The sequence below is a fragment of the Haliotis cracherodii genome, unplaced genomic scaffold (genome assembly GCF_022045235.1).
Source record: "Haliotis cracherodii isolate W230 unplaced genomic scaffold, xgHalCrac1.p SCAF_7, whole genome shotgun sequence".
Taxonomy (NCBI): domain Eukaryota; kingdom Metazoa; phylum Mollusca; class Gastropoda; order Lepetellida; family Haliotidae; genus Haliotis; species Haliotis cracherodii.
The window spans coordinates 28,666,764-28,733,878 of record NW_027266330.1 but is presented as its reverse complement, the minus strand read 5'-3'; the positions used below and the strand labels follow the sequence as shown (position 1 = coordinate 28,733,878).

General features: G+C 41.4%; 2 protein-coding genes across 3 annotated transcripts; both read right to left on the bottom strand.

Moving 5' to 3' along the window:
• Positions 1–30,456: 30,456 nt before the first annotated feature.
• Positions 30,457–41,058, bottom strand: LOC139447804 (zinc finger protein 665-like). Of its 2 annotated transcripts, none has more exons than XM_071229290.1 (2): positions 41,026–41,058; positions 30,457–35,479 (listed from the first exon to the last, which is right to left on the bottom strand). In XM_071229290.1, exon 2 carries the CDS (start codon positions 35,470–35,472, stop codon positions 32,959–32,961), a length of 2,514 nt encoding a protein of 837 aa, XP_071085391.1. In that variant the 5' UTR covers positions 35,473–35,479; positions 41,026–41,058; the 3' UTR covers positions 30,457–32,958. The 2 variants fall into 2 exon arrangements, with proteins under 2 accessions (XP_071085391.1, XP_071085390.1); XM_071229289.1 differs by lacking the exon at positions 41,026–41,058 and adding an exon at positions 38,195–38,279.
• Positions 41,059–51,799: 10,741 nt separating this feature from the next.
• Positions 51,800–56,156, bottom strand: LOC139448781 (uncharacterized). The gene is made up of 4 exons (XM_071230316.1): positions 55,740–56,156; positions 53,398–53,443; positions 52,747–52,839; positions 51,800–52,191 (listed from the first exon to the last, which is right to left on the bottom strand). Exons 1-4 carry the CDS (start codon positions 56,154–56,156, stop codon positions 51,800–51,802), a joined length of 948 nt encoding a protein of 315 aa, XP_071086417.1.
• Positions 56,157–67,115: the final 10,959 nt, after the last annotated feature.

The window sequence follows — 67,115 nt, the reverse complement described above, 5'->3', positions numbered from 1 at the left end:
TGTAAGTGTCATTCATAAGACTGTATACTCCCCATGAGACGGAGACTGTGAAACAAAGGAGGACAGGTGTGGAATCCCGTGTTTTCGTCTTGTTGCCCTTCGGTCAAAAACAAAAATATTTTGAAAAGCGCGACAGTGAGACAACGCGAAAATGCGGGAATTGGCCATAATCTCGCGTTGTCGCGTTTTGGTTAATTTGATCAGTGTCTGTACGATGTCCATTCTAAGATTCCATACAAGTGAGATTTGTACGGAAACCTATTTGGGCCTTCAAAATAATAACATTATATTTTAAAGATTTATTATAAGTTACCTGAATTTTCGACAAAATCAGTTGATTCTATTTTGAAACTCAAACTCATACCTTTAAACATTATTATTTTGAATTATCAACTGGGAATGATGCGTTGTTAAGACCCAGAAGGACTGATTAAGGAATCTCATTTTAATTTTAAATGGTCATTATGTCAATCACTGGATTGTCAGGTTCAGACTCAATTATTTACAGACCGCCGTCATACATCTGGAATATTGCGGCGTTAAACGGTGTCATCCAAAAGATGTTAAAAGATGGTACTTGTTGTTACCCTGTCTGGCGCTCGGCATAAAGGGATAAAACAAGGTCTGGTGGGCTCGTAATCGGTATAACTCCGCACTAGTACAAGCAGCCACACACGTGTGCATGCCCATCGCTTGATTGTGAAAAATATTGAATCAGACTTAGAACCCACTTCACTCACCTCATGTGCCGTATGACCGCCCCCGTGGTCTAGTGGTAGAGCATCCGCCCGGAGAGTTGAAGGTCCGGGTTTCGTCATACCAAAAGACGTTAAAAGATGGTACTTGTTGTAACCCTGTCTGGCGCTCGACATTAAGGGGTTAAAACAAGGACTGGTCGGCTCGGAGTCAGTATGCTGTGTCTGAGTGGGGTATTCGTGTTAAACTGCAGCATGGTATCTCAGTGAGCTAGCACTATAAATCGGCATCAAGTACAAGCACACACACACACACACACACACACACACACACACACACACACACACACACAGACATGCAATAATCTTGGACGCAACGTCAAACACCATTTCACCTCACCTCACCTCTTGTACCGTGTAGAATACAGACGCCTGTTTACTATCGCTTTACTTTATCCAGGAGAGAGTATCATAGATGACCATCATATATTACAAACAATAACAGCGTACAAAGGTAATGGTTCTGAAACTGCCTCTACGTGTTCCTTCTTCATCCCGGATGTGCTGTCAGTTTGTTATAACAGGGAATCCATTGTCTTACTTCCCCAATTCTGCCTGAAACAGCATCATTAATCATTCTCGAGTTTCGAATTTAATTTGAACGAAGGCCCCATTGTTACGTGTTTGAAATGCCACAGGTGAGGTGCCAAGTACATACTGCCTCCATCCCACCTGTGCGGCCCCTCCCGAACCCCCCCGCGGGGAGAGTCTGGGGCAGATTGTAGCGACATTTGTCACGACTGAGAAAAAATTCAAAATATTTCATGTATCCGCTCATCCTTAATGTGTGGGTAACCTGTTCGTGCAACGCTATTCACGCGCATTTTCCTACATGACGCTGGGAAAACGAGGACTGGTGAAATATCATAATCGAATCTGAACCAGACAATCTTCGCAATTGGATAGGATGGCGTGCATCAACCGTAGAAGGTTTATATGCATAGCACCCGTGAAGATCCGGGTCAGAATTGGTCTTCAGTAACCCATGCTTGCCACAAGAGGCGGCTAACGGGATCGGGTGGTCAGACTCGCTGACTTGGTTAATGCATGTCCTCGTATCCCAATTGCGTGGATCGTTGCTCATGATATTAATCACTGGATTGTCTGGTCCAGACTCGATTATTTACAGACCGCCGTCATATAACTGTAATATTGCTGAGTGCGGCGTTAAACAACAAACCAACCAATTATTATTACTTTGATTTTAACAAAGATGTCTTTGTGCCCCATCTTGGCTGGAGTTGGTGCACCCTTGTGTAATGTAACAACGGTGCCATGCTTATTCCTTGTTACCTAGGTGAATACTGGGCCATCCTTACCAAATACTGCAGAATTCTTGGCACCTACTGCCAGGATTGTGCCAATATCCCAAACACAAACAAACAACGGTGTCGTGCTTCTTTAAATTTTGTTTATCTTTTCGATAGTATTTCAAACAAACTTGGTGAAATTATTTATGTATCGGAGTAATGACGAATCTAAACCATGCAATACTTAATCAGCTATATGAACAATGTCTGTTATCGGCTACACAAAAACAGATTAAAACAAAGCATATCCTGTTTTCTTTTGAAATATTTTGAACGTGTACCTATAGGTACCCATAGGTAGGTAGAAAACCTCGTGTCCTTTGGATATCAAATATCTACACGAGTCGATAAAAGTTTAAAACACTCCGAGGCTTGCTGACGAGGGTGAGTTTCTATCAATCGCTCAAAATTCTTCTTCTAACTTTTTCAGTTTCTGAACTGTATTAATCAGGCTAAGCGTAAAAGGTACTCCTAACCAATTTCAGTGCCAGAGAGATTAGTGATGTCATTTCAGGGTTAGAAACTAACAGTTTTTGTCTACTAGTCCTTACAATGATAACATATAGCAAAACCCTTAAAATTGGCCAATTTCTACTAGTCCTTAGGATACCTTTACTATTGGGCAGTTTGGTAAGGACTACAGTACTAGTACCAATTTCTAACGCTGCATTTGATTGTGACGTCACTGTGGTCTTCAAAGCATTGTGATGCAATTCCATTGCAGCTATACATTCTTGGAGAGATAAAGGGTATTGCATGTGACGAGTGAAATATCATGTTTCTCTCATCGAGTGATGAGGGGAAAGATGATATATGAGAAATATAAAGAAATATGATCACAAGACTCTTCTACACAGGATGGCGACCTTTGTGCCTCCCGTGTGCGACCAGAAACTTTGCCTGGTCGTCGTTGGAGGCTCAAAGGCAGAATGGTTGCCTAGGTCGTTCCAAGGTGGTACACAGGAGGTTCAGACATCGCCATGGACGCCATCGTCGCCATGAATTTTTTAACTTGTTCAAAACAGTCGCACAAAGGTCGCCGAGGAGGTTGGTTGCCCAAAGGTGGCTCAAAAGAGGCAGAATGGAGGCACAAGCATTGCCGTTGTTGCAGAATGAAAGCACAGCGGTGGCCCAATGGTCGCCATGTTCTGCTGAAATATTTTCCCGTCAATCTGGGCGATGCTTCTGCCTCCCTTGTGCCTCCTATGAGCGACCAACATCGTGCATTGAACGATGAGAGTGGCGACTGCGGTACCTCTATTCGGCGACCACCGCAACACTTGGGACACCATGGCAATGCTTCTGCATCTTTTCTGCCTCCTTTGAGCTACCTGTAGTGCCTCCTCAGCCTGCCTGAGGGCTTGCACCTGCAGTGTTTCAGTGTGGTTGCAGACGCTGAACAACTCGAGCAGTCACTGCTGAACAACTGCTGGAGCAGTTACATAGAAACATGATTTTCTGGGTTTAGGCGACCATTGAGCGTCCCGGCCAGTTTTTGATCGCTCAAAGGTGGCACAAAGGTCGCAGCCCTGTGTAATGGCGCCTTGTTTAAGTGGCGTAGCCACGAGTGAAAATATCTCCTTTTCCCCCGTCACGAAATGAGAGAAACGTGATATTTCAAGAGACACATGGGATACCCTATTTACTACATACTTTTTGTGTAGATGTCTACTGGAAAGTTAAATTAATTCATTACAAATGTAAAACATTAAAACGTAAATTCCCCCAACCTACAACACAGGGGCGGTTTATCACCCCTTGCAGTTGTGACTAAAAAATAAAATAGTTTCCTGTCTGCAAAATCTTAAGAAATACACACACAACAATATTTAGGGTCACGAAATTGCTGTATCATAAACATAGATATGATTATAGACAAAATCAGTTTTAACAAAAAATATTCTTGAAAACTACTAGACTGTGTTGGAGGAGAAAGAATACACGCTGGTCAAATAAAAATGGCTCTATGCGAAAACAACAGTCTCAACTGACGAGTTAAATGAGAAATTGACAGTTTATAACGAAACATTTTCAAGAAAATAACCAACGGCATGAAGCTATATTAACTCCATAAATGACCACCTGTCATTATTTTGCCTAGTCCATGTGGAACTATCGTATAAAGGACGCCAACCGTTTGTGCACGTGCCAGACACTACGATAAAGGGAGACAATTTGAGGGGAGGTCACTCTTGTATGACAATAGTTCCGTCAAAGGGTTATGTTCACAGCAGTGAAATATCAAGTGATATGTTCACTGCAGTAAAATGTCAAGTGTTATGTTCACTACAATGAAAAATCACTTTTCCCCAAGTTCGGAAAACTCAATCTTTCACACTGAAGTATAATAAATCGCTTGATCTCACCCAAGCAATATCTCCTATGGAGGGCAGCTTTGGGTAACCATATAGTTAAAGAAAGAGAGTGTTCAAACCCTGGTTTAATCCAGACGATGCAATCAATCAGCATCACGTCACCGACACCTTCGTGGACAGACTGGCGTTCATAGTTACAGGAGTCAAAGTCCTCACTAGCAGCAGTCCATTAAAGAGGGATCCAAAAACTGCTACCTCCAGAAAAGTGTTCTCCGTTATTAATACCAAGCTTCATTCAGCCGATCTGACAGAGGGGGGTATATCTATCAATATCTTCTCTTTGATCTGTCATTCCCACATTTTGCTTTATTGGACGTCTTTGAGCAAGGTCAAAGACAGCACAAGATCGTCATTTGTCTTCTTACTATCTCCGGGCGTTTTCCTACCATAGTACCTTGTATACCTAGAGTGTAAATGGGAACGTTCACCGTCTCGCCACGGATTAATATTAACTATTATTACTTGTCTCTATGATTAATAAAGATATACAAGTTCATTCAGAATTAAAGGTGTCGTGGTAAATGACAATGGGATATTATTTATGTATATGTATACATAAATATACAGGAATACAGGTAAGCTATTCGTTCGTTTGTTTGTTGTTTAACGATGCACACAGTATGTGTAATATTCCAGCTATATGACGGCGGTCTCCACACTGATTTTCAATGCAATGATCCATTTATATAATCTTCACCAATATTTGGTAAGACTTCCGCCCGTAATCAATTTCGCTGGTTGATTGTTTTAAAGATAGACTCACCCGCGAAGATCCGGGGTAGAATAGGTCTTCAGCAACCCATGCTTGCCGTAAAAGGTGACTATGCTTGTCGTAAGAGGCGACTAACAGGATCGGGTGGTTGATGTATGTCATCGTATCCCAATTGCGTGGATCGATGCTCATGGTATGAATCACTGGATTGTCTGGTCCAGGCTCGATTATTTACCGACCGTCGTCATATAGCTGTAATATTGCTGAGTGCGGCGTTAAACAACAAAGAAACAAAAAAGATAGACTACATGAGTGTCAATTTCAAAACCTCCGCTGTCATTCCCTGTCACCACGTGAATTTCGTGCAGTACGTGCACTACAGTCACTCCAACTCACGACAAACGGGACAGCATACGGTGAGGCGGTCTGAGCGCGGTTATTACATTTGGACCAACTGTAGGTCTGACAGGCGTAACGTCTGAGTATATCAGAGGTAAATTCGGATTTTGACAAGGAATTCACGAATGTCATTTCCAGATTACGTTTGTCGGGTACAGGGTACAATTCTCCCCCTCGCAACAACCACGGGAAATGTTCACTGTATGCACTGAAATGTCATTTCCATCATTTCAGGCCTGACATCGTGGGAAATGGTGGTTTATAGCTGATACGGTATTTGTGCTATATACTATAGAACTATATCTATGTCTGACAAAGATGGTGAAAACATGTAACTGACATCTTCTTTAGATTCCAGTAATTCTTTGTTTTAAAAGGTTATATTTAGATTAAACAAACACAGGTCGTAGCATAAAACTTTACATATATTTAACCAAACAAACATTCTTTTCTTGTTAAATATACATGTTCTGTGAAGCTGAACATTTTCTCAAATAGTCAGTTTGCATACGTTTAACAACTGGCACGGGTATGGTAACGACAGATCAAGGATCATTAATAGAACAAATTTTGGATTCGAATTGGGTTCGGATTTTGGTCACCGGACCCTGAAGCAACGTCCCGTTGCGAGTCAGATCAGTGTGTCATTTGTGCATTCTCGCAATGCAACTCTGGTGTTAGTTGGTGGTGGTTTGTTTTTTAACGCCGCACTCTCCAATATTCCAGCTCTTTGACGGCGGTCTGTAAATAATCGAGTCTGGACCAGACAATCCGGTGATTAATATCATGAGCATCGATCCACGCAATTGGGATCGATGGCATGCATCAACCAAGCCAGCGAGCCTGACCACCCGATCCCATTAGTCGCCTTTTACGACAAGTACAGTCACCTTTTACGACAAGCATGGGTTGCTGAAGACCTATTCTACCCCGGCTCCATTGCAAATATATATATAGCTATGTTATAGTGTAATTCAGAATAATAGTACATAAATGTCCATTAATTAATCAAAGAATCTATTACTGCGAATAAAAAATTGCGTTTTCTTTTGAACGCCGTATGCACCGATATTACACCTAATATCGGAAACAATCTTTCAGAACGAGCCAAACTGGATTATTTACCAGTACGAATACGAAAGCATATCTTGCCCTCGTTCAAGATATAACACAAACGATACTGACTTCACTCTCAGCGTTCATTGTTCCACTGCGTGTGTGTAGTTCGGTATTGCCTCGCCCAGCTGATTGAGTGGCAGTGGATGTATCTTTCAATCACACCTGACAGGTGCGCGACACACAGTACTTACAGAATAGTGTTATATTCAGTAGACTTATGTAGGCCACGCGCATATGTACGACCCGATCAGTATAGTGTTGTATTGGATACGGGCCAAGAGTGACCAGGCAGTTCCGTGTCATAATTGATTTGGGATTATTAACTGTCATTTTCGATCCATAACAACCAGTCATTCATTTACAAGCAATACTCACTACTAGTAATAGTACGCTTTTTTTAATCAATCTAATAAAATATATGTTTGAAATAATATTGCAATATGTAAACTTTTATCATAACACGCACTTATTTTACAGTTATTTTAATACTTTACGATTCAATTTGATACGTGGCTGACTTCCGTTTAAAAAAACAAAATAGATATTTCTTAATAATTTATATTTATCTGATAAATGATGAACATTTACTGATGTGCGGCGTAAATAAACAAACAAAACGTATTTTTTGTGCAAAATTGTGTGCGTGGCGCGAACACTTTATGTTATTCTAACATCTCGTCTCTGAATTGAACATGTTTTACAGAAAAAAACAGTTCTTAAATTATAGTTATAAAATAATATAAAAAGGAGCCCGGAGATTTTCTTCATACTACAGTAATCTAGACTTGCCAAACATTATAGACTTGCATGGGCTGTATTGGATATATTTGTTTCAGAGTCTGTATGGCAGACTAACCTGATGTCATCACTGATTTTCAGTGATCCATCCCCGCTGCCTTTGACGCCCAATGGAATGTTTCGGTGGTAATCGAGACTGGTTACTCTCTGGCATTGACGTTTTATATTTTCCACTTTGGGATAAAGCGAATGAAGATGGGGGTGTTTAAACATTGTACATAGAGGACGAGGAGTCACAGGTACGTGTGGCCAGAACAGTTAGCGTCAACTTACACGGTGGATCAGATGCCCGTGTAAACCATTAAATGTGAACTGATATTAAAGTTAAGTGGTCAAAATACTTGGAATGGAACTTGAAGTCACAAATTAAAAAAAAACACATAATGAAACAAAACCACGGAGAAACATGGTATCGGTAACCAATAGGGACAAGGGTGAGTGAGTGTGGTTTTACGCCGCTTTTAGCATTAATCCAGCAATATCACGGCGGGAGACACAAGAAATGGGCTTTACACATTGTACCCATGTGGGGAATCGAACCCGGGTCTTCGGCGTGACGAGCGAACGCTTCAACCACTAGGCTACCCGACCGCCCCTGGACGACAAGAGACACTGGTCATTACATTAGAGGACCAAGTATTGACCAAACACAATTATGAAAAAAACATATACCAACTTACGGCATGTATTCTCTTTAACCACATGCGCTTTCCAAATCAAGATATTAAACCCCCAAAAATAATACTAACTTAAAAAACTTAATGCCTTCATTTAAAAACGCTCATGGACAAAAATGAATGAAAAGTGACTCTTGGTATGGCGAAGTTTCAGTGCTACATTCCAGAGTCAGGTAACTTTGATAAATGGCATTACGTGACCCAATAACCCCATAGCAGAACACACAACAATCAATAAGTACATTGACTTACTTTACTTGTGGATTTCAGTTGATGGTGGCTTGCCGGACCAGTATAAAGCTCCCGTCCGAAACTTGGCGAAATTATTCAAAATTGACGTCAAGAAGAACGAACAATGAGGATCGACAAAACCTCATGACGATAAAATCAGACACTTGAAGAGTTATTCGGGCCTTCCCTGGCGTCATAAATAACAGGTATAAGAAACTCCCGTCATACTTGTCAGTCAACTGTCACGGGGGTGCTTTCTTCAATAGGCTTTCCTACACAGGCGCGCTTTGGCGGCTTTTCGCGACTCGTCTCATTTGCATAATGTCACAAATTGATTTTTCCTTGACGTACTTTCCATGCATATTGCGGCGTTTGATTTTAGGTTTTCCAACTAAAACTATCAAATTTGACATATTTGACAATTTGCACATTTTGAGTGAGTGAGGAATTTGGGCAGATTTCTTAGTCATGACAGTTTTGAATATTTGACAACACCCAGCGACAACACGGATGCTATACTTTTGGTTTTGAAAGAATGGCGACTTCATGTGTCTGTTTTTAAAAAGTAAAATATAAGATTTTAATAGCGACTTTATTCATTTGATTTTTTAAAAATTTTTCATACATATATATATATATATATATATAAGATTTTAATAGCGACTTTATTTACTTGTTTTTTTTTATTTTTTCATAAATATATATTCATATATACCTATATTTTAAAACAAATTGTTTCGCATTTTTAACAAACTCTTCTCATTGACGACCGATTGGATAGGATTTTGTCAAGCAAACAATAAGTGTATATTTCAAATATGTTTACATTTATTTCAATTGCAGCAGCACTATATATTAAAGTGCAGGGTTTTCGATTGCCCGGCATCTGCGTCAATCGAACGGTGACAGTTTAACAACATGCCAAGATTAACAGAAGTACAAAGAAACAACGTCATAGGCCGCTTGCAGGCAGGGGAATCCCGATCAGCTGTCGCCAGGGTTCCCCATGTAGCGCCCAGCACCATCACAATGCTATGGGATCGGTTTCAACAGCATGGGTCAAAACGTGATCAACCAAAGTCGGGACGACCAAGAGTAAATACCCCCGCTCAAGATCGCTATATCCGACTGCGCCACCTACGTGAGAGGACGATCACAGCCACCTCAACCGCATCCCAAATACCCGGACTCCGCAGATTCTCCGACGAAACGGTTTAAGAGCAGCAGGTCTACGAGCAAGAAGTCCTGTTCCACGCGTCATATTGAGTCGACAACATCGTCAACAACGACTGCATGAGTGTCGACAACATAGGGTGTGGCCTCAACTGCGATGGAGAGATGTCTGGTTCAGCGACGAATCAAGATTTCTGCTTGAGTCAACAGACGTCGGGGAGAACGTTACGCCGGAAACTGTGGACAGGTTTGGTGGGGGTAGCGTTATGATGTGGGCGGTTATTTCTCATCATGGCAGGACAGGTTTGGTCCATATCCAGGGCAACATCATCGAAATTCTCCTACCACACGTCCTCCCAATTGCAGCCAATGGCAACGGTGTATTCCAGCAGGACAACACTCGACCGCCTACAGCACTGATCACAAGAGCCTATCCATGAAACAACGTTGATGTTCTCCCCTGGCCCTAGAGATCCCCGGATTTGAATCCGATAGAGCACCTGTGGGATGAATTTGAAAGACAGCTGCACCGACGCCAACCACAGCCCCAGACGTTGCAGCAGTCGGCTTTTGCGTTGCAGGCCGAGTGGGCTACCATTCCCCAGGATGTGATTCGCATACTCGTCTCTTCCATGGGCAGGAGATTTCAGACCGCTTTCGATTCCAACGGGGGACATACACGTTATTGATTGTATCTGACCTTCACCTTGGACTTTTCCTCTGACCATAACTGAGATGACTACAATCACCAAATGTTCTCTCCACAACATTTTGGCTCAATGCCTCATACGGTTCCTCGTATAAATAATTTTTCCTACCTCAAACAGATCTGTCTTTGCGTTTCTTTTTTGAAGAGTATATATCATGATTCTGTAACTAAAACCAATAGGCAGTGATATGAATATGTTACAGGAAATATGTTTAATCAGGGAATTTGTGTATTCCCTGAAATATTCAGGGAATATATTTAATGTCTGATTCACTCAGGGAATATACATAATCCCTAATTTGTTCAGGTATTATACATATTCCCTGATTTAACATCAAGTTTGTTAGACATATTCCCTGAAATTACTTTTGAGGCTCTCAAACTTGATAAACAAATCGAGAAGACAAAGTCCAGAGTGACAATGGATCTGAGTTTACTGCCAAAGTTATCAGTGAATTGAAGCAGTTGTGGCCTGATCTTGTGATTGTCAATGGCAAGCCAAGACATCCCCAGAGTCAGGGCTCCGTCGAGAGAGCAAACTGTGACACCAATGACATGTTAGTTGCATGGTTGGAAGATAATAACACTAGTGATTGGACTGTAGGACTTAAGTTTGTTCAATTCCAAACGAGCTGCAGTCATCACACCGGCATCAAGTGTTCCCCATTTGTTGCACTTTAAGGAACCAATGGGAGAGTTGGTTTGACATCCTCAAGTCTGCCTCACGAAGTTATCACACAACTTCAGAGTGAAGATGACCTTCTGGCAGTGCTTGCCGCACCTACAACTGAAGAGTCACGCGAGACTGAGCCAACCGAACCACCCCTCAAATCAGTGTCTCATCTGTTGAGTCAAGTGAAAGCCCCCAGAGTCATTCAGAGTAAATCTGTGCCTTCTGACATAGAAGAATCTGTGAACACTCCTGATTCCCTGATCAAATCGACCGCCTCCGTGGTCTAATGGTAGAACGTTCGCCCGGAGAGCGAAAGGTCCGGGGTTCGATCCCCGGCCGCGTCATACCAAAAGACGTTAACAGATGGTACTTGTTGTTACCCTGTCTGGCGCTCGGCATTAAGGGGCTCAAACAAGGACTGGTCGGCTCGGAGTCTGCATACTGTGTCTGAGTGGGGTATTCATGTTAAACTGCGGCATGGTATCTCAGTGTGCTAGCACTATAAATCGGCATCAGTCCGGACTAGTACAAGCAGCCACACAAACAAACACACGTACATGCACGTCGCTATATAAGTGCAATAAACTTGGACGCGACGTTAAACCCAATTTCACCTCACCTCACCCATGTTGATCGTGGCCGCTCGATCCAAGAAATAGCATGTGTTGTGATTGAATGCAGTTACAATGCATTGTACACAATAGCTGTGAAAGGTGGCATACCGAATAGGAAGTTCTCTCGTAACCAGTTTGATGTTTGTGCTACAGCATTGTACTCAACCTATGATTGTATGTTCGAATCCCGGTTCTAGGGGGAGATGACGTTTGACCCTAAGGGTTGCGGCTGACGTATGCGGCTAGGAAATGACCTAGATTGGTAATGGGCACCTCAGCATGGAGAAGAGCCTCCCTTTTACAGACACTGTCGTTTTAGTGCGGGTACGTCATCGTCTATTTTGATATTGGTATAAGTTTTAATATCTCTTCGTTGTCGTGGGACATGATAATTGGCGTGAGACCGGCTATATAGACACGAATAATGTAACCAGGGAATTTTTATAATTTCGTCTTATTTCATCATCATAAAACGTTTTCGGAATTAATTGTAAGGCAACTGTCTTGAGGGCATGTAATCCATTCGTGACCACACGTGTCATTTCGGCGCAAGGTGAATGTTTGGCACGCATCGCGTTGCGGTTACGGAAAGCGTCGAGTGGTGACGAATACTCACGATGGCCTGGGGCTTGAAATCAGCTCTCTTGGGATGGTCATTGTCTGTGACATCCGGACATCACCGAGGGCCTAAGTATACACCTGTCAATCTGAATGAAAGTCTTGCCCCACCTACAAACTCGTTGTTGATGTTCCCGTATTGTATGGACTGTTTCCATGTTAGTTGTAACAGGCATACGAGCGTGAAACCTTGATGGTTCCTGCAGTTAGATATTTGAACAATAGTAACTGTTCAAGTAGAGTCATGTGGACATTATCATGAACATAATTAGACCAAGTGTTGTATCTCACAGAGGTGGTGATGACGTATGCCCCATGGGGTGATGATGACGTTTGTGTCTGGGAGTGATGATGACGTTTGTGTCTAAGGGTAATGATGACGTGTATGTCTTGAAGTGATGATAAAGTATCTGTTTAGAGATGGGGACGATGTATGGGTCTCGGGGTGATGATAGCGTTTTTCGTGGGATGATGAAATGTGCTTTGGGGTGATGATAGCGTATGTCTGGGGGTGATGAGGACATGTGTGTCTTAGGGGTGATGATAGCGTGTGTCTTGGGGTGATGAGGACATGTGTGTCTTAGGGGTGATGATAGCGTGTGTCTTGGGGTGATGAGGACATGTGTGTCTAAGGGGTGATGATAGCGTATTTCTTGGGGTGATGAGGACATATGTGTCTTAGGGGTGATGATAGCGTGTGTCTTGGGGTGATGAGGACATATGTGTCTAGGGGTGATGATAGCGTGTGTCTAGGGAGATGATGAAATGTGCTTAGGGGTGATGATAGCGTATGTCTGGGGTTGATGAGGACATATATTTCTTAGGGCTGATGATAGCGTTTGTCAGGGGGTGATGAGGACATATGTGTCTGGGAGTGATGATAGCGTGTGTGTCTAGGGGTGATGATAGCGTATCTCTTGGGGTGATGAGGAAATATGTGTCTGGGGTGTGATGATAGCGTGTGTGTCTAGGGGTGATGAAAGCGTATGTCTGGGGGTGATGAGGACATATGTGTCTGGGAGTGATGATAGCGTGTGTGTCTAGGGGTGATGATAGCGTATGTCTGGGGGGTGACGATGACGTTTGTGTCTACGGGTAAGGATGATACATGTCTACGAGTGATAATGAAGCATGTTTCCAGGGATGGGGATAATGTATGTGTCTAGGAGTGATGAGTGATGATGTAGTAGATGATGATGTGTCTAGAGGTGATGATAGCGTATGTGTTTAGGGGTGGTGATAGCGTATGTCTGGGGGGTGATGAGGACATATGTGTCTAGGAGTGAGGATGGCGTATTTGATCGGGGGGTGACGATGACGTTTGTGTCTACAGGTAATGATGATACATGTCTACGAGTGATAATGAAGCATGTTTCCAGGGATGGGGATAATGTATGTGTCTAGGAGTGATGAGTGATGATGTAGTAGATGATGATGTGTCTAGAGGTGATGACAGCGTATGTGTTTAGGGGTGGTGATGAAATATGTGTCTGGGGATGATGAAGTATGTGTCTATAGGTTAAGATGAAGTATGTATCTATGGGTGATGATGAAGTATGTATCTTGGGGTTATGATGAAGTATGTATCTTGGGGTTATGATGAAGTATGTATCTAGGGGTGATGATGAAGTATGTATCTAGGACTGTTGATGAAGTATGTGTCTATGGGTTATGATGAAGCATGTATCTAGGGGTGATGATGAAGTATGTATCCTGGGGTGATGATGAAGTATGTATCTAGGGGTGATGATGAAGTATGTTTCTTGGGGTTATGATGAAGCATGCATCTAGGGGTGATGATGAAGTATGTATCTAGGGGTGATGATGAAGTATGTATCTAGGGGTGATGAAGAAGCATGTATTTAGGGGTAATGATGACGTAAGTATCTTGGGATGGTGATGAATATGAGTCTAGGGGTGATGATAGTGAATGTATTTATGGCTGATGGCAGCGTTTGCGTTTAGAGGTGATGATGAAGTATGTCTGTTGGTGATGATGGCGTATGTGTTTAGGGTGATGATAAAGTATGTGTCTAGGAGTGATGATGGAGTGCCTTTCCGGGTGATGATAACGTACGCAGCTTTTCATGGGTTAAAATCAACTAAGATGATCTTGATAGATCTTGCCAGGTATTCTAGTTGTGTTTTGTAAACCTTTGTAGAACATTTCGCTACTTTTCCTGTTCGTGTTTGTAGGACACAGCCATGCTCCAGGCGATTGTAAAAGACTCCGTGCAGATAGACACGTCAGTGGATCCGCCCAGTTGATTCGGACAACAGTCTGTCAACACAGGCATCACCGACAGGTCATAATGTTGCAGTTATGTTATTTCGTATATTTAAACGGCCTGTCGTTCCGGGTCAAGGTGACACGCCGTGATACAAGTGTCTACTGTTAAAAGCGGCGCTGAACCCACCTCACTCACTCTTGTATCCGTGAAGATCCAGGCTAGAATTGATCTTCACCAACCCATGCTTGTCGTAAGAGAAGACTAACGGGATCGGGTGGTTAGGCTAGGTGATTTGGTTGATGCATGTCATCATATCCAAGTTGCGTAGATCGATGCTCATGATGTCAATCACTGGATTATCTGGTCCAGACTCGATTATTTTACAGATCGCCGTCATACAGCTGAAATATTGGTAGTGCGGCGTTAAATAACAAACAAGACAAACACTCGAATTTCATAGCCAACATGGGAAAAAGATGTATATAGTTTACGAACGCTTCTGGAATAGTTGATTTTGCACAGCCAACATTATTGATCAGTGAGTGAGTCAGGTTTATAGCCGCTTTGAAAACAATATTCCAGTTATGTCACACCTTCCCGAGACAGCCGTGTTCATTAGCCTACACCAAAGCTTAATTTCTAGGCTTTGATAAATAGGCAAGTGAATCCCCTTGCCTCGGGAAAATGGTTACATCACGGCGTGTCAGCTAAATGTGGGAGGAAATCCCGAAGTGATGCAGGTCTTAGACGTTCACCACTTTGGTGAAACCCACGAGCCCATTGGGTATGGTGCTAACAATCCTAGAAACATAATCGAGGCGAACCGGTATTTGAAACCACGTTCATGGGCTTCTGGCGTGCCCGAGGGAGGTGACACCAAACTGCGAATTGCAGAGACGTTGACATCCTCTATATTTCCATTTAACCTACACTAACCCCTAGATCCATTCACAGACGGGTATGGTGCTGACAAACCTAGAAACGTACCCGGGATTCGAAATCACAATCAAAGGTTTCTGACACGTCCAAGGCACAGTGAATTGCGGCGCCTTAGACGACTGGGTCACCCGTCCCCCCTGAACATAATCTCTAAATTTGACTGCTTGACAACGGTATAAGGATCTATTCTAAAACGTCGCTATAACAGTATTACAAAGAAGCTGTCGTCCGTCAACTTCTGACAAATGCCAATCAAACAATATAAACCCATTCGTTTTGAAATGTCAAGCCCAATTCCCCAATTACCCTGGGAATTTCATACTGGTAACCCTGGCAACCGTAAAATACAAGCAACAAATTCCAGATCAAATGTTTACGAATCATCTCTACATAGCGGTGGTGTATATGATATATACAGTGTACTTTACTAAGTAATGATATTTGTTTAATTGTTTGTTGTTTAACGCCGCACTCAGCAATATTCAAGCTATATGACCGAGGTCTGTAAATAATCGAGTCTGGACCAGACAATCCAGTGATTGACATCATGAACATCGATCTTCGTAATTTGGATAGATGATATGCATCAAGTCAGCGACAAGCATAGTCGCCTTTTACGGCAAGCATGGTTTGCTGAAGACCTCTTTTAACCTGGATCTTCACGGGTCCCAAGTAATGATACTATACCTGCATATCGGATTGAATATAAATATGATCAATCGTGAAACAACTTTCACAGGACTTGACCAAATGACCCTAGTTTCATTGTCCAGGATTCCGCTATTACATATTTCATGAACCTTGCGGTCGTATCATGAAGAACTGATGGTGGAAGACAATGTTACAACCATGTCTACTTTTTAAAAATGGCTGTGTATAAAGTGAGTAGTACTCCAATTCTTGCTGAACTGTTTCTTTATGAATATGAGTCGGAATTTCTGCTCGGATTGGCAAAGTCTAAACACGGTAATTGTCCAAGAGGTGAGGTGAGGTGAAACAGGGTTTAACGTCGCGTCCAAGAATATTGCGCTTATATAGCGACGTGCAGGCACGTGTTTGTGTGGCTGCTTGTACTAGTCCGTACTGATGCCGATTTATAGTGCTAGCACACTGAGATATCATGCCGCAGTTTAACATGAATACCCCACTCAGACACAGTATACTGACTCCGAGCCGACCAGTCCTTGTTTTAGCCCTTTAATGCAGGGTAACAACAAGTACCATATTTAAACGTCCCTTGGTATGAGGCGGCCGGGGATCGAACCCCGGACCTTCCGCTCTCCGGGCGGACGCTCTACCACTAGACCACGGAAGCAGTCTTAATTAACCAAAAAGTTTAACTTTAGCTTCAGGTATATCGACGGCGTTCGATAACTACCAAATAGCCAATTTCCATCCACTGGTTTACCCACCTGATCTAGACATAAAGGAGACCAGTGAGACCGCCTAATCTGTTTCATATTTAAATCCATGCATAAACATTCTGAGTGATAAAACCCTCTCCACAAGACTGTATGGCAGGGGCGATGTTTTCAACTTTCCAATAGTCAACTTTCCCCTTGTTGCAATATTCCTGCAACTCCAGACTTTCGTGTTTACATTTCACAACTTTTAAGGTACAATCGGGCATGCTCTTTCTACCAAGATTTCCAGGAACGTCAAACAACTCTTGCTCAGACGTTGTTGATCTGGAAAAAGTATCGCCATGGAAGAGCAATTCATCATCAGCTGAGCGTTATGAATCACGTGTTTCAGCACTTTGTGGTTAATCATACTGCCGTGTTTACATAAAGGGAAGAATGTTTGATGAATGAACGATTGAATGAACGAAGGGATGAATGAACTCCCGCCTGTATTCGAATGAGACAAACTCCCGGCTCGTATATGAGATAGGACGAACTCTCGCCAAGATAAAGATGAGACAACATCAAGGCTAGTACATAGGTAAGACAAACTCCCGGCTAGAATAAACGTAAAACAAACTCCGGTCTAGCGTACAGGTAAGACAAATTTTCGCCTCGTCTTCTATACAGGTGATACAAACTCTCGTCTTCTAGACAGGTTAAACAAACTCCGGTCTAGTGTAAAGGTAAGACCAATTCTCGTCTTCAATACAGGTAAGACAAACTCTCGTCTTCTAGACAGGTAAAACAAACTCCGGTCTAGTGTAAAGGTAAGACCAATTCTCGTCTTCAATACAGGTAAGACAAACTCTCGTCTTCTAGACAGGTAAAACAAACTCCGGTCTAGTGTAAAGGTAAGACCAATTCTCGTCTTCAATACAGGTAAGACAAACTCTCGTCTTCTAGACAGGTAAAACAAACTCCGGTCTAGTGTAAAGGTAAGACCAATTCTCGTCTTCAATACAGGTAAGACAAACTCTCGTCTTCTAGACAGGTAAAACAAACTCCGGTCTAGTGTAAAGGTAAGACCAATTCTCGTCTTCAATACAGCTGAGACCAACTCACGTCTAGTATACACACAGGTGACACAAAGTCTCCTCAATAATACGGTTAAGACAAACTCTCGGCTAGTATACAAACAGGTGACACAAAGTCTCCTCAATAATACGGTTAAGACAAACTCTCGGCTAGTATACAGGTAAAACAATGGCACATGAGAGGGGATTCTGGTGGATTTGTCTCGGTTGACCTCCTAACCTAGAGTGGCAGGTATGACGGCACTGTACCTGGCTGCCTGCTATTTATCATCCCGGTCCACACGAGGCTTATCCCTCACACTTAGTGGTCTTCAAGAGTGAAATATGGAGGGATATATTTAGTCGGATTGGGCATGTCCCGCGTCAACTTTGATGACATGCACTGATCAGATTGATATGGGTTTCTCTGGACAATCACAGAACACCGTTCACGCAGTGCAGGTTTGTTTGTTGTTCAGTCAGCACAGCTTCCCGAGGCAAGAGCGTTAACTGACTATAAAAGTTCAGTTTCCATCCTTGCCCAACTAGGCTCGTATTATGGAGTTACATTTTGGCTGGACTAACGAGTCTATGCGTAGTCCAATCAAAATCTCGCAACGAAATCGAAATCCGGTTCGTAAACTGTCGTGCAGATTCGCAAAGCATGTGCACCGCCAACTCATTGTCAACAGATATTTTCCAAACCTTTTCATGTTTTTAATCAAGGTGTAAGACCCGTTTTATCACAATAAAGATCTTGATTATCGATCACATCGTCTTGACTGTAAGCCGCCATTTTGTTTGAAACAAATGCGAGTGATGGAATCGGATTGGTCAATAGGAGAGGCTCAGAAGGGACATAACTCATCATAACCACTGGTGGGGCTACGATCGAGCCCAGGAATTCCAGCCTTGTTCGGCAGGGGTGGAAACTTGACTTTTAAAGTCAGTTAACTCTCTTACCTCGGGAAGATGCAGTCAGCAATATCAATATCGCCGTTGTCTGTTGAGTTTAGACAAGACAAACCAGTGATTTGGCTTATGAGCAACTACATGTACCCAATCTCTAGGACATGTGTGACTTGTGGACAGGTACCTAGTCTCTAGGACACACATCACTTGTGGACAGATACCCAGTCTCTAGGACACACATCACTCTGTGGACAGGTACCCAGTCTCTAGGACACACATCACTTGTGGACAGATACCCAGTCTCTAGGACACACATCACTCTGTGGACAGGTGCCCAGTCTCTAGGACACACATCACTTGTGGACAGATACCCAGTCTCTAGGACACACATCACTTGTGGACAGATACCCAGTCTCTAGGACACACATCACTTGTGGGCAGGTGCCCAGTCTCTAGGACACACATCACTCTGTGGACAGGTGCCCAGTCTCTAGGACACATATCACTCTGTGGACAGGTACGCAGTCTCTAGGACACACATCACTTGTGAGCAGGTACCCGGTCTCTAGGACACACATCACTTGTGGACAGGTACCTAGTCTCTAGGACACACATCACTCTGTGGACAGGTACCCAGTCTCTAGGACACACATCACTTGTGGACTGATACCCAGTCTCTAGGACACACATCACTCTGTGGACAGGTGCCCAGTCTCTAGGACACACATCACTTGTGGACAGATACCCAGTCTCTAGGACACACATCACTTGTGGACAGATACCCAGTCTCTAGGACACACATCACTTGTGGGCAGGTGCCCAGTCTCTAGGACACACATCACTCTGTGGACAGGTGCCCAGTCTCTAGGACACACATCACTCTGTGGACAGGTACCCAGTCTCTAGGACACACATCACTTGTGGGCAGGTACCCAGTCTCTAGGACACACATCACTTGTGGGCAGGTATCCAGTCTCTAGGACACACATCACTCTGTGGACAGGTGCCCAGTCTCTAGGACACACATCACTTGTGGACAGATACCCAGTCTCTAGGACACACATCACTTGTGGACAGATACCCGGTCTCTAGGACACACATCACTTGTGGACAGGTACCTAGTCTCTAGGACACACATCACTCTGTGGACAGGTACCCAGTCTCTAGGACACACATCACTTGTGGACAGGTACCCAGTCTCTAGGACACACATCACTCTGTGGACAGGTACCCAGTCTCTAGGACACACATCACTTGTGGGCAGGTACCCAGTCTCTAGGACACACATCACTTGTGGACAGGTACCCGGTCTCTAGGACACACATCACTTGTGGACAGGTACCAGGTGTGGAGGAAACGCGTGACTTGTGGACAGGGGCCTACTACATAGGACACACCCAGTAACTAGAGCATATGCGACCCTGTATCTTGGACATGTTTGACAATGTACTCTGTTTGTAGAATGGTACCTACTACAGTAAACTACGGTTATAACGAACTCAAAGGGACCACTTATTTTTGTTCGTTATAACCGTAGTTCGTTTTAAGCATATATACAGCATATATACAACAAATGGCCGGGAATAAAAAATAGGTTCGTTATATCAGTCAGTTCGTTATAAGCATGTTCGTTATAACCGTAGTTTACTGTATATTGGACACATGGGACTTGTGGACAGGTACCTTGTCTCTAGGGCACACCGAACTGGACAGGTTCTTCTTCGTCCAAAACACGTGGGTTATTGTGAATTGTGAAGATGTTCGTATGTACTTTAGGTGAAAGCTATAACAATCAAAAAGTTTAGGCCATGTTTTTTGGCAACCACTACACATGCAAGAGCACTGTTTTATCTGTCAGTTGGCAGACAGCCTAAAAAGTCAATGAAGGGCCCATAAAATATGACTTTGGATGTCATGAGATTGTGCAGGTTTGACAAAGAAGGGGAAGAAAATGAAAGAAAGAGGGGGAAGAAAATGAAAGAAAAAGGCAAGTGGAGGAACGATAAAAGAAAAGGCAAAGATACCGAGTACATTGTTTAGATGAATTTGTAAGGCGATAATCTGGGTTAGAATTGGTCTTTAGCAACCCATGCTTGTCGAAGAGGTGACTAACTGTATTAGGTTGTCAGGTTCGCTGACTCGGCTAATCCATGTCATCGTATTGAGTAGATTGATCCTCGTGATGTCAGTCACTGGATTGTTTGGTCCAGACTTGATCATTGGTTGGTTGGTATATGACGGCGGTCTGTAAATAATCGAGTCTGGACCAGACAATCCAGTGATTGATGCCATGAGCATCGATCCACGCAATTGGGATCGATGACATGTTTCAATCAAGTCAGCGAGCCTGACCACCCGATCCCGTTAGACGCCTCTTACGACACGCATAGTCGCCTTGATTATTAATATAAGCTAGAATACTGTTGAGTGCCGAGTTAAAAACAAACACAGAGAGACAAAGATTTGGGAGAGACTTCAGTTGAAATGTGTTTGTTGCGTAACACTGCATTCAGCAATATTCCAACCGGATGGGACCGCCTCCGTGGTCTAGTGGTAGAGCGTCCGCCCGGAGTGCGGAAGGTCCGGGGCTCGATCCCCGGCCGCGTCATACCAAAAGACGTTAAAAGATGGTACTTGTTTTTACCCTGTCTGGCACTCGGCATTAAGGGGTTAAAGCAAGGACAGGTCGGCTCGGAGTCAGTATACTGTGTCTGAGTGGGGTATTCATGTTAAACTGCGGCATGGTATCTCAGTGGGCTTGCACTATAAATCGGCATCAGTCCGGACTAGTACAAGCAGCCACACACACACACACAGACACACGTGCATGCACGTCGCTATATAGGTGCAATAATCTTGGACGCGACGTTAAACCCAATTTCACCTCACCTCCCTCCAACCTGATGGCAACGACCTGTAAATCATCAAACCGTGATCAGACAATCCAGTAAATGATATTATGAGCAACGACCGACACCCATCCAAGCCATCGAGTATGACCACTAGTAGTTGGCCACCCGATCCATTTGGTCACCTCGTGTGGCCGGTGTAACGGGTTTGGGGGTGGGAAACGTGGTTGTCGGGGTGTTTGATGACCCATTACACCCGCCAGTTCAAAAGAGATAGACCTATTGTTAAAAACAATTTAGAAGGAAACAAATTATAAAAATCAATGGAAAACTTCATTTCTTGTCATTTATAATATGACACTGTAAGAACTTTGTAAAATATTGTGAGGGCTAACTGCAACACGAATAACGCTTGTCAGTTATTATTTTTCTACAAATTCTAGTTTTTTTGGTTTAGATTAAAAGAATAATTACGATGCGCAAAGGCGGAGCCAAGAATGCTGCAATGTTATTATTATTTTAAAAAAATGTAAAAATTGTCTTTGGAATCATTATAAAATTTCTACATTCTCGCTGGGCCAAAAAATACAACTTCGGTTGACTCTGTTATTTCTGCAACTGATTTGGAACGAGATGACAATTACAAAGCGACGTCACTTCCGGAAGTACGTGTAGCCGAAGACGCAGAAAGTTCGAGCGAGAAGAATGCGATTAAACACACCAAGACAGTCATTTAGATGAATGTAATCTACCAAATAACATGTCCAGGAAGGTGATTACGTAAGTATCTTGGAATAAATATTTTTACTGTAGGGGTTTTTTTTTATGCGAAAACATTTTCACAACTTTGATGACGTAAGCGCCAGTAGATCGCAGGATCATTGTAAGATGTTGTTTAACACCGCAATATTCCAGCTATTATTATGAAGGTGGTCTGTAAATAATCGAGTCTGATGCATTTAATAGACCCAGAAACTACAATATTCATGTTTTTTACACACAAGAGGTGTATGTAATAATAAATAATCATGTCTCGAACAGTTCACAGGAACTCGATATTGCTCTTTGTAAAAATATACGCCCTCTATACTACATATAGTAGTATAGGGGGCGTATATTTTAACAAAGAGCAATATCGAGTTCCTGTGGAACAGTTATAACAAAATCCCAAACGATTTCCAACCGAGGCTAACTATTACAAACAGCAGAGGTTGCGGAGGAACTATTATTCTAACCTAATCCCCTTAAACCATTGAAAACTTAAAAGTTCATAATTATTGAAGAAAATAAACTGGCTATTGTGACAAAGGGTGCAGGAGATCTCTATAACTGCTTATTCCCTCACCGTGAAGATCCGTTTAAGACAACTTCGCTGGTCGTAAGAGGCAACAAACGAGACTGGGTGTTAAGGCACACCGACTTGGTTGATGCATGTCATCTCATCCCAACTGCATGGATCGATGCTCATGATGTCAATCACAGGATTCATTTACTTACAGACCGCCGTCATATAGCTGGAATATTGCTGAGTGTGGCGTGAAACAAAAAACAAAGCTTATTCCCTCAGCCATCATGATGTTTCTCGATCACCACTGTAGTGAAACAGGAATACAAATACACATATGCAAAGAACTATTTTAATCAGATTAAATGATCTGTTATATATTATGATAAACATTCACCATTGCAACACACAAACTGCTCATACCATGTGTAGACACACAATAAATGCTTCAGACAATGTAAGGTTCACATGAACAACAAGTAAATGCTTTAGGACAATTTCACAATGATAAACATTCAATTTTGGATGATACTAATCAACTTATTTAGAAACTCACAGTCCCGTACTGACTAGTAACTCATATTAAACTCTATGATATGCTACTCCACTTTTGATGGGGATTATTATTTCTTTCTCTCTCCATGATACATAAAATATTATTCTCATATTTTCAAGTTTATATTTAAATATATCTGATTACCCCTATCAAAAGGTGAGTAGTATACCAACAACATTTCAGTTGCATGAAAACAAAATAAAATCTAAAAAATAACTGCTCACTATATCTGTTTACTACCAATGTAAATCATACAGTATTTTTCTTCTGAGAAAGACTCACGCTACTTCTTAAAAAATGCTATCAAATCCTTTTCTAATGGATAAAATGCCCAAGTAATACAATATTATGATACAGATATTTCAATGTTCAAGACCATGCTTTGCAAGACGTTTTTTACAAGTTGTTTTACAGGTTCTTCTGACCATAGACACATGAAAGGTTGAGAGCAAAATGTAAATCTTAAAAGCTCTTTTGTATTTTCCACCAAATGCAATCTTACATGTTCACCACAAACAAAACGTGTATACAACAGACTAATCAACGAGACAGCTTCAAAACGAACAGTGAGCACATGGCAACACATTCAGCTACATTTTTTGTAAAACAAAAAAAGAAACTGAAACATCCCTATTAAAATTTCACTTTTCTCCCTTATCAACCAGGATTTTCATCCAATTTAATACAAGATAGAAAATAAGTCTGACCTAACTGACTTTTCACACATTCTCTATCCAAACTTAAAGCGCTCCAGGAACTGCTGGAGAATAGTTGCCAGGCAACAAGAAAATGTATTGTTCTAGATAACTTGACATTACCATTGTAGGACCTCTGTTCTCTTGGAACAGCTATGCATGATCCACACGCACTCAAACAAATGTCATGTCGTAATATAAACAAAGGTCACAGCACGTGTCAAATATTTTGCTGATTCAGCTGATTTTTAAAGCATGCACACTTGCTTGGTATGCACAAAAGTATCAATGAACAGCATCACACAGAACTACACTGCTTACTGAAGACGGATATAGGTAAATGACACATATGAACAGTACAGGCATACAACATACAAATTTGGTCTTACAAAGTACATCAACAAATCTCTTTCATTCACACAGATGCACTCAGACAACTAACACAAGAGCACAGATATATACACCACTGGCTTGAAATGAAGCCAATTGAAGAAATACAACAATTTAGTACCTGTGGGTTTGATTTCTCACAAACTCACAACTGTTCATAATAAAATAAATGATCAAATCATAATGATGCTTTAGAGTAATAAAAGGGTTACAAATAAAAAGAGTCTATTAGGCAAAAAAATATATAATAGTCTCAGTTCTCAGGCACGCCCCCCATCACATAAAGTCTGCTGCATGTTTCGTTTATATTTAGAACACATGACCCTGGCAGTGAAATGCTTCAATACTTAAGAACATGATTTCACAGAAATTATTTTAAACAAAATTTGGTTACATACTAGCTTAAAAAAGAACAAAAACAAAAACACAGCTGCCCGCACTATATTTTCAAAAGCCCTTGCCTGAGAACCAATTCTTTTATATTTTTAAGCCTTGTCTTGTTTCTAAAGATCACTGAGCTCCAAAAGCTCACCACACACTGGTCCTGTAACATTTTTAGCTTTGAGACAAAATTCAATTTAAGAAAAATTAATTGAAGGAGCATTCACCAAGGACCTTCTTCGTGAGTGCTGTGTTTGTAATATGGCAGTGATGGTATAGTCTGTACATACAACTGGTTCATATGACAAACACGTCAGTTGATAGTGTGAAAATGCTGCCAATATTGTTGACATGTGGACTTCAGACAGTCATCAGATTATCACCTGCGAAGACGCACCTCTCCACAACCAAATACAATTTGAATTCATGTTTTCTAGATTTAACATTGTTCATACTTACATAATGAAGATTCTAGCACATGAGTTTTGTTTAATGATGCAATCAGAATGTTTGTTTGTTTATTTGTTGTTAAACACTGCATTCAGCAATTTTCCAGTTATGTGACGGTGGTCTGTAAATAATCAAGTCTGGACCAGACAATCCAGTGATTGACATCATGAGCATTGATCCATGTAATTGGGATGAGATGACATGCATGAATCAAGTCAGCGAGCATGACCACCCGGTCTCCTTAGTTGCCTCTTAGGGCAAGCATAGTCGCCTCTTAGGGCAAGCATAGTCGCCTCTTAGGGCAAGCATAGTCGTCTCTTAGGGCAAGCATAGTCGCCTCTTAGGGCAAGCAGGGGTTGCTGATGGCCTGTTCTACACCGGATCTTTACAGGTCTCTATATCACAACACCCTGCAAATAACCAAGCCTATGCCACACTAATTTGTGACTGAAAGATTGAGGAACCATCCCAACCACTAGAGCTAGATGACGTGCCCAGAGCCAAGTCACAGTGCCTAACACCCTATACACAGCCACCTGTGACAGCATAGTTTGCATGGGTTATTTTCTCACCAGAAATCCCACTGGGATATGATTATTTGTTTGTTGTTTAACGCCGCACTCGGCAATATTACAGCCATATAACAGAGGTCACTTGGATATGAAGACTCCAGGATCACCAGTGAGTTAGTTGGGTTTAACGCCGCTTTTAACAGTAGTCCAGTCATATCACGGCATGTCAGCTTAATGTGGGAGAAAAGCCTGAAGTGATGCAGGTCTCAGACATTTACCACGGGTGTGGTGCTGACAAACGTTGAAATATAATCGGAGCGAACCGGGATTCGAACCCACAATCATAGGTTTCTGGCGTGCCTAAGGGACGCAACTCTGCACAGAGAATCGTAGCGCCTTAGACTACTGGGCCACCCATGCCCCCTACGGGATCACCAAATTGTGGAGGACTGAGAACAAATTACTGCAGAAGTCATTGGTGAAACAAGATTAAGTGAAACCAGTGGGTATGGTGCTGACAAGACAAACCAACAAACTAGGCGAACCAGGGTTGAAACTCATGATCAAAGGTTTTGGCCAACCCTTGAACAGCGCATCCTGGTAGGCAAGGGACACAACTCTGCATGCCATTATACTGTCGTTGACCACCCTTGTCCAGCCTGCTGTTCCACAAACTGATCTTAGCACTATGACTATCGTGTAAGTCTATGTTACAGAATAGGAGCTACGATTGTCTCCGTGCCAAGATTGGAATGGCGCAAAGATCACCTGCATCTGCATTGGTAACGAGGATTTTGTGTTAAATCAATGACATCATCACAATTAGGCATCTTCACTCCGTGCCACCTATTGACCAATCCAACCACTGCACAGTAATCAGATCATTCACAAGTTCAAGCAAAATACTGAGGTACAACACATAAGTGATCACTGATGATTAACAAACATGATTAATATGTCACAAGAAGGTTTGATCCAAGCACACTTCTTTGTTCTGTTTATGGCTTCTTGCCAACAAGATGAAATAAAATAACTGAAGTGAAGTTGGCTTATTTAGAAATAGTAAATGCTAATTCTTACAAGTAGCTTGTTTGAGTAGTTGCTTCCGAAAAAGTTTGCTTGCTTGTTGTTTAACGCCGCACTCAGCAATATTCCAGCTTTATGACGGCGGTCTGAAAATAATCGAGTCTGGACTCGGCAATCCAGTGCTTGATATCATGAGCATCGATCCACGTAATTGGGATCGATGACATGCATCAACCAAGTCAGCAAGCCTGACCACCTGATCCCGTTAGTCGCCTTTTACGACAAGCATAATCACCTTTTACAGCAAGCATGGGTTGCTGAAGACCTATTCTACCCCGGAACCTTGTATGGCGCTATTTTAATATTATTTCTTATTGTACAAGTTCTTACTTCTTGCTGCAGTTTTCTGTTTGTATTTTACTTTTTACCAATCCATCAAAGACGAGTGGTCAGGCAAACAAAAATATTAAAAAAAAAATTTCTGATTTGAATTTAGGTTCAACATGTTCAATTTGGCAGCACATCTGTCAACTACAAACTTTTTAAGTGTGGCCTGTCTAATTCACTGAAATAAATTTTAAAAATTAAAAAAAATTATAAGTTGGTTTTCAAAATTTTGGCCTAAAACAATCTAATGGAAAACAATTAAAAATTCAACTTCCAGATTGGTACTGCTACTAATGTATGATAAACAAGCAAGCTTTAACATATCAAGATTTGTTAGAATATGGCTTTTAATAAGTATTGTTTATTCACCATTTCTTTCAGCAGTGATAAGATCTCAGGTGTTTTATAGTTTCCCCTAGTTGCCATTCAGAGTCAGTACATGTAAAAAGTCATTTATTTCCTTCTAATTTCAGATATTTTTTTACACTCATAAACCAACTTAAAAAATAAGGTCCAGGGATGAATACCCAAACAAATGACCCTCTATAGAAGGCTGCTTTGATATTCAATGTACATAACTGGAATAAACACGATGCTAAAAGGAATGCTACTCAACAACATACTCATTAACATTATGATTTCAGAACACAACAAATAATAATATGAAATATAATTCAACATAAGTACACAAGTAGGATTCGACGGTACAGAGAACACAAGTTCGGAGGCTGAGAGGTTTAATGCCATTTTGTACAGCACAGAGAGTTATCAAGGATTCCAAACTATCTGCCTGTCTTTGGCAGGCAAATAGGAAAGTTGTTATGTTGTTCAAACATGGAGGAAAAAAAGGAAGAGAATATATGGATGTCAACTTCTTTATCATGAGGAACACAACGTTTCGGAGTATATGCTTACTCCTTCATCAGGTGGGAGTAAGCATATACTCCGAAACGTGTTCCTCATAATAAAGAAGTTGACATCCATATATTCTCTTCCTTATGTGAATCAATTCTAATACCTTTCAAAGACATGGAGGAAAAAAGTAGAAGTTCTTATTTTTGTAAATTCAGAGGTATCTTAACATAAATTTTAACATTGCATGCAATGCAGATGATATAAAACTAAGCATATTGAAGCCTCTTACTCTAAATTGGTCTCATTGTCTTTGAGCAGAACAGTACTCCAGTAATATTGCATGTCAGCTTCATCTGGGAGAAAACACTGAGAAGATGCTGGTCTTAGACATTAGGGCTGGCTGAAACGATTGATAATAGGAAATATTGTCGATGGGAAGAAAAATTAACGATTATCGATATGTAAATTGTGAGTGAGTGAGTGAGTTTGATTTTACGTCGCTTTTAGCAATATTCCAGCAATATCACGGCGGGGGACACCAGAAATGGGCTTCACACATTGTACCGATGTTGGGAATCGAACCCGGGTCTTCAGCATGACTAGTGAACGCTTTAACCACTAGTAAATTGTGTCATCGATAATATCTTTAATAGACTATTCTGATGAATAGAGTGTTCATTTACTGACTTGTTTTTTTGTCCATTTCGGAAGACAAATGGAACTGATTTTGTTATCATATCTCAAATGTCCACAAAGTAATCCATGGATAAATGTGTCGCCACTCACCAGCCATGTGAAGTATGTTGTTTTGTCTCTGAGCTTTTTGCATATTTGTTAAAGTTACTTCTCCGATTTTATCACCAATTGATATTTAGTAAGATTTACATTGATAGCCAGCCCAATCAGACGTTTACAATTTCGATGAAACAAAGGTATGGTGCTGACAAACCAAGAAACTTAATCGGGGCAACCCCGGGATTCGAACCCACAATCATAGGTTTCTGAAGTGCCCAAGGAGACGCAACTCTGAAAAGCGAAAGGCAGCACCTTAGACCACTGAACCACCTGGGCTACACAAGGTTAGAAGTCAGTATCTCAAATAGATAAGACTTTTTTAATCCTGATGATTTGAGTTTGAATCTCTCATTTCGTTTCAGTAAAAACATGGCTTGATAACAATAAGGAACACAAACTCAGTACCCTTCCACAAGCTTATGCAGGGGTTTATCTAAACCTGCTCTGAGCTGGCATCAGCCCAAGTCTGTAGCCAATGTCAATACAAGTTCCCATATTGGAATTACAAATTTCCCTATTCATGAAGTTATAGTTATAGTGAGTGAGTGAGTGAGTTGGGTTTAACACCGCTTTTAACAGTATTCCAGTTATATCACAGCGTGTCAGCTTAATGTGGGAGGAAAGCCCGAAGTGATGCAGGTCTCAGACATTTACCACTTCAGAGAAATCCACGAGCACGGGTATGGTGCTGACAAACCTAGAAACATAATCGAGGCGAACCGGGATTAAAACCCACAATCATAGGTTTCTGGCGTGCCTAAAGGATGCAACTCTGCACAGCGAATCGCGGCACCTTAAATCAACTGGGCCACCCATGCCCCTGTTATAGTTATAACCAACGATGACCAATGTTTTTGTAGAGTTGACTTATTTAATCAGTGATAGAGGATCAAAAATGTATAAGTCCTTTGGTTTACACTGTTGCATAGAATGCAACATAAAAATACCTCCTAATTCCGGAAAATAAGAAATTTCATAAAAATCCCTATTTATTTTTATTAAATACACAATTTGCCTGCCAAGGGCACTGACATAGAAAACCAAGATGGCTCCCTACTTAGGACACACATCCTGATCCAGGACAAGATTCATTGGTACATCATCTACTGGTATCATGTAGGTGTGTAATGAAGGGTCATAAAGTTCCATTACACTGAGATACTGTGTCGTGTTAAGTAACACCATGGCCTACATCGCTACAAAACAATCAAAGTATATGGGTATATAAGGACAAGGAAACATGGTATGAAAATTAATTGCAAAATACTTTTTGCTGAGAATATGTACAAGAGTTATTGTTTATGGACTGTGACTCAAACTGACTGAACATATTGGGTTGGAATCACACATTCCCTTTGATGAGTGAGTGAGTGAGTGAGAGAGCTGGGTTTAACGCCGCTTTTAACAGTATGACAGTTATATCACGGCGTGTCAGCTTAATGTGGGAGGAAAGCCCGAAGTGATGCAGGTCTCAGACGTTTACCACTTCGGTGAAACCCACAAGCAAGGGTATGGTGCTGACAAACCTAGAAACAATCGGGGCACACCTGGATTCGAATCCACAGTCATAGGTTTCTGGCATGCCCAAGGGACGCAACTCTGCAACTTAGACAACTGGGCCATCCATGCCCCCCTCTTTGATGAAAGAATATGGCTTTTTCAGTATTTTATGCAATATCACCATATTGCAACCGTTGAGATATGTGTAGTATTGTACTACGTGTACTACAGCCCTTGTATTAGGGTGTATTAACATGTGGTTGCCAAGCAACTGCATAACATTGCAGCAGTGCCAGCAGATAAAAATGGTAAATCATTTGAGAAAGACTTGATAAACGTGAATGCTTTTTTTCAGTCTAAATGCAGAGATACAATTTTTTCACAGATACAATGAGGGAGACAAAGAATAGGTGTTTTTAAACTCATCAACATGTTGACTCGATATCAAGCTGGACATGGGACACATCCTGCACTCTAAGTCTTATTCCCATGTCAACATATCATTGACGAAACATTAATTTTGGTATTTCGGGAGCCATAGTAACATAGAAACACCATTCATTGTAAAATATCCTCTACACATGGCTTCTATCACTGAGTAAAATGTTTAATTCAGGCAAAATAACATCTCAAATAATATACCCTTCCTGGACTGTGACAATAGATAGCTCTCCACTGTTCAACATTCACTATTTTCTAACAATCACCAAAACATAAACATAATTGATGACATCAACATAACTGTAGTTTCTATTGATCAAAATAAAACGTAATATGTTTGGATGACATCATTGTACATGCATAAGATTCCAGCCTGACCAAACCCTCATGGAAATACTCCACCATCTTCCACAGATCATTCTTCAGTATCTAGTTAAGTAAGGAGTAAAAGTGGGTTGGTATGGTTAAATGCCGATTCCAACAATGTTCCATCCATAATAAATATTCCATCAATATTCCAGGAAAACTGAAATATTATTCTATCAATTGTCCTGGAATATTCTAGCAATATTCCAGTACTATTCCAGCAATATTCATCTAATATTCCAGCATTAGCAATATTCCAGTTATATTCCAGCAATAGTCCAGTAATATTCCGCCAATATACCAGTAATATTCTAGAAGAGTCCAGTGATATGCCATTAACATTTCAGCAATAGTTCAGTAATATTTCAGCAATAATCCCGGGGCAGAGGAGTTCCCAATGTGGGATTCACTCACAGCACTCCTGTGGTCCATTAAACCAGCGACCATTAATCAGGACCAGTATTCATAAAATCAAAATGAGTGAGTGAGTTGGGTTTAACGCCGCTTTTAACAGTATTCCAGTCATATCACGGCGTGTCAGCTTAATGTGAGAGGAAAGCCCGAAGTGATGCAGGTCTCAGACGTTTAACACTTCGGTGAAACCCACGAGCACGGGTATGGTGCTGACAAACCTAGAAACATAATCGGGGCGAACCGGGATTCGAACCCACAATCATAGGTTTCGGACGTGCCTAAGGGACGCAACTATGCACAGCAAATCGCGGTGCCTTAGACGACTGGGCCACCTGTGCCCCCTAAAATTAAGATGATCAACCAGCAAATGGAAAATATGAAAGGACAGTCTCTTCACACTGTTCACTTCAAAGTTAAAAGGGGCACTACTCTTGGGCAAAATAAGGCTGGGGCTGTCCCAGCAACACCACTTTGTCAGCTAATTCATCATCCATGATTCACACCAATCTCATTGGTAATGATTAGTAAAGGGAGACAAAAGTCTTTACAGGCCACTAGAAACAATGTACGAGCCTAGATTGGAAACAGTCACAAACTCTGAAGCAAACTGTTCCTATCTATGGACAGACAGTGGAAAATTACAAAATAATGACATGAAAACTGGGATGATTTTGTAGTTGTCAAGCCAAATATCTTTGAGATCAGGGATTTTCCACGGTATCTGTGGAATAAAACAGGACTGACCTACAGAGTGTATGACTCCCATTGTGATGTCCAACATGGTAGAATTAAATCTTCAGATGTAGACATGAGATTCTGTCACTTCCCAGTCAGCGAGATAGTTTTGTTCGGTCACATCAACTTGACACATTTCTATACTGAATCCTTCAGTCAAGTGTACTAACATATTATACAAAAGGAATCTTGACATTAGGAACTTGAAAGTTGCAAATAGATGCTAAAGTTACATAGTTGGTTTTAATGCCAGCAGATCCTGGCACAGCCAAGGAACACAACTCTTCATTTACAGATTGCAGTGACACCTGTGCCCTGCAAACTTCAGTCTGTAGACATAAGAACATACAACCATGACACTACCCATATTAACTTCACTCCATTTACTGGAGAGTTATCTGTTTAAAATCATATGTGTGAATTTGTCACCAGAAATCAACACTTTGTCCGAAAACTAGAAAAGTTAACCATCAAACTATGACTAACATGAATGTGAACTAAAAACAAAACAAAACAAAATTAATCAAAATTAAAAGAAAAATCAAAATTCATAAGGGACTTTGACTGGGTCAGGGTACATAAGAAAAATATATTTCAAATTCTGTCAATGAATGTCCACGATATCTAACATCTACAACAAGCACGGAAGGAAGCCAGTTATGAAATGACAATAACAGGCAGATCATCAGCATCATCCTCTTCCTGCGGAGCATCGTGGGTCTTGAGATGCTCCGTGTACTCCTTGTCGTTGGTGAAGGTATCGCTGCAGGTTTCGCACACGTAGATGTGTTGCACGTGGGTCTTCATGTGGAGCTCAAGTTCCCCCCGACTGGGAAACACGATTCCGCACTTCCTGCACCGCAGCATGGCTTTGTGGAACTTGATGTGTTTCAGGTACTTGGCCTGGTCCGTGAAGGTCTCTCCACACGTGACGCAGATCTGAAGCTCCATCACATGACTCTTCAAGTGATCAGTCAGGTCAATCCGAGACACAAATTTCAGTTCACAGAAGTTGCATTTCAGTAATTCATCCGAATAATGCTTCTTGAGATGGGCAGCGTAGTCGCTTTCATATGCAAACGTCTCCCCGCACGTGTCGCACATATAGGTGTGTTTAATATGGATCTTTAGGTGTTCCTTGAGCTCTTCCTTCTTGTTGAACTCCAGCTTACACTTGTTACACTTCCATCTTATATCTTCATGAGCTTTGTGATTGCGCAGATGGGCGATGTACAGAATCTCCTCGGTGAAGATCCTACCACACTGTTCGCATCTATAAGTACGCTTGATGTGCTTCTTAAGATGTTCCCGAAGATCATTCTTATGAGCAAACTCTAGCTTGCATTTATTACACTTCCAGGTGACTCCTTCGTCGGCCTTGTGAGACTTTAGATGAGCCTGGTAAGGACGCTCGTCCGTGAAGGTCCACCCACAGGAGTTGCACATGAATGTGCTCTTCGTGTGCTTCTTCTGATGCTGGTCCAGATCCTTCTGAGACTGGAACATGTCCCCGCAGGTCATACACTTGTACAGTTCATCATCATGTTTGTCGTCCTCCTCATCATGGGCCTTCAGATGGGCTGTGTACTCTTCATCTTGCGTGAAGGTCTTATCACACATGTCGCACTCATACACAATCCCTGTATGGGTCTTCAAGTGCCGACTGAGGCTGTCCTTTGAGGTGAACTCCTTCCCACAAGTGTGACACTTCATCTTCTCACTAGAAGCAGCTGCAGCATCTTCTCCTGAAACGCCTGCGTGGGTGCTGAGGTGAGACGACAGCTCACTCTTGGACTCAAACTCTTTGCCACATGTGTGACACTTCATCTTCTCTGCTGAAGCAGACTGGGCGCTCGGTTTGGGTGAAGCATCCCTCTTTGACTCTGCCTCCTTTGAACCCGGCTCATGGGTATATTTCTCTGTTGAATGTGTGTTCCTGTGCCTAGTGAACCCTCCCCTATCACTAAATGTTCGACCACAGATATCACACTCGAATGACTTATTATGTACTTTGGCATGGTTCTTCAGCTTGTATGGGAAGTCAAACAGCTTGCCACAGACATTACAAGTGAGAGACTTAGGATCAAGATGACACTTCATATGCCCCTCTAACATTTTAGCGCTGATGAAATCCTTGTTACAGACTCCACACACAAACGGCTTCGCTTTTGACTTCTTTTTCTTCTTGGCCAATTTAGTAAACTCGTCATCACTGTAGTTGGAACCATCGTCAGATTTCACCTCTTCTTCCTCCTCCGCCTCTGCATCATCGGTGCCTTCCGTTGGGATGTAATCTTCATCCTTCTCGGTTTTCTTATTTTCTTCCGATTCTGAAGACATCTCATCTTCCATGGCGTGCAGGTGAGATACAAAATACTCTTCATATTCCTCGCTCTCCTCACTCTCAGGTAGCGAGGACTCCTCGCAGGACATTTGGCCTTCAGCGAAAGCTCTGATTTGGAACAATCTTTGAGCATCTTCATCAACTGCTGGTGCATCACTCTGAGAATTCTCACTAGCAACATCAGGAGTGCCTTCGTTTGAGGTGGTAGTGAGGGATTTATCAGTTGGCTTATCCTTAGGTAGATCAGTCGACCTTTTCATTATTTTCTTCACAAGGCTATCAAGTCTGCTGCTTGATTTATGACCTCTTTTCCTTTTCCGTGACATATCGGAAAAGTCACTGTCAGGAAAGTTAGAGCTGGAGTCTGTTCCACTGGTCTCGCCATAACCTGACGCCTCGGTCTCATTAACACTGTCAACACTGTCTTCCTTGAGACTGCTCCTGACGCTGGATGCCCTCACTGCAGCAGGTTTCTTTTCCTCATCACTACCATACAACAGTTTGATCTCAGCATCCAGACTCAGCTCACTGCCGTTGTCCAGTGCCACCTCAGACATCTTCGCTTCATCCTTAACATCGCCTTTAATGTCACGCACCTTCTCACTTGTGTCTGTGGTCCTGAACCCAGAACTGTCAGTCATGCTCACCTCACCGTTCTCGTACATGATCCCCTGGTCAGTGTGAGAGTCGGCTCTCCTGTCATCCATTTCATCATTGCTGCTGCTGGCCGTCTTGTCTTGCTGCGCCGTCATGTCCAACACCTCCTTCCCCAGCGCCGTCCACCGCATAATGCTAAATTCACTTTCTCCACTTCCTTCTAGTGACATCCTCGATCTATAAAAGATAAAAAAAAAAAACCTTTTTAATACTGGTGTTATTGTCAGTGTTGGAGTGGGTGAGCTTGGTTTAACGCCGCTTTGAACAGTATTCCAGTTATATCGCGGCGTGTCAGCTTAATGTGAGAGGAAAGCCTGAAGTGATGCAGGTCTCAGACGTTTACCACTTCGGTGAAACCCACGAGCATGGTGCTGACAGACCCAGAAACATAATCGGGGCGAACTGGGATGAGAACCAACAATCATAGGTTTCTGGCGTGCCCAAGTGATGCAACTCTGCACAGCAAATCACGGTGCCTTAGACGACTGGGCCACCCATTCAGTTCTGAGGTTTAATAATATTAAACCATTTATGTTAAATGCAAGCCGATTAATTGTTACTGCATATTTGGAGCTTCATCACATAGGTATCCAGTATTCTGAAGGTGTACCAATTGTTACTAACACTGTACATTTCGATGGTCACGACAAACAAATCACCATTACTGACATGGCTATACAGTCTTTCTAGGAGTGCGGGTCAGAAGGAATACTATTTAAATATACATATTACCTAGTTATGGACAGGAGTGAGTTAGTTAGGTTTAATGCCGCATTTTACAGTATTCCAGTAATATCACGGCGTGCTATCAGCTTAATGTGGGAGGAAAGCCTGAAGTGATGTAGGTCTCAGATGTTCACAACTTTGGTGAAACCCATGAGCACAGGTATTGTACTGACAAACCTAGAAACCCACAATCATAGCTTTCTGGTGTCCCCAAGGGACACAACTCTGCACAGCGAATTGCAGCGCCTTAGATGACTGGGCCACCCCTACCCCTAGTTATGGACAAGAGGTTGAAATCGCAGACTGGTAAATTTAGGTTATTTAGGTTGTTTTGTTATGGAAACAGCCTGTATCTGGAGTTCCATTGTATTGGCAGTACTGATATCCGATAGTAAAGGGCGATGTCATGTTTGTTTGTTAGCACAGGAAAGTAGTGCTTACCTGACCTTTTCTTTTTTATATACTTATCTGTAAATGACACCAATGGTTACCATTTCTATCTGTTAGCTTTATCATGCCGAGGAACCTACATATTATTTTAGAAACAAACGACAAATGGGAGTTGTTTTAATCGAACAACAAAACACTGCAGGGAGAATAAACCATGAGGGGCGCAGCCCTGAGTAGCTTATTCTCCCTGCAGTGTTTTTTTGTATGATAAACAGCGACCACAGGTGGTTTATTTCATATATCATCATGTACAGCCTATTTAAGGATGTTGACAAAATGTATAAGCTTTAAAAATGTTTACCCAAATTTTAATAATGAAGACCTTGGAAATGTTGGGGAGGATCTGTTTTACAGGTGGGTTAAGTTTGGTATTTCCCACATATTCTCATAATCCTCATGTCGACTATCTGTACCTTTATCGATGCATACCTTTTGGATGCATTCAATGCCATAATGTAAAAATGTGCATAAAGCCTCTCCCTCATTATTGGCCCTCATAATTGGTCCTGTTAACAATGAAATACATGTAACCTAAAAAATGCCATAACATTGGTGAGAACCAAATGGACATGAAATGTGGAAATTTTATTGATATAGTCCACTGTTCTATAAAGTGAGTGAGTGAGTATGGTTTTACGCCGCTTTTAGCAATATTCCAGCAATATCACGGCGGGGGACACCAGAAATGGGCTTCACACATTGTACCCATGTCGGGAATCGAACCCCGGTCTTCGGCGTGACGAGCGAACGCCTTAACCACTAGGCTACCCGACCGCCCCCCACTGTTCTAAAGCTTTGTTTGTTTGAAGCCGGTTACCCCTGAGCTTACTTGGCTCTCCTCGCTTTATTCCGTTGTGTTCCAGTACGTGATCACATGACCAGATTTTTCTCATGTTTGTAAACAAATGTACTTTTTCTGAAATAAGAACAGGCGGGCTCCATTGTTTTGATTTGAGATTTGAATCAGGTATGTGACGAAACACTCGGAAATTATTTCATGGAATTACAAACAAACAGAACCGTCAACATAGTGTCCTGTTAAATCATTAACAAGTGCAACACAAGCGCAATATGCCGCAGCTGTGTTCTACAAACCTGGCTTTTGTTGTGTAATTATTACCACGATTAGGGACTTTTTTGAGCACAGACAGGTACGTGGGGGTCATTTGTGTATAAAGAAGGGTACATTTCTATAGTACCTGTGTTGACAACGACCTCATCAAATAGTGAAGTAGGGTGAATATCTATATTTACAGGCCTAAAAGAGCCAGCTCTTCCTATCGTCCACGTTGAAATAATAAATAAGGTTCACACAAGATTGTTTTCTGTAGGTATCGAAGTATATGCCATATGCCCTTACCCAATGTTCACTGTTGTAACTATCTTGATTCGAGTACTGAATTCAACAACGCTTTCGGCGTGAAGTCAGTATTTACTTTCAAGCCATATAATTCGAGTCTAAACACTGACAATTGCCCATAAATGACACAGGATAGTTGTCCTTGTCGATATTCAGTATGTATTCTTTAAATATATCCTTAGTATCGGCAGGGGTGTCTATTTTTTGTAAGTGTCTACGGAAGTATTATGAATATATGAAAATCCGATGTTTCGTTCGGTCTGTGCATGAAATACACCCCGGACGTTGCACGCAGTCAACATATTTGAAGAAAATAAAATGATGCATAAAGTATTGGTAATAAAAGAACAAAGTACCTGTCCAAATCCCTCTTATCTTCACGCAGAAAGTAGTTATTCAAGATAAAATTTACAAATTCAAAGGAAATTCTCCCTTTCCTCCATGTTGAGTAAGGGAGCTAACTCTAACTTTTCTATTGCAGTGGATATCAAAACCTCTGTTTGGGCGACACAAGATCGATTCCAGCAGTCAATTCGTCAAAATCAGAAGCGGGTTTTTAAAGATGCTTTGTAATACATATTAATTTTTTTTATCTTTTATCAATAGACTTTTACGAAAGAAACAATATATTTGATCAGCTTAACTCAGAAACATGGCCACACTGAAACCATTTTTTTCTTAGCTGTGGTAAAATTATTTGATGTAATAGGAATTTAATCAATTCTGATTGGTCATTGAGAGGCCATCAAATCAGAATAAAACTCCTCTGATTGAAACAGCTGATTAGATGGCTGCATTACCACGGAAGCTAATATTTGTAGAATAGCACTTCTTTCTCAGTCATTGTTGGTCGGTAATGTAAAATAATTTTAATGTTCAATAATAGGCAACGCTAAGTAAATTTGCAGTTACTACATTATTCAAAGTAGGTGTGGCAGTACATTCCGGAGGGGGGGCACAGGTGACCCAGTCGTCTAAGGCGCCGCGATTCGCTGTGCAGAGTTGCGTCCCTTGGGCACGCCAGAAACCTATGATTGTGGGTTCGAATCCTCGTTCGCCCCGTTTATGTTTCTAGGTTTGTCAGCACCATACCCGTGCTTGTAGGTTTCACAGAAGTGGTAAACGTCTGAGATCTGCACCACTTCGGGCTTTCCTCCCACATTAAGCTGACAAGCCGTGATATAACTGAAATACTGTTAAAAGCGGCGTTAAACCCAACTCACTCACTCACAGTACGTTCTGTGCCGAAAACGTGACAGTATAATATATAGAGAGTGTATTTCAAGTTTTGGGGACAACAGACCATTCTTAATGAGGCCTCATGAATATTCATATCTAAACCAGAACAAGACAAACATGGACAAAGTCGAATTGGCATAATTGCGGCAAATGCACAAAAAGTGTACTTCCTGATTTCAATTTTCTTTTGTGGAACAGTATATTTAGAAACTGTCCCAGTAGTTCTTGAATATCACAGGTGGAAAGGGCTAAAAATACTTTTCTGAAGCATAGACCCGTGAAGATACTGGTTAGAATAGATCCTCAGCAACCCTTATTTCTTGTAAGAGGCGACTATGCTTGTAGTAAAAGGTGATTAATGGGATCGGGTGGCCAGGATCGCTGACTTGGTTGATGCATGTCATCGTGTCCCAATTGCATTGATCAATGCTCATGATTTCAATCACTGGTTTGTCTGGCCCATTCTCGATTTTTTTAACAGACGGACGTCATATAGCTGGAATATTGCTGAGTATGTCATTAAACAAGAAACAAACTGAAGCATATATCCATGAACTGAGTAATCGCTGTTTTTAACAACACAATACGATAAGTTATATGACCGGATATCTGATGTTTTGGATGCTGTCCAGCAGCTTAGGGAGGCTACTCTAAAGTCATGACTTCGAAATATTGTCAATGGAAGTCATTATCAACATATGAGCAAAACAGAAGACTCAACTTCAACAAAACAGAATTCTAATTTGAAATGTAGCTTTATCATTGCAAGCAGCATTGATACATCTTCAGCTACATACTCTAGAGACCCGTGAAGATCAGGGGTAGAATAGGTCTCCAGCAACCCATGCTTGCTGTAAAAGGCGACTATGCTTGTCGTAAGAGGGGACTCGCTGACTTGGTTGATGCATGTCATCGATCCCAATTGCGTGGACTGATGCTCATGTTATCAATCACTGGATTGTCTGGTCCAGACGTGATTATTTACAGACTGCCATTATATCCTGGAATATAGCTGAGTGCGGCGTTAAACAACAAACAAACAAAACATACTCTAGATCAATCAGCATAAGCAATTCCATGCTAGATCAAGATAGTTGTACTTCTGAATGATGCATGTCATATCCCAATTGCGTGGATCAATGCTCATGATATCAGTCACTGGATTGTCTGGTCCAGACTTTATCATTTACAGACCGCCGTCATATAGCTGGAATATTGCTAAGTGCAGCGTTAAACAACAAACCAACCAACCAAATTTGTTCACTTAGCTATATCATAGTTACTGAAAAACTTTCAAAGAGAACAAAATATCAGATCAATATGATAGGATTCAGTAACCTACAGCAATACAATTAACCCACATAAATTGCAATTTGTGTCGGGATATTTTGCACTATTGAAAGACTTGATTATTTTGTTCCTGCATTATCAACAATTGAAAATATTATCTGTGAAATGATTGTTGTGCTTATTACTGATGCCGATTTATAGTGCTAGCCCACTGAGATACCATGCCACAATTTAACATGAATACCCCACTCTGACACAGTATACTGACTCCGAGCTGACCAGTCCTTGTTTTAGACGCTTAATACTGAGCGCCAGACAGGGTAACAACAAGTACCATTTTTTAGCGTCTTTTGGTATGACGCGGCCGGGGATCAAACCCTGGACCTTCCGCTCTCCGGTTGGACGCTCTACCTCTAGACCACGGAGGTGGTCCTTGAACACATGAATAACTTAAGGAAAATATAAACAAAGAAGGTTCATCGAATACACAGGCTAAAAATCATTTAATATTTCAGATAATATCTAAATATCAATAATCTTTATGTAAATACTATAGGATATAGAAATTTGTTGTTTTGTATTCATTAACATCTACTTCAAAACCATGTCAATTTGCAAAATTAATTTAATACGATTAAATATGATTTGTCATTCTTACTGTATCTGAGATGGCGACGGATGACTTGTGGGAGCTTCGTCACCCGATGAAATGTTCTCAGACTCTTGATCAGCATCATCTGAAATACATTTGTGAAAATCAAACACGTTTCAGTTATGGTCACTTGAATGCTCTACGCCAGTAATTTTTCCTATATTGCTGAAGTAGTGGTCACTGGTCAGTGTTTTTACAGGTACTTATTAACGTTTTTATTACCTACCTGTGTGTCATATATAACTGAAATATCATTGACATTTGCAACACATGTTATTTCACTGCTGTAGAGAATCAGGGATAGAAATATATTATTTTTCAAGTTTTCCACAAGACACTCATAATGATGTTTAGGTGTGAAATTGAAATTAAAGTGTGCCAACTAGAGGAACAAATGTGATCAATATCAAACTCAGTGAAAGTCAGGCAAGAAAATAAGCTGTTGTGATTTATGAGATTGCCCCCACCCTTTCACTAAGATTAATAATACCCCCTTTTTCATTTCTGACTACCCAAAAAATATTTAGTGTTTGTTTGTGTGTTTGTTTAATGTTCACAGCCACACTCAGCAATATTCTAGCTAAATGGCAGTCTAAAAGTAATCAAGTCTAGACCAGACAATCCAGTGATTGACATCATAAGCATCGATGGGATGCGATGATATGCATCAACCAAGTCAGCGAGTCTGACCATCCAATCCTTTTAGTCGACTCTTACGACAACCATAGTCGCCTTTTATGGCAAGCATGGGTTGCTGAAGACCTATTCTTGCCGGTATGATCACGGGTCCAATATATTTTGTGAATCATGCTGTGCATTAAGTGCGTTCATACGTTCAACATGTTCCATGTTTTCATCACGTTTATGTGTGGTTGTATAAATCAAAATTGTCACAAGGTAATGCTTAAAAATTGTTTTCTAAGTGTACCTTCCCTTCAGACCCGTGGAACTTACTTTAACAGTGCCATTACCATTTTAACCATGCCACAGAGACTAAAATACAAAGAATTTGAACCCCGGAGAATGTATTGTTTGATAGGCATTACTTAGAAGTTGAGGATGACAAAGCAGACACAAGTTATGGATGACAAACAACTTCTTTATTTTACTGTAATGGCGATGTTTCAGTACAGATCCTTGAAGCCTTGCTTGACAACAGTATAACGATCTATACTGAAACGTTGCCATCACAGTAAAATAAAGAAGTTATTATCAATAAATTGTGTTTACTTTGTCCTGAAGAATGTACACAGCCATAATCTTACCTCTGTCATAGAAACTGATTTATGACACCCATTGTCTGAAGAACATTTGATTTAAAAGGCTCATTACCCTGGAGCCATGACATCTATATGCCTTGAAACACTTAATTGCTGTTATTTATAAGATGCTAATCCTAATTGTTAATCCCCATTTTTGTGTTCATCGACCGTCTGCCATCCTGCTGATGAATTACTGTTTACATTTATATTTATTACTTACTAAATGTCAGGTGACCTTGGCTATATAAGCCTTGGTCGAGAGAGAAAGGGAGGAGAAAGAAAGGTCTTACCCTTAGCCTAGCTAGGGTTAGGCTGGGTGCTCCGGGGCACCTAGACAACAACCACTACCACTATGTGCTGACCTGGCACATAGTGTCTTTTGTATGTATATATCTACACGTATAAAGTAAAACTGTATATATACCACAAGCCATCGTCTCCAAGTTGTGACTTCCTACAGGAACCATACGTCGGCCCCTTGCATATACGAGTATGCAAATTATTTATTAATCAACATAAGACCACACACGTTGTTACCTCTATGACAAGAGTGTCTCCTTGAGGTTAACGTCCAGTTCCAGCCAGTAGCCCCACTGCCCACAGGCCACTGAAACACCGAGGGAACCGCACCTCGCTTCAGCGTCGTCCTGTTTGGTGTCCACTTGAAGTCATCCTTCAGGAAATGGTTGCTGCACACAACTGTGTTGGAGGTTATCTTGAATAAAAGAATAAGGTAGATAAACAAATAAAATAAGACTCTACTTGTGGAAAATATGACACTGAATTTGTATTGTTGCTTTTGAAGGTTATGTCTTTGGTTTGTAACTGTGCTAATTAAGTTTTGGCTGATATGGGTAGCCGATAGGGCTTGTGTCCCAATTATTAGACCTGTGAAGTTTCGGGGTAGACTAGGTCTTCACCAACCCATGATAGCCATAAAAGGTGACTATGCTTGTCGTAAGAGGCGACTAACGGGATCTGGTGGTCAGGCTCGCTGATTTGGTTGATGCTTGTCATCGATCCCAATTGCGTGGATCGATGCTCATGATGTCATTCACTGGATTGTCTGGTCCAGACTCTATTATTTACAGACCGCTGTCACATAGCTTGAATATTGCTGAGTGCGGCGTTAAACAACAAACAAACAAACAAAACAAACCCCAATTATTGACATGATTAATGACTACAAACAGCTGTGGAGACTGTGCATGCAGTGTGACGATTAGTGGGGGTTAAACTGAGCGAAAGCTTACTGTGCAGAGCTATGAAATGAATGAATTCAGGTATACAATGCTAAAGAATAAATCATAACTAATAATAATAATAACAAGAGTTTGCCACTAACGTGGCTATATCCCCCACCCATGTTGCAGAATTTATGACATAATTTAATCTAAACAAACACTAACCTTTTTTAACCGAGGTGGAACTTGTCATGGAAATTGTTAAAAAAAAGAAGAGTTTGGAACCTAAGTCAATCTTGTTGCAATGGAAACGTAAAAAATAAAAATGTACCTTACAGACCTGCAAAGTTTGATGAAAAAATATTGAACGGTTTATGAGTTATGCTCCGGAAACGAACCCTACCCTCACAGAACCAAAGTCCATCTTGTTGCCATGGAAACGTAAAAAAAACATTTTTTCTAAAATTTCTAAATAGCAAAAGGCACCAGTTCAGCATGTACCTGACAGACCTGCAAAGTTTGATGAAAAAATATTGAACAGTTTATGAGTTATGCCCCGGAAACGAACCCTACCCTCAATGAACCTAAGTCCATCTTGTTGCCATGGAAACGTAAAAAAAACATATTTCTAAAATTTCTAAATAGCAAAAGGCACCAGTTCAGCATGTACCTGACAGACCTGCAAAGTTTGATGAAAAAATATTGAACGGTTTATGAGTTATGCCCCGGAAACGAACCCTACCCTCACTGAACCTAAGTCCATCTTGTTGCCATGGAAACGTAAAAAAACATATTTCTAAAATTTCTAAATAGCAAAAGGCACCAGTTCAGCATGTACCTGACAGACCTGCAAAGTTTGATGAAAATATATATTGAACGGTTTATGAGTTATGCTCCGGAAACGAAACGAGACGGACGGACAGATGGACGGAGCCCGTTTCTATATCCCTCGCCAACTTTAAAATTGTTGGGCGGGGGATAATAATAGGCCAATTATATTGAACATATTTCCACACCACACAGGGGCTGGCTCAAAGAGCTATTATTACCCTGGTTACTGGATCAGTGTGCACTTAACAATCATTCTCAGCTCCCTGGGGAGTATACAACCCAAGCTGCCTATTAGTGTTAGGCGCAAGAAGGTGAACAACCACATCGCCATCTCATCCTACCGGGTACCCATTCACTGCTGGGTGAACAGATGAACATTTTGAACGAAGTCACCGGCCCAAGGAGATACCACATGTGTTATGCGTGCTTCAACTAATTTTCTAACTAATACCATATCCTTATTGTTTAATGTAAGTGTTAAAGGTACTTAACTAATCAAATGGCAACAAGGTCATACAATCGTACTACTAACATACTAGTTGATCATATAGGGGCAATGATCTCTGACAATTCACCCGGACTGGTTGTTGCCTTTGTTATTGTTTTTTCCCCGGATGCTATCCCACAAATCTCAACTAGTTCGCGACCTGTGCTGCGCCAACCGTAAGCGCATTTGTCACTTTTGTTGATAGCATAAGGGTGTATCGTCACGTTGATCAACAAAATGAAATACATTTTATGCTCGGAAACATTAAGGATACGTCGGTGTCTTTTGGAGTATTTCGGTGATGGTGATGTAGTTTTCATAAGTCACTTGCTTGTATTGTGCGATTTTCATTAACACTATTTGGACTTGTAGCACAAACTAAATATTTCACCTGAGCATTGCTTCTTTCATTGTGTGTATATGTTATAGTCAATGTGTAAAATGTTTTAAGTTTTCATTTAGGCAATTTATGAAACCCCAATATATTCAGTTATTTTACAAATTGACTGAGAAATCTGTTAATTTTTTTTATAATGACAACGGGGGGCGGTCGGGTAGCCTAGAGGTTAAAGCGTTCGCTCGTCACGCTGAAGACCCGGGTTCGATTTCCGACATGGGTACAATGTGTGAAGCCCATTTCTGGTGTCCCCCGCCGTGATATTGCTGGAATATTGCTAAAAGCGGCGTAAAACCATACTCACTTACTACAATGACAACGAATTCCAAACATTTTGATGTTTAATCTCATCACCCAGTGACTGACAATGATAGGATTAAAAGAGAAGGAAAGTCAAAGTACATTTCTATTTTAGGGGGCTTCTAATCCAAGCATAATTCCTCTATTGTGATATTGTTAAGCCCTTCTGAACTCTTTAATGATTCTTAGTCAATCTGTTAAATAAATGAACAGATTTTTCAGTCAGTTTGTAAAATGCCTGCAATATTTAGACATATATAAATTGCCTAAGTGAATCCCATTTTACACATTGACTGTAACATATACACGCCTATAATTGAAAAGGCTTGTGAAAACAAAGACCTATTGTTGTCTGTCTCACATCGAAGAACTTCCCAATGATAACGTAGAGGAACAAGAATGATTCTGTTCAATGCTACAGCAAAAGAATGAAAACAAAATACAAATATTGTAATTACAACCGACCAAAGTTATCTGTTTAATATTAGGCAGTTACCTTGTTCGAGGAATGTATCCATAAATATCCACATAAAAGAACAATATCCCATACATCTGCAGCTGTATAAAGAACAGAGCTCCAGATAAGCTTTAGGTGTTGTGGGTATTTTCCCATGCATTTTAAAATCATTGGGTATCAGTAATTCTATCTGGGTATTCAAATTTCTGTTACCCACTAGTTTTTACACATGTGGGTATTTAAGTTGAATATTTAAAAACACTATTCATCTAGTCCCTGCAAACTGGTGTTGTGTGGGTTCGAGAGCTTTGTAGGACTAAAAAATACCACGATACTTCTACAAGAAAGTGTGATGGCAAATGATCATGATGTAACTGTCATCGTGGAATTTGGCAAGGTTGACGGAATGCCCGTTAATAATTTCAAAAAAAAGTTGCTGATTTGCTAATCGAATACGCAGGGTTACTTCACAATATTTTGATGATACGCACAAGTTTGTTTTTTGTAGCGTATCTGTAATGTTCGTTGTGTATTTGATATGCTTGGATTATATTTTACTGCGTATTTCTCCATTTCTAAAGCGTATTTTACGCAGATACGCAGCTTATCTGGAGCTCTGAAAGAAGCTTGTTCAATGTCACGTGTCTTTGTAACAATCTAATGTTTCAAAATACATGTAGTGTTTCTGGATATAATAAACTGATCACATAAGTTTGATTCAGGTGTTTCATACACAGGTGTCATCTGTCATTGGTCGGCTGAAATAGCACATGCGACGACTATTTTCATGACTTCAACAGCTCTTTACAAAAACTCCATTGAGTTAGATGACAATGAGCAATCAATCAACATATCATCTGCTAATCCTTTCAACAAAGTATATTGTTTTTACATCAGCAATTCACACCCAGGTATGGTGTATTTCGGCTGCTTCAGTAAACCTATACACATGTAAACACTTACTTTTAACAAGACCACTGTGCAAGAGTAACAGTGGTTAATCATCAACATATTTTCGGTTAATCCTTTAATTGATGGATGTAATTTTGTAACTCAACAGATAATTCCTCTGCGTTGTCCTCTGCATATTGCATATCATACATTTCACCCAACTTCAGACCTGGATCGATGCTCACGATGTCAATCACTGGATTGTCTGGTCAATCCTCGATTATTAACAGACCGCCGTCATATAGCTGGAATGTTGCTGAATGCGGCGTTAAACAACAAACAAACAAAGGAACAAAGAAAGAAATGACTAATGGGAATCTTTGTCAGGTAATCTGAGCATCAAGTGAATGACGAAACATTTACAGATGTATAGGGTTATACCAGGAAACATGGATGACAACAAGGAAGCAGTAATTGTTGTATTATATGCTATTTAGTTGCCTGAAAAATAAGGGTCACTGTGGTTTGAGTGTACAATAATTATTTGCAATGGCAAAATAGGGTTTCATTTACAGCCACTAATAAATCTAATGTTCATGTTCAGTATTTACATGGCATGATTAAATATCAAGCTACGAAACACAGAAAAAGGGTCCAAATCAATCTCAGTCACCGTATTATCCGAGCAATCTGAAATCCGAAAATGTTTTCACTGCAGGGATACTTTTTTGTATAAAACTATATCCATTAGGGTATTTCCAAATAGCAACCGGTTCGCCCTGATTATGTTTCCAGGTTTGTCAGCACCATACCCGTGCTTGTGGGTTTCACCAAAGAGGTAAACTTCTGAGAACTGAATACTGTTAAAAGCGGCGTTAAACACAACTCACTCACTCACTCCAAATAGCAACATTCAGTGAGCTCAGTCCTATTGGTCTCTGTGTTTAGCAGTGGTGGGACGATACACTGATGCTTTGGTGGATCGCGATTATTTACTTCTCGATACAAGTGTCGATCACAATCGCACACTAAGTAAAAAGTATTGATTCTTACCTTAAATGTTTTCTTGAATAAATGTTACACCAAACAATAATTACTTGTGAAAATGAGTCGTGAAAACAAATATTTCCATCCATTGCGCCATACCTGACACTGCCAACTGTTAATCATTAGTGTGCCATGTTTTTAGCAATCCTGTCTATGAAAAAGATGGTTTATGCACCACAGATAAGTGCAAGTATCGCGATACATATCGGATCATGAGCAAGGTATCGTGATACATATCGGATCATGAGCAAGGTATCGTGATACATATCGGATGGCACAGTTGGTGTATCGTCCCAGCCCTAATGTTTAGGTTGAAGAAGTTAATTAACAAGCACGTTTTGGAACATCCAAATATCGCAGGTAACCAATAGAGTGCAGAAATGGGTACATATATTGACTCAAAGTTTATTTACACTGTCACTAGAGACGGTAGCCTATTTTCTTGTCACGCTCAGTTGCAAATCGACCCCTGGCAGCTGCGTGAGCCCAAGCGGGCAGTGTTAGGCAGCCAGGTAGAATTAAGCTAGCGATCAGTGCACCTTTAATTAAATGTTATGTACATATCAATAATTACTAGAGGCGGCCACATACTATATATTCCTCGAATACTATATATATCAGAGGCGGATACATCACCCGCCCCACCACCCCACCCCCATGTGTGGTGCGTGTCTCTGTGTGTATGTGGTGTGCATGTGTGTGGTGTTCGTGTGTATGTGTCTCTCTCTGTGTGTGTATGCGTGTGTGTGTGTGTGTCTCTGCGTGTATGTGGTGTGCGTGTGTCCCTGTGTGTGCGTGCGCGCGCGCGTGTGTGTGTGTGTGTGTGTGTGTGTGTGTGTGTGGCTGACGTGGACTCAAAACTGAATGTCATTTTTCGATAACTGCAGAAGAGATTTACGTTTTTTTTTAGAGGGAAGTGTCAATTAAGAAAGTCGTTCACCACAGATGTAGCTGGGCAACGTAGATAAACGCAATGGCCGTTCGATCGCATCCCAAAGTGGAAGAGATGTGACAATCGGTATTTGGAGAAATTGCATTTTTTTTTATTGTACGATAAACAACGACCACGAGTCGTTTATTCATTACATAAATGCACAAAAATAGATAATGGATAGAGCGTCTGCCCAGAGATCGGAGGATCAGGGGTTCGATCCCACTGCATCATACCAAAACATTCAAACGATGGTAGTTGTTGTTACCCTGCCTGACGCTCGGCAATAAGAGGATAAAACAAGGATTCGTTGGCTCGGAGTCAGTTGATGCTGTGTCTGAGTCCCGTAACCATGCCTGTTTACACACACACACACACACACACACACACACACACACACGTGCATGCACATCGCTATATACAATTTTGTCACAGACGATCAGAGAAGAATTAAATATGTTATCAGCTATCCGTTTTTAATTACACACAAGCCAGCGTTCACCATGTTAAAGATTCCTGGTTAAAACCGTTAAGCAAGTAGCAGTGAGTGTGTATGGTTTTACGCCGCTTTTACTAATATTTCAGCAATATCACGGCGGGGACACCAGAAATGGGTTTCACACATTGTACCCGTGTCGGGATTCGAACCCGGGTCTTCGGCGTGACGAGCGAACGCTTTAACCACAAGGCTACCCGACCGCCCCTAAGCAAGGAGGAAGTTAGGAACGCGAATGAATTTCATATGGAGGTTATTGTTTATTAAATAATTGTGACATGAGTGAACGACATACACTGCCGGGCAAAATAAAGTAAACCCTTGAAAATTTGATATGACCGAACTACTGCAAGCGTAAGGTCCTAAACACAGATACAATACCCATACATCAAACAGAACACAATCGAATAACCATTTCTTGTTTGTTTCATTTTTAGCCACCATCAAACATGAGTGTATACTTTCTTTTGTCCGGCAGTGTATTGACATTGAAATGATGGAAGACATGTTTACAAAAATAAATAAAAAAACCCAACAAAAAACAAAACGTTAGTGTGGCATTAACAGATGACATACATATATACAAAACAATTCCTTGTGATAATAAATTACTTTACAATATAAATAGTGGCACGGTACTGTGGCTCACGTCGCCACGTATAACATCCATTTTAACAGCAAGGTGGGCCAGTCATCTAAGGCGCCGCGATTCGCTATGCAGAAACCAGAAACCTATGATTGTGGGTTCGAATCCCGGTTGGCCCCGATTATGTTTCCAGGTTTGTCAGCACCATACGTGCTCGTGGGTTTCACTGAAGTGGTAAACGTCTGAGACCTGCATCACTTCGGGCTTTCCTCCCACATTAAGATGACACGCCGTGATATAACTGGAATACTGTTAAAAACGGCGTTAAACTCAACTCACTCACTCACTCGATTTAACAACAACAGCTTATTGCAACAGTAATAGAGTAGTATTGGCAGTATCAATTTGTTCATTCCGCCCTTTTTATCACAGTGACCATCCATCTTAAATCTAAAAATATCAATCACTAAAGTACGTATATATACTGGTGACAAGCACCTTGTAGAGACTGTGGTTCAAGAAAGACATATTTATGTCACACAGTATTGTACCCATGCACTGACAAGCAAGGCAATCTGTCTACAAGGGTTACAAACCGACCACTGTCGACTTCATTGATTTAAATTTCCAATTTCTAGCTGACGTGTTTTATAAAATACATTGTATATTCTTCATATTATTGGTTCATATATTGTCAAATGGTTTTGTTGTTGGATGGTCTACAGTGGAAGCTGGTAGATGTCTAGGATGGGGGAGCAAGAGCCGGAAATTTATCGGAAAAAAATGTCCCCGAAAACACTTGAAAAAAAATAATTATGCTTCAATGGAAGCTGGTAGACTGTTGACAAAAATAAATCGTCTGCCACAAAAAGAAAAGTTTTGCAATGTATTTTTCACACTATTCATTCTAATAGTTATAATTAAAACATATCTGGTTTTGTAGCTGTACGTGAAAAATATCCTATCTTGATATAAAATATTACGACGTGACCCGGGTGCGCTCGATTTTTGTAAGAGAATTTTTTTCAGTCAGTATTTTCAAAATAAGCAATTCATTTCAGTGAAAGAATACACCAAGCAATTTAATCTGTTTTCACAACCCATCTTTTTACCGGAAATCCGTCATTAACACAGAATTGTTTCTTTTTATCTTAGAACAAATGCGCCCCTTTGCCGAAAAACAAATGGACGGCCCTATAGCCTGATCAAGCGTAAATAAGTGGACACGGTTGGGGTTTTGCTCATGATGCCAGTCACCTGATTGTCTGGTCCAGACTCGAATATTTACAGACCGACGTCATATAGCTGGGATGTTGCTGAGTGCGGCGTTAAACAACAAATACTCATTGTCAGAATTGGGCTTCACACATTGTACCCATGTGGGGAATCGAACACGGATCTTCGGCGTGACGAGCAAACGCTTTAACCACTAGGCTACCCGACCGCCCCCGATGGGCAATAGAGGATTCAGACAGCACGGATACCTTACGCATGTCATTTCGACCCCCCCCCCCCCCCCCTCCCCCCCCCCCCCCCCCCCCCTCCCCCCCCCCCCCCCCCCCCTCTCAGCAGGTCAAAATCCCGCAGAAATGGCTAAAAACAAAGACAGGTTGGGTAGCCTATTGAGTCATTGGGGCGGTGAGGTAGCCTAGTGGTCAAAGCGTTCGCTGGTCACGCCGAGGGCCTGGGTTCGATTCCCCACATTGGTACAAATCGCGAAGCCCATTTCTGGTGTCCCCCGCCGTGATATTGCTGGAATATTGCTAAAAGCGGCGTAAAACCATACTCCCTCACTTACTCAATATCGAATCATGTGTTCTTTTAATAGAGAAGGTCTCCCTGTGTTTCCATGGTTACATTCACACACGAGCGCGGGCACACACACTCATTCAAGCATTCCTAATAATGTTCTCAAAACGACGATATTCTCTCAATCTCAAAGGTATTGGCTAATGGGAGATTGTAGAGTAGCGAGAAGGTGTTCACATGTACACACACGCTGTCGTTCGCGCGCAATTTAATTGTGAGGTCAAGGTCAGACGACAGGTACGTCCGGTTTTTGATGGTTACTTTCTCCGTCATTAAAACATCATAGCCAGTGGGTAGCTTCTTCAAGACATCGTGATATTGTATGTGATCAGCTGTGTTCGGTAATTTGTTGAGATAAGTGTCAAAACTGAGATGACTCCGGATTCGGAATATTCCACCTTTCAACACATGAAACAATCCTCCGTCAAATGACAGATCGCCTTGAATGAAAGCGAGGCCATGTGGGTACTCTTCCAACCACTTGAACTCTTTGTCTGAAAACAATTGGAGGTGTATCCTTAGTAATATAATCCTTATCGCTGTGATCGAGTTGCGACAAGCCAAAAGTGGTAAACGATTGAGACCTGCATCACTTCAGGCTTTCTTCCCACATTAAACTGACACGCAGTGATATAACTGGAATATTGTTCTAAGCCGCGTTAAACCCAACTCACTCAGAATAATCCCGAGGTATGTATGTTTTTAATAACATATTACAACATTCAATTTCTCTCTCTCTCTTACTCTCTCTCTCTCTGTCTCTCTCTCTTTCTCTGACTCTCTCTCTTACTCCCTCTCTCTGACTCTCTCTCTCTGACTCTCTCTCTCTCTTACTCTCTCTCTCTGACTCTCTCTCTTTCTGACTCTCTCTCTCTTACTTTCTCTCTCTTACTCTCTCTCTCTTTCTCTCTCTGACTCTCTCTCTCTCTTACTCTCTCTCTTACTCACTCTCTCTCTTACTCTCTCTCTCTGTGACTCTCTCTCTCTCTTACTCTCTCTCTCTCTCCCACCCATCCACGCACCCACCACCCGCTCACTCACTCACTTACCATGTTTGGTCGCCTTGACGTCTAATACAAGCCTGCCAAGAGTGAGAGGTCTGGGTGTTTTCCGTCCTTTCGTCCTCCTGTTGCCCGATCCATCTGGAACAATATGTACTGCCGGTTAAAAGCGGCGTGAAACAATACTCACTCACTCACTCACTCATTTTTAATTAGCAGAATTCCGTCAGTAGCTTATTTGGAGGGAATCCGATGGTTTTTCATTCAATGTTTCTCCCTGATTATTTACCCCCCCCGGTTAGGGTGAGTTGAAGTGAGGTGAGGTGAGGTGAGGTTAGGTGAGGTGAGGTGAGGTGAGTTGAAGTTTAATGGGATTTAACGTCGCGTTCAAGAGTATTTCCCTTATTTAGCGACGTGCATGATCGTGTGGCTGCCTGTACTTTCCCGGACGTATGCCGACCAGTTCTACTCTTATATCCTTAGTGCCGAGCGCCAGGCAAGGTAACAACAAGTAGCATCGTTTAACGTCTTTTGGTATAACGCGATTTAAAGCGGCAATGAATACACTGAACCCAACTCACTCACTCACTCACTACACATCAATCGTATTACTGGCGTGTCACTTATATATACATTATACATTTTTAATTTAATCGTAACGTAACACACAAACGCACAATTAAAACACGTAATTGTTACCTGGTTCACATTTGTGACGATTGTCGAGAAGAGGAGAGGTCCGGATCTGTGGAATAAAAAATATGAATTTGTATTTGAATTGCAAGGACTGCCGATTAAACCGAGAGTAGTCTCCCTTTAAGCAGTATGTCCCATACAAGCAAGTACTATGAGCAATGACAAATGCTTTCGCAGTACCGCTATAAAGAGCCGATCAGATCACACTGGAGAGCTGATTCCCTCTGTTGACACCCGATGTAAGACGAGGGCTGTTTTGTGCACACAAAATAAATGTAATTCAAGAAATGAACAAGACAGGAAATTATTATAAAAGCTATCAGATATGTTCATAGACTGACGGCGAAAAGAAAGTATACATATGTCCACCCATGATTGATGGTGACCCAAACTGAACAGAAAAGAAATGGTTTTTCGATGGGGAAGTATTTAAAACGGGTATCATAGGCGATATTATATGTATCATATCAAGGAGTATCTCACTACTGGTGACGTGTACATGACGTCACAAGGAACAAGGATTCGCAGAATCACAGTTAACAGTAATGAGCAGAGTGACGCGTGAATGTTCAAGTGTTTATAGTAAACTACGGTTATAACGAACACGCTTATAATGAACTTACGGTTATAACGAACTTACTTTTTTGGTCCTGACTATTTGTTGTAGTTATGCTGTATATATGCTTATAACGAATTACGGTTATAACGAACTAAAATTAGTAGTCCCTTTGAGTTCGTTATAACCGTACTTTACTGTACTTTCTTTTGCCCGACAGTTTGTTTATCAACGAGAACTAGTGTTTGTTTATTGAAATATCTGCATGTTATAAGATTTGTGACAGCACATAGATACACGTTACCAAACTATGTCGAATGGGGATATTTGAGAGTTTTTCAGGAAGCATTTTTGTAATATTTCAGCAAGCTAATTGTTAGTAGTTGATAGAAAGACAGCATGGAAAAAACTCATGTTGAATCAAAGATTTGAACATAGCTATATTTTCTCTTGAAGTTGAAGAAAATAATTTGATCTGGCCAAAACGTCCAAAACATTCAAGTTTAAGAAAAAAAGGCTAAATGTTTTTGTATAAGTATAAGTTTTTTAAGAATACAGTAAACTACGGTTATAACGAACACGCTTATAACGAACTTACGGATATAACGAACTTACTTTTTTGGTCCCGACTATTTGTGTTAGTTATGCTGTATATATGCTTATAACGAACTACGGTTATAACGAACTAAAATTAATAGTCCCTTTGAGTTCGTTATAACCGTACTTCACTGTAATTCAAAATTTTCTGTTTCAGATTTTCAGTGAGTGAAAAGGTCCTTATCCTTCCTCGTGCACGTCAGCCATTGTTATGAAAGAAGTCTGTAAGAACTTTATGTCGGTTCTTACAATGCAGTATTTTGAGGACATAAGATGTTCGGGAATAATTTGTTTCATTGTCTGTCGGTGCTCGGTCCCGAAATTTCAACACATATTGTGTTAGCCGTGTGACTGCCTTTACAAGTCTACTGTACGGCAACATATATAAAGTAAGTGAGTGAGTTGGGTTTAACGCCGTTTTAAACAGTATTACAGTTATATCACGGCGTGTCAGCTTTATGTGGGAGGAAAGCCCGAAGTGATGCAGGTCTCATTTTTACCACTTCGGTGAAATCCTAGAGAACGGGTATGGTGCTGACAAACCTAGAAACATAATCGGGGCGAACCGGGATTCGAACCCACAATTATAGGTATCTGGCGTGCCTGAGGGACGCGACTCTGCACAGCGAATCGCGGCGCCTTAGACGACTGGGCCACTCGTGCCCCCCTCAACATATATTGAGGTTATTATACAAGCATGTGTGTCATACTGATTTTACGAAACGAACGTCAGAATTATTGTATGTCCTGAGCGAGAGCGAGGGTAATACATGAATTCTTACAACTGTTTTGTCAAACCAGTAAGACACACATGTGAGTGTAATAATTTCTTTAATATCCATTTTTTCTTAATCATTTTGAGCTCCCCTTTAGAAATATGCACTGATCACCACCGCTGTCCTCGAAAACCACAATTTGTTGAATAGGCTATGGCTTCTCTAGTGTGACGTCATTCCGACCTTACGTCACAATAAGATTCGAATGACGTCAACAATGCCGTCCGGATGACGGAAACAATACACTGGTGCTCGAGAAGTGATATTTGAACTTGTGCACATACGATTTTTATGAACTCGGTTATTTCTAACCCCTATATATCTCAGCGTTATCGCTCTTAGCATTACGGCACAGCCATAATGACCTACATATCAAGTTACCGGACTGGGATTATAAACAAAGGGGGATAACTCACAAGTTTATTCTGAAGAAGAGCCTGCAAATCCTGGTTAGATGACTTCACACAGCATAACCCGTTCTCCGTGCGCCTTGAGTCCACCCCGGGTACTCCATCCTCTCCACAGGGTAGGCATACGTTGTTTGACAAGTTCTCTTCGGGGTTGCATAACCCGTGCATAACGGGACCGAACACGACGCCGACCAGGGCTGGGATAGCGATAACGTTAAGCCCAAGGGAGATAACCACAACGCATTTTATGACACAGGACGTATTCTCGCTGATGAGGCGTTGGAAATGGTGCCGTGTCTTCCTGTATTTATATTCCTCGGTGATGTAAGGCGCTGTGGGGTCAGTGCTGCGCGACCTCCTTGTCAGAGGGTGTTCCGTGGACAGAGATAAAGGGGTACACGGTGTAGCTGGCCTTGACCTCATGGTAACCTCACGTGACGGTGACGGAATTTGACGTTGATGGATTTTTGCTTTAGCGTCTTATAATTTTACAAAACTCTCTGGAAAACTGAAAAAAAATATAGATTAAAATGTGAAAGGGACAACTATATAGAATTGTATTTGTGAAAAGATTGTCTTTTTTTCACGGACTTTAATAGTGAAATGAAAAACTTTGTCGGTAGGTTGAAAAAGATATTAATAGAATGCAATGCACAGGATTTTTCTATTATCTAAAGTTTGATTTGGATCGGCAGGTGTGATAAAAAAATAAGCATATTTGCTTGGTTTGGGACCTTAATAAATATTGTATTTCATTGTCATTTTTTTAAAGCCAAAGGGACCATATATTCTCTTCCTTATGTATGTCACTTTTAAATGCCTTTCAAAGACCTGGGGCTATTACCGTTTCATAAAACAAATCCTGTGTTTCATTCGGTTTTATAACCCGGGACAATGTACATAAAGACCAAGGCAAACAAACCAATACAAAAATAAACAATGAAACACCATCCACTCACTGCATCCTGAATTTCATATTCCTCTTTTTATGAATGTCATGAAATGAATTAAGGAAGTGAAATAGACAATGTCACAGCAAACACAACATTATCAATTGTCAGTAGAAAAAGGACACACACCACACCTTTTCCATTTTAAAAAAGTCTTCCCTTTTCCCCCTCCCCTCCCCTCCCCCCCCCCCCCCCCCCCCCCCCCAACATCCAACCCCACCCCTTCCCCTCTTCCCCATTTGTACCTGGAAGCAAAAATTTGAATTCCCCAATTCAATGGAAGACGTCCGTATTCCACCTCTTCCTGGTACACAGTGTGCTTACCAGCCAGCACTATCCAGCATAACAATTTACCGTTACTTTTCATTTGACGTTGCCAGGGGGCACCTGTCGATCAGTTTCCTCCCTAATTTCCCAGTTCGTGGTTCGAATCCCAGATTGGCACTGATAATGACCCAAGGTTTGTCAGCACCATACGCGGGGTATCACTAAACTGGTAAACGTCTGAGACCCGCACCACCTAGGGCATTCCTTGTACATTAAATTGAAACGCAGTTTAAATAAAATATTGTTCAAAGCGGCGTTAAACCCAACCTACTCACTCACTTATAGATCCCTACGCCGAAGTCATGGTGGCTATCGAATTTCCCTTGTTTAAAACCAGCGGGTGGCGATGGTGCCGATTAGAAAACTGAGAACCCTGAATATATGTATAACCAGCGAGTGCCAGTCTCCGCAGCCATTGATTCCGGTAGTACTATATCACTTAATAACGATTATGGAACGGAATTAACAGAATTATTAACCATTTTATCATTGTCATGCCATGTCATGTTAATGGAGGCTTTTCACGGTTTCAGTATAATTGACTATAACTATACGCATAAATCTCTATAAAACGGAACCACGTATACACCCAAGGGGATATTTCTTACCCTCTACATGTTAACACCAGACAATATTGTAAATATCTTTTTTAGAAAGCTTTGGCTTTCGTGCCTTGGTTTGACTGTTTTCGAACTAAATCAAAGTTTGTGAATAAGCTATTCATGTTTTTTCCTTATTCATCCAGTAAGGCATATGCTAGATAAAACACGTGTCCTGCAAACACAAACCATGCTGCACTTATGAAAAAAGGGCGTTTCAAAATAGACACTGATGTTTGCTGGCCTTGTTTCGATATTAAATATTTCCTCGTTCCTCTTACAGCGCCAGCACTTCAACACTATGAACTTCAAACGCAACACAGACCACGAGGTCAAGGCATGTCTCACCAGTTGTCATGCTGTACAAGATCAATAGATAAAGTTTGTATATATATGTATTAAACCTCAGTATCAACTTTCTAAATTACTTACTCGTTACGGCTGTTACAGAACACAACCACAGATCGACAAGACGGAGACACAACTTAATCCATCACCAGCCATGTATCATTCTTTTATAGAAGGTAATGTCACGTGACTAGGGGAATTCCCTATTGTGTCAGAGCCTCGACAAGAATTGTATACATGCATTGTGCATATCAAGCATCATAGACAACCTGGAAACCCAACAAAAGAATTTCCAGACTGAAATAGGAAATTATTGTCTTACTATGATTGACAATAAAAAAATTTACGAAAACAAGAAGTAAATACATATGAGGTCAGTTGAACAAACAAAATCCCACATTTCATTTATTTCTTATTAATGCGAAATACTTCCTTTTTAATTTCATTCATTCTTCTTTTTGATTGAAACGTACTTTCGCTAGGGAACGGAAAGGATTCAACTCACAAAGAGCCATAAACTATGCGATGTATTATCACTTTAATTGTGAAGGGAGTGTTTTGATCCTGAGGGGGGAGTGATCTGATCCCAGGATAATTTCTCAGATTGTGTCAGCACAAGGGTCAGGTCTATAGGACAGAATCACCCTGGAGAGAAACTTGAGGGGGTTGATTTAACCCGGTCATTGACAACGTAGTATAACCGGTTCGATTCCCCGGATTGGTACAGTGTGTAAAGCCCATTGACGATGTCCCCGCCCCCGTGAAAGCGGCGTGAAACCATACTCACTCACTCACTCACTCACTTACTCACTCACTAGGAGTCAACATATATTTTTTCAGTTCAAAAATAATTGATCTTCGTTAATACGGACTCCTTTAGTAGGGATATGTTTCTGTTATTTTACGCCGCACTCGGCAATATTCCAGCTATATGACGGCGATCTTGACCAGACAATCCAGTGATTGACATCATAGTACCGATCTATGCAATTGGGATACGGTGATATGTTTTGTTTGTTTGTTTATATGTTGTTTAACGCTACACTCAGCAATATTCTACCTATATGACGGAGGTCTGGAAATAATCGAGTCTGGACCAGACAATCCAGTGATTGACATCATGAGCATCGATCCACAAAATTGGGATATGATGGCATGCATCAACCAAGTCAGCGAGCCTGACCACCCGATCCCGTTAGTCGCCTTTTACGACAAGCATAGTCACCCTTTTCCGGCAAGCATGGGTTGCTGAAGACCTATTCTACCCCGGATCTTCACGGTGACATTATATTAACCAAGTCAACTACGGTTATTGCGAACTAACATTAGTGGTCCGTTTGAGTTAGTTGTAACCGTAGTTTACCTACCTGTTTGTAATGAGATGGAAATATACCGCGCTATTGAGTCTTATCGCTCATCAAACACCTGCTGTTTAATGTGTCGGCCATGTCTCCGTGGGTATTCCGGGTTCGAATTGGTCCCCAACAGCCTATGGTGGTCGTAAGACGCAACTTAATGGATCGAGTGGTCAGGGTGGCTGACTTGGCTCATGGCCTGTGTAAACGTACCCCGACTAAGAGGATCGTTACTCGTTATACCTATCACTGGATTGTCTGATTCAAACTCGATTATTTGCGTCATATACATCATCTGCCCGTGTTTTAATGCGAGACGAATCGGCTGGTAGCTGCATATTACCACAGCTGCAGAGATAAACTTGCTTAACAAAAAACAATTAATGCTTTAAATAAAAAGAAAACAGGGATAAATATATGTACGTATTATGTATAAATGAATGAAAGAATAAGGCAGTACCACATAAGGATCCGGCTAATGCTAAATATATAGTTTTGTTTTTTTAGTGTTTTTTGTTGTTGTTTTGTTAAGTTGTTTTTTGTTTGTTCGAAAATAAAATAATATAGAATGTATTGTACAGGATTTGAGTACTCATCTTAAATATATTTTTTAAAAATCTTGGCCTGTTTTTTTATGGGTAGATTATAACAAAAATATAATCATGGTCTGGTTTGACTCCTTATAAATATTATACACTTAACATCTGACATCATTGCATTGTCTTTTTATTGTCAAACGATCCTTACCGTCGACGGCATAAAAAACTTATCTCTCTGATTGTATTGTTGTTCTAAATTAGTAAGGTCGGCGGATCCGGAAACCAGACAATGAAGGCCCAACACCGTGTCTAAGGAAACTAGAACGTCACGTGACATATAAGGGGAAGTAATCTAATGAACCGAACTTCAACCACGATATGCTTCAAGAAGGAAACGACATGCTGCACAGATTGATCCTAAGATGGGAATCGAAACCCCAAGTCTACACCCATCGCCCCCATTTCTTCAAGTACCAAACACTTTGGTCATAGACTCATAGTATTAATAACTAAATAGATTTTAATTTATTTCGTATCGGAACCGCTCCTTCTGACGTCCGTGTTGCTTCCCCCGCAGACGGATATTGAACGCTGAAGATAATGCATCTTCATCCGCATGTCTCGCATGCATTTATTTTGTTTACTTGTGTTATTAATAAACACAGGAATTTCACAAGTGGTTAAATATAATGTGGTCTTGTGTCGATGTATTCTGTGGTCAGATGAATACGTCGTAATATAAGAGATTGCGGGATGCGTGGACGGATGATGACGTGTACATCAATTGAGGATGAAATTAGGAGGAATTTCTCAAACTGGGTATTATTGTTGACAATCGATGTGTCAAAGTGTCAACAAAACCCAAGTGAGTTTGCGGGGTTAACGCTGCATTGAATAGTATTTAGGAATATGGCGAGTCAGCTAAATGTGGGAGGAAATCCCAAAGTGACGAAGGGCCGGAGCAAACCAAGGATTCTAATCACGGCGAAACTTAGAATGTAATTGGCAATCAAAGGATCTTATGACGATTGCCGACCCATGATCTTTGGTTTTAAAGTGGTCAACGTCGAAGATCTGAATCACTGTGGGATTTCCTCTCACATTTAGCTGACACGCCCTGACATACTGAAATACTGTTCAAGACACAGCCAATAGATACATCTTGGAGTATGTCAATTGCCTTCAAACTTGTATATATACCATGTAAAGATTAACCAAGCATAAAGTGGCTCCCATGCAAAAATGTTATGAACAATGGATTAACTTTTGTAACGTTCAATAGAGCTTTTGGCCTGGAAATGTGCTTTTGAGAAACATTCCTGAAAATCACAAGCCGAAGTGTTTTTTGCAATTATATCAAAACTGAATTACAGATGTGAATATTCATCTTCCCGAGGCAAGGGAGTTCACTAGCTTTAAACGTCCAGTGAAAATCTGGACTTTTAAAGTCAGTCTCCCTTGCTTCGGAAAGATGAGGGTAGTGAGTGAGTTGGGTTTTTCACCTCGTTCCAGTTTAATGTGGGAGGAAAGTCCGAAGTGATGCAGGTCTCAGACGTTTACCACTTCGGTGAAACCCACGACCCTCTTGCGACAGGCATAGTCGCCTCTTACGACAAGCATAGTCGCCCCTTACGACAAGCATAGTTGCCTCTTACGACAAGCATAGTCGCCTCTTACGAAGGCATAGTCACCTCTTACGACAAGCAAAGTGGTCTCTTACGACAAGCACAGTGACCTCTTACGACAAGCATGGTCGCCTCTTACGACAAGCATAGTCGCCTCTTTCACGCCAGCAACACCAAAAATGATCCAGAGCACAACGATGTGGTGACCGACAGGCTAATGACTGAACGTCATATTGCTAGTTCAATCATTCAGAAAGAGTACATTCAACATAGAAATGTGTTGAAATATATCCTTTGTTATAAAAATGACCTCTAAGTGAAACTCGTTTCGTAATCTACATGAGGGCAATGGTGTAGCCGATTTGTGAAAACGTTCGCTCGTCATTCCGAAAACCCAGGTTCGATTCGGTACAATGTGTGAAGCTCATTTCTGGTGTCCCCCGCCGTGATATTGTTGGAATATTGCTAAAAGCAGCGTAAAACCGTACTCACTCACTCACTCACTCACTCGTAATCTATTGTTTATCCAGGACCACATTAGTCCGGACACTCCGCTAAGCGGACGGTTACTGCTGGCGACGTACATGACGGGACAAGACGGCGTACCCATGACTGGTTAATCCGGACACTGGTTAATCAGGATGATTTCTATCGCAATGCTTCCGTCCTTATTAACGGAGTATCACGATAATGTACGTAGCTGGTGAACACAAGAAGGAAAAGTGTTTATCATATAACGGATAGTGATATCGATGTTACAAATCAATCCGATAAACCCCGTATCACGATCTGATAAATATGTAAATAGGGTCCCTAACCAGGAACAACCTTTAAGCGCCATTCATCGATCCAATGCCTTTTTTTCTAAAAAAAACCCTGTTGACTGGTGATCCTCGTCTGCTTGGATACGTATTTCCCCATGTGTCACTGTGATTCTTTAAACAAACATGGCTGTTAGTCACGTGGCACTATATGATGAATTGGGCGACTCACTCAAACATTGTATTCATACGCGTTTTCTAAAGCTACTTCGTGTTAAACACCTAGTTTGTTAAGAATGGCTTTACTTGTTTATGGTAAAGAGATTAATCCCCTCGTGAGTTTATTTGTCGTAAACATCACGAATAAGGAATGTGTATTCCTAATTAGAGGATAAACCTAGGAAATGCTAATTTAATTACTGACGGGGGGCGTTCGATACCTCTTATTTTCATTTGAAATCGAGCGTTTTAGCGATCAAGTTTTTAAATTCGAGGTTTTGGTCTGATAAGGCATGTTGATTTGAAGTATCGAAAGTCATGATACTGATTTCTACCAGAATAGTGGAATATATGGTAGAATAGATTATATTCACGAAAAGGAAACAACCTTGGGAAATATATTCTAAATTTAGTAAAAGAAATAGAAAACTGCTGTAAAAGGAAGTGCATGGTCACAAGTCAGGCGTCTGGTCAACAGGAAGATAGAGGATATGCACTCCTTCCTTATTGTGAATCCTATAATTGTCTTAAGACCATGCGTTATTTAAAGAATGATTTCGCTTGTTTATTCTTAATGATAGAAGTGAGTGAGTGAGTTTGGTTTTATGCCGTTTTTACCATTATTCCAGCAATATCAAGGCGGGGGACATCAGAAATGGGCTTCACACATTGTACCCTTATCGGGAATCGAACCCCGGTTTTCAGTGTGACGAGCGAACGCTGTAACCACTAGGCCACCCGACCGCCCCCTTAATGATAGAAAGTTAAAAGTCAAGTCATAGGTCATAAATTGCCATGATCATTATGTAAATAAACATGAAAATGTTGTGGTTCGCGTTTAGAGAGTGAAATGATATTTTGTAAAAAGTGTCTCTTATATTAAAAAAAACGATCTTGATCGAAAAAAACACACATGTCAATTGGAAACATACAAGGACTACCAAACGACTGAGTGAATATTGTTTTAAGCTGCATTTAGCAATATTTAATCAGTATCAAAGCGGCCTGTAAATATTTGAGTCTGGACCAGACCAACATGTGACTGAGAGCATGAGCATCGATCAGAACACAATGACACGCCATCAGCCCAATCAAAGAGTCGAGCCCATGTATTGACAACATTCGGCTAATGTGACAAACATGAACATAGGACCTATTCTTTCCTGGAATGCCCACAGGGAAATACATAATTGATGATTTAGACAAAAATATTATCGAAAATAACTCAATATGAGATAAGCATTGGAATTAGACATGAAAATAGATGTGTTTTATAACCTTTCAATATTTGTGAAAAAAACATTTAACGAATATGAACGACGCGGTTTCTATAGATCATCATTTGTTCAGTTTTTCTTAAGGCAGACAAGCGTCAATAGGGAGTAATCCTTATATTTCAAAACCCCACCCTGCCACAAAAAAATATACACGTGCAGTATACTCACCTTGACCGAGGACACTATTCCATGCATATAGATATATTCACACGGAGGATAGTGTATGTATATAGGAGTGCCGTGCATCCTCTTTCCAGAGTACAATTAAAATGAAATTTATATTAACCTTCACTGTTATCGAACACGATGTTTAGGGCACTTAAGTTGACCAGGGCCCACTTGCACAAAGCGATCTTAGCGCAAGGATGATTGTAAGTCCCATACATTAACAAACTCTTACAATAGTCTTAGCGCTAAGATCGCTTTGTGTAAGTGGGCCCTGGTATATGTGTTGCTTGTTTGCTGTTTAACGCCCCACTCAGCAATATTCGAGCTATATGACGGCGGTCTGTAAACAATCGGGTCTGGACCAGACAATGTAGTGATTGATATCATGAGCATCGATCTACGCAACTGGGATTCGACGTCATGTTATCAACCAATTCAGTTGACCCATTTGGCTATTACGACGCGGATAGGACAGCGGTGGCATAGCCGAGTGGTTAAAGCGTTCGTTGGTTGGTTGGTTGGTTCAATGTTTAACGGCGCACTCAGCAATATTCCAGCTATATGACGGCGGTCTGTAAATAATCGAGTCTGGACCAGACAATCCAGTGATTGATATCATGAGCATCGATCCACATCAATTGAGATCAATGACATGCATCACCCAAGTCAGCGAGCCTGACCACCCGATCCCGTTAGTCGCCTTTTACGACAAGCATAGTCACCTTTTACGGCAAGCATGGATGGCTGAAGGCCATTTCAGGAGTTCCCTGTCGTGATAGTGCTGGAATAGCGGCGTAAAACGGTATTCAGTCACTTTCAAGCATTGGTTGCTGGGTTTCGTACGCTTACCCGGAATATCCGCAGTTGGACCGGGAAGAAGGTGACACCTGTTGTGTTTGGGTATTCGAGACCAACACATTCAGCGTGTTTATTTCCTGCCTGATTGCACACAGTGAAACACCGTGATGGTAACTTACACAAGCCAGGGTGACATAACGTTATTCTGAATAACGGGAATTTCAACTTTTTGTAAAGATAATCAAAAGTGCAGTATGCAGATGAGGTTGTGTGAAATGGGGTTTAACGTGGCGTCCGAGATTATTGCACAAATACAGCGCGCGCGCGCGTGTGTGTGTGTGTGTGTGTGTGTGTGTGTGTGTCTGTGTGTGTGTGTGTGTGCGTGAGTGAGTGGCTGCTTGTACTTATCCTGACTAATGCAAGATATATATAGTGCTAGGCCATTGAGATACCATGCCACTGTTTAACCTGATCACCCCACTCAGACACAGTATTCTGACTCCGAGGCGACCAGTCCTTGTTTTAGCCCCTTAATGTCGAGGGCCAGACAGGGTAACAACAAGTACCATTTTTAACGTCTTCTGGTATGCCGCGGCCGATGATCAAACCCCGGACCTTCCGCTCTCCGGGCGGACGCTCTACCATTAGACCACGGAGGCGGCCATGTATGCACCAAAATGTTTACTATTAGAGCTACATAGCCCTATGGGCATTAGGGCAGAGTGGGTCGTAACCACTCTATTCTTGTCGTAAAAGCCCACGAAAAGTACAAAGGATGGCTGCCATGTGTCTGCCTGGTTCATTGCCACCAGTACACAGGTGAGTGAATTTTGTTTAATGCCGCAGTCTGTAATATTCCAGGTATATCACGTCATCCTGTAAATAATCTAGAGCAGACACACCGTGGGTTTGGGATGGGGTACTGGGGACCTGATATACCCCGAACTCATCACGGAGAGACAGACATGGGGTACTGAGGACCTGTTTTACCCCGAACTCATCACAGAGAGACAGAGATGGGGTACTGGGGACCCGTTATACCCCGAACTCATCACAGAGACAGACATGGGGTACTGGGGACCCGTTATACCCCGAACCCATCACAGAGACAGACATGGGGTACTGAGGACCTGATATACCCCGAACTCATCACGGAGAGACAGACACGGGGTACTGTGGACCTGTTATACCCCAGACTCATCATGGCGGAATTTGGTAACGAGAGACAGTCTTGGGGGACTGGGGACCTGTTATACCCAACTATTCACCGAGACTGGCCATCCTGGCTATTTCGCCACCGTATGACAAACAGTGGAAAAATTATTTGCTTCTGCACGCCACCATCCACCCACCCCATGTACCTCCTCCCTCCAACCCCCACAAGTACTTTCTATCGGTTTTCACTTGATACTGTGTGGGAGGGTTGGCTGAAAAGTTAAGAGTCTAACTATGATGTAACGCGTTCATGAAGTTGGTTGCTAATTGTTGCTCAGCATTATCCCCTCTGGGGTACGTTACGCAAAAGGAATTCACAACATCTCTTCTCAATACGTTATCTCAAATAACGTGACCTTGACCCAAATGAAGTCACGATACGATATGCAAGAATCCCCGCAGTCAAAGTCATGTCACGTGACAGGAAGAGACCATTGACGCCGGACACAGGTAGCCTTCCTGTGAATGAGGTGCTTAGTGACGATATTTATAAGACCATAATACCGATGAGGATAATGGACGGACTGTCACACCGTTTTATATCGAGAGAATTCGGTATGATTGAGTGAGTGTTTTTTGAGTGAGTGAGCGAATAAGTGTGTGAGTGCGTGCGTGGGTGAGTGTTATTTTGTGTGAGTGTGTTGCCACTTTGGTGAAACCTTTGAATTGGTTGAATAATTGATATTGTAGCACGATTCTTTATTCATGTGTATATCAATTCTACAAAGCGGCCATTGTTGGCCAATTAAAGGCGGGAGAAAGAACTAAGTAGCCCAGGTTGCAGACTTTTCGGTTCAGCCAATCTTACCTACCCATCTTCCTTCCCCGCACCTCTCCCTACCCCACTCTTTCCTCCACATCTCCCTCCCACTCTTACCTCCACATCTCCCCGCCCCACTCTTACCTCCACATCTCCCCGCCCCACTCTTACCTCCACATCTCCCCGCCCCACTCTTACCTCCACATCTCCCCGCCCCACTCTTACCTCCACATCTCCCCACCCCACTCTTACCTCCACATCTCCCCCCCCCCCCCCCCCCCCCCCCACACACACACACACACTCTTACCTCCACATCTTCCTTCCTTAAATCTCTCCACACACCATCCATCTCTCCCGTCCCTACCCAGATCTCTAAACCCACTCTTACCCCCATATATCTTCCTTTCTTACACCCCACTCCATCCCACCCAAATTTCCTA

Excerpts from the sequence above, each read along its gene's own strand:
- LOC139447804 (XM_071229290.1), bottom strand. The coding sequence starts at position 35,472 with ATGTCACTAGAAGGAAGTGGAGAAAGTGAATTTAGCATTATGCGGTGG.
- LOC139448781 (XM_071230316.1), bottom strand. The coding sequence starts at position 56,156 with ATGAGGTCAAGGCCAGCTACACCGTGTACCCCTTTATCTCTGTCCACG. Across the intron at positions 53,444-55,739 it reads CTCTTCTTCAGAATAAACTT|ATCCGGACCTCTCCTCTTCT; the intron begins GTGAGTTATCCC and ends TTTATTCCACAG. Across the intron at positions 52,192-52,746 it reads CGTCAAGGCGACCAAACATG|ACAAAGAGTTCAAGTGGTTG; the intron begins GTAAGTGAGTGA and ends AATTGTTTTCAG.